General features: G+C 39.4%; 3 protein-coding genes and 1 long non-coding RNA gene across 6 annotated transcripts in view; 2 read left to right on the forward strand and 2 right to left on the reverse strand.

Annotated features, from left to right (window-relative positions):
* Window positions 1-5,575: 5,575 nt before the first annotated feature.
* On the forward strand, window positions 5,576-13,486 carry LOC117822944 (zymogen granule membrane protein 16-like). 3 transcript variants are annotated; one of them, XM_034697919.1, is made up of 6 exons: window positions 5,576-5,904; window positions 11,262-11,343; window positions 11,489-11,615; window positions 12,406-12,505; window positions 12,824-12,910; window positions 13,004-13,486. In XM_034697919.1, the coding sequence occupies exons 2-6, from the start codon at window positions 11,292-11,294 to the stop codon at window positions 13,142-13,144; spliced, it is 507 nt and encodes a 168-aa protein (XP_034553810.1). In that variant the 5' UTR covers window positions 5,576-5,904; window positions 11,262-11,291; the 3' UTR covers window positions 13,145-13,486. The 3 variants fall into 3 exon arrangements, with proteins under 3 accessions (XP_034553810.1, XP_034553809.1, XP_034553808.1); XM_034697918.1 differs by lacking the exon at window positions 5,576-5,904 and adding an exon at window positions 9,458-9,560; XM_034697917.1 differs by lacking the exon at window positions 5,576-5,904 and adding an exon at window positions 10,119-11,026.
* Window positions 13,487-20,955: 7,469 nt separating this feature from the next.
* LOC117822936 (protein Hook homolog 1-like) lies at window positions 20,956-22,696 on the reverse strand. Its single transcript, XM_034697907.1, has 2 exons — window positions 22,451-22,696; window positions 20,956-22,204 (listed from the first exon to the last, which is right to left on the reverse strand). The coding sequence occupies exon 2, from the start codon at window positions 22,138-22,140 to the stop codon at window positions 21,043-21,045; it is 1,098 nt and encodes a 365-aa protein (XP_034553798.1). The 5' UTR covers window positions 22,141-22,204; window positions 22,451-22,696; the 3' UTR covers window positions 20,956-21,042.
* Window positions 22,697-23,018: 322 nt separating this feature from the next.
* On the reverse strand, window positions 23,019-27,620 carry LOC117822774 (CKLF-like MARVEL transmembrane domain-containing protein 8). Its single transcript, XM_034697682.1, has 6 exons — window positions 27,492-27,620; window positions 25,050-25,056; window positions 24,883-24,920; window positions 24,654-24,773; window positions 23,750-23,824; window positions 23,019-23,148 (listed from the first exon to the last, which is right to left on the reverse strand). Exons 1-6 carry the CDS (start codon window positions 27,618-27,620, stop codon window positions 23,128-23,130), a joined length of 390 nt encoding a protein of 129 aa, XP_034553573.1. The 3' UTR covers window positions 23,019-23,127.
* A 38,208-nt stretch (window positions 27,621-65,828) lies between these two features.
* Window positions 65,829-72,089, forward strand: part of LOC117822948 — a 34,643-nt gene continuing 28,382 nt past the window's right edge. The window contains exons 1-2 of the long non-coding RNA XR_004633285.1: window positions 65,829-65,873; window positions 70,571-71,552. This is a non-coding gene — a long non-coding RNA (uncharacterized LOC117822948). The remainder of the gene's footprint in view (window positions 65,874-70,570; window positions 71,553-72,089) is intronic.

Below are 72,089 nucleotides of genomic sequence, written 5' to 3' on the forward strand. Positions count from 1 at the left end.
GTTCACGTTGAACATAAGAGGGGAAATAAAGTAGTAGTTAAGCTAAAAATACAAATCAAGAATGTGTTTAAGTAAAATACAACATTTAGAAATAAATGCAGTTGTGAACTGGCGCATTGGAGCAGCTTTTAACTTTCTATGAAAAGATTTAAGAACTATGCTTCCCTGAAAGCTACAATATATAACATCTATATTCTTTATCTGTCTTTATGGCTTATTCACCTCCACACCAGGTGAACTGCCCACTAGGCACTTTGTTCCCAAGACATGTAACTTTAAAAGCCATTTAGTGTCACAGTCTGATGTAATGCGTGTAGCATGAAGTAGTAAAGGTTAGATTTAGTCCTGATGACGATGTAATAGCGCTGACTCTGCCGTGTCAGTCAGGGTTAATCAGTGATGTTTCTGAGAAAGACTTCCATTGGCCTACATACAGTACCCCACCGAGGGATGCTGACTGCAAGACAGACCACAAGTACGTGAGCACTGCTCACCTACTATGTGAAAAAGCCATTTGAGACTTCCTCTTCATCTGAGGTGCAGCTTCATAGGAAATTCAAGAGCAGGAAGATGAAAGTATGGGTTAAACAGGGAAATAACTACATAGAGTACTGCATCTTCTGTGAAAAAAAAATAATCTTCTGTATAGAACTCACCAAACTGTCAATATTCCAATATGTACAATATAAAAACAGGAGAAGACATCTACAAAGTTGTTCTACACATTTCATACACTTCTTTTTGAACCATTTAACATTGATGGCTTCAATGATAAATTGTTACTACATTAAACTTAACTTGAAGTTACAAAAAACAGCCTTTATTTTTAGTTATGTGAGCAGTATGGCGTTATTGATGTTTCCGTTAAGTGTAACTCTAAAATGTCCCATTACCTTTTCGACATACTGCCATGAGATTTGGTAAGAGCATTCAGGTTCCCATGAACCCTGAAGGATGATGAACTCTGATGACTTAAGTGATCATTTATCTTTCTTCTAGCCCCACCACCAGGTCAATGACATTGAATTTGTTTAATACTTTGGCTTACATCCAAAAGTATGCTAAATGAGTAATGTAGCCATGAGAAAATTAAGGTCACAGACACAGATTTTCCCAAGGCGCATACACAGACCAAGAGCTCATTTTTATCATACAAGTAAAACCAACCAGTATGCAAATTCAGATTTAAGAGAGAGAATTTTGTGTCTTTGCCAAATGTCAAACGAACAGACTGGTGGCCTGCCAAAACCACCCGCTCAGCAAACTCAGGACCATCACTTCTGCACTTTAGACCACACTAGGCTCACAGCCAAGGTCAGCTCTGTACTACCTGTCCACTTTGCTGTGGACGTGCAGTTTTTTCATTAGCTGCCATCAGAAGGCAAGTCTTATATTAACACTACAGTGTTCTATAACCATACACTTAAGTTGTATTGATCCCCAGCTACAACTTGTTTAATCAAAGATTCAACCGTCCGCACCAAATAACAACACATAAAGAGAGCAATTTTTTTTATTCCAAGGTGGTCGTTGGAGTGTGTGTGCGTGTGCGTGTTTGTGTGTGTGTGTGTGTGTGTGTGTTCCTGTGTGTATTGAAAAAAGCATAGGAGGGTACTGATGTCTCACATCAGTTGCACAATCCTGATATGAATAACAAGTATGCAGAGGTGTTAAGTTTTCTTCACATTTGAGTTTCTTAATAGAAAGAGAAAATGAAAAGTGTGAAAGTAATATGAACAAAATTATAATGTGGGGGCTTCAAAAAATTAAAGGAAAGGACCTACATAAATCCCCCTTCAAGTTGAATTTGTTAAATAAAGTAGTCATTTATTCAGTGAAACGTGCCGAACAAAGTGCACACATCCAAATTTAATTTGAGGTTAAGAGTCCGAGCACTGTCCCGCCTGCTCTGCGTGTTCTTGGTGCTTAGCTGCCAGCTCATGTGCTCAGTTAGAGATTGCTGGAATGATTTCAGTGACTGTGACCTGTTTCTGCTCTACACCCAGAGACGGTGCTTCATTGTAACACCTGCATGGCATGCATCCAGGCTGCAATACCTTCACTAACTTTAAAAAATCATAAATCTTTATGAGAGGTATAGTATCTTTATGTAAACCAGTAAACTTTAACAGAGGCCTTTCAGTGTGATCACGTCATAGCTGGTATACAGAGCAGACCTCCTGCATTACAAGGTTCAAACTACGTCACTGATGCTGGAGTTTCAGCAGGTTGTGGTACTTGCAGAAGATTTGATGATTAGTTTCAGGTCTGAAAATTCAAACATAACACTTTATCAAATCACACATGCAGGATCCAACATTGATGACTTGATTTTTATGTTGAAAAGATTAGCTGACATGACGATTAAAGCATTTTCCTTGACATTGTTCTTTGCTCAATATAAATATGAACAATGTATATTTCACAGACTCTTTAGAGTGCAACTTACAAGTTAGGGAATTATTGTGTGGCCGAATTATTTTTCAAGCTCTTCGTGATTTAATACATTTCATTCAAATCCGGAGTTATTTTTGCTAACTTTGTTTTACTTTCACGTCAGAAACAGCATAAGGGAGGCCCGTCGGTTAAGCCAATGTTCAAAAAATAAATATTGATCTCAATGCCAGATCTGTCAATAAAGAGGAAGAAAATGTTCAAATTCATCTGCAAGAAATAACGACCAATGGAGAGGTGAAATTGAGCAGAGAATGGTGGTGAGTAAGCAGCGTTATCTAACCAAGAGGCAACCTCCGGCTATGAGAATTGAAGCCAATACGGAAGTGTTTAAAAATGCAGTTCATTGAGTGTCCCTTTGAGGCTGGCTCCGGAAGTACTGGAAACCTCATACACACCAATTCAACAAAGACGATCTTTACAACAGAAATAAACATGTTTACAGCCTGGTACAAAAAACGTGTATCGGCACACACACTGTACGGGGGTGAATTTTCTCATAGTGCGGCAATTTCGAAGATATTAAGATTACGAGTCTTCCAATGAGAGGGACAGCTGACTCGATTGACAGGCGGGAACACTGTAGCTGTTGGCTAGGAGGCTCAAAGCCCGCCTCTTTACGTCACAATCGCTCGACAGCAGTTATGTTGAGTTCAGCATTTCCAATATGGCTCCCGCTGACGATTGGCTTCCAAACAGCGCTTCAGAAACAGATGGGTGACGTCACAGATACTACATCCATTATTTATACAGTCTATGCATCTAACACTGCATTCATGTCACAGGTTGTTGGTTTAAAAAGACGTGAAGATACAGATGTTTTAGGTGAGACTGCTTGAATTAGCTAGAATTAGGCTTCACGTATCATTGGTGTTGAACAATAACTCTAAGGCAGGCTAGATAAGATTTGCAGTATGCACATTCACAGTTAGCAAAAGGTGAAGCTATCAGCTTATTGCAATCTTAAATGCATTTACATTTGACTTCATTTGGACCTGATACAGTCAGGTAACAGAAGCCTCTCTAAGATAACCCTGACTTTTATTTATTTTTCTTAAAGTCTGAATCGAAATTGTTTTAATGCCTTAATTCAACAAAGCAATAGGTGTTAAGTGTATAAAAATACATCATCCAAAGGTTAACCAGCCTACAAACATTCTCATATCTCGACATATTTATTCCTATGTTTTAAGATTAGGTTTACCATACTCCCCTATCACAAAGCCCATAAATATAGAGACAGCTAAAGAGAGAACGGGACAAGTGATGAAGGGCAGCATGGTCAGCACCAGGTTAGCCTTCTACAGGGTCAGCTGTCAGGACTCCACATTGAACACGTTTTTTACCCTAGCCAATAAAACCAGACTTAGTGAAGTTCTTCACTTCTCTATCCAAAGTTAGTTTAGTAGAGAAGTAAAAGTTGAGGCAGGGTTTCCTTTATCTTTTTTTATGATCTTAACTACAAGTTGTATTTGATTTGACTTGAGCAATAGCTTATGTGTAAAGTTTAAATAATTCAGTTTGGAGACAGTGAAAGTGGTGAGGCACAATATTCCTGACTTAATTTGCATCAAAACACACGACTTGGGGGGTTTGTCTCTGCCCTGTTTCTCTCTTTGACACGTGGCTAAACTGAGATTCACAGTAACCCTGCCAAAGTGCACAACAGTTCTGGAGTGGTTGATATTTAAAATAACAATTTTGATCTTTGCTTTATGGTCACAGATATGGTTTGTTTGCTTTGAAGCTTGGTTTGATACTGACCTGACAGCTGTTTAAGGGCAACACTTGCATGTTGTGAAAAGTGTCAATATTTTTCCATTTGTGGTGCGTCCTTAGCTTTGAGGCTACTATTACTACAAAAAAAAACATTTCTTATACTTGTAGTTAGCTTAGACTTGAAGCTGAATTAATGACGTCTCAAGGGGCAATGATATTTCAGATAGTTCAGCATGCACTTGTCTCTGAAGATCAACTCTTGTGGTATTTGTACTTCATACGTGTAAACTAACAGGCAAATGTTCCAGTGTGCCATTTTTTGTTTTACTCTAAATGAACGAAAAGCTCTTAACAATGCATAGTGCTTCTTTCCAGAGTTCTGTAGGCTCATCCTGTGTCGGTAGTTAGATGAAAGCGCAGGTTCACATGGCGTGAGATGCTTTGGCATTAGGATAGTTAGAAACTCTACATTTCTCTGTTTTGGTTTGGTTTGTTTTTCAAATGTGTGTCATACAGAAAGACACTTTACTAAAACAATTAAAACCAGCTCAAAGATGATATCACACAAACATCTCCAAAGCAGCAAAGCATCAGGAACATTGTAGAACAAGACGTGTAGATAAAGTTGCTCAAACAACTACAGAGTGAAACTTCTCTCTGCTGCAGTGTGGGCTGAATACGGCATTGCTCATTCAGAGGTGAGCAGCTGTGCACACTGAACAGTTCATCTTCAGCTCACTGAGAGCATCTACTGAGGAGGTGGGGTATAACAAGGCACAGAGTGCAGTAAACAAATGATTAACCCTTACTCTCTCTTTAAACTCAACATCTTGACTAGTTTCAGAAAAATGATTTTTAATAACAGCTTTATTCAGTATATGGTATATTCTTACCTGAAGTGATCTATATTGCTGTCACTTCAGGTCTGTCAAACTGTATTAAGTCAAGTAAGAGAATGTGAATTAAGCAATGTCTCTACAGCTCTCTTCTTTCATTTCAATACAACTTTGTTTAACAAATAAACGAGAAACTGAATGATTAATTCATCAATCTAACATGTACAACATCTGTTAATTCTACATTTCAGTAAGGTAACACATACTCATGTTAACATGCCTGGAATATTTGATAATTGATTATGTAAAAGTCACAATGGGTAAAAACAAGGAGGAGGACCCATGTGCAGCAGATTTATTTAACAAAAATGTAATAGAAAGAAAAGCTAGTGATGAATCGTTCATACAAAACACAGAAGTGACAGAAAAATACAAGAACACTTGGAAGGAATCACAACATAGACAGTAGGAAACGCAGAGACATTATACACACACTGAGTAACAAGTAGCCGGACACAGGTGAGACAACAAGGAAAAGGTGTAGACAATCACAAAAGAGGGAAAACACAGGAAGTAAAACTAGACTGGAAAAATACTCTCCAAAATAATAAACTGAAAACCAACTCAAGAACAAGACCACAGGAAATCACAGAGAGAGTACAGAGAAACAAGTACAAAGAAGAAGAGTAAGTGAACAACACTAGAGGAAACCTGAAAGATTGACATGTCATGAACTATGACCTCTAAGCTATAAGTTACCTGCAGCAAACTACAGCTTGCAAAAGCTATTGGGACATGAAGACAACAATACAGAAGAGAGCTCTGTACACGTTGAAGTGAATTCTGCTGATTAATGGGGAAGCATTTGTGCAACATCCTCCCATGAGAGCCATGAGTAAGAATACAAACTGATAAAAATGAAAGTGAGGAGAAATGAAAGTTAAGGAGAAATGAAAGTTAAGGAGGTAAAAGTAAAAAAAAACCTTAAACAGTTTTGTTTACTCTCTGATGTCATGCTTTTACTTATCAGCATCCAAGTGACTCGCCACTGTCATCAAGGTTTAATATTTCATATCACTGTGTTCCAGCTTTAATTCCTCCGCTTCACTTTGCATGTTATTTGTTGGCACAGATGCCAAATGCCTCTGTGGTTTTCACCAAAGGCTACTCCCAGACTCATGCACAATTGAATACTTTAATATGTCAATTAGAGCACTGTTTTGCTCATACTGTCATGTGGAAATGTAAAAGCTTGTGTACACAAACTTAATTTTAACTGTGAGTTGTGTCTTAACTCCTGTGCAATCATTTTCTCCCTGCATTTTACATTTGGTAAAAATTGGTTTGCTAAATGGGGAAAAAAAAGAATAAAAGCAAGAAGGAGGATTATTCCGTCCTCTTATCTTTTTCTGACAGAAGTTTGATCTGTGAATGATAGTTTTTTATGTGTTAGTTTCATCACTGGCAGCTTGGCCTGCGCTCTGACTGATTATGAGGATAACTGTGAGAACCGGTCATGGCTTTACTGCACACTTTTCTCATTAACACAGTAAACACGAGCAGGTGATGAAGATGTGACATGAGTGCATGAGGCTGCTGGTGCCATGTCTCTGCGCTCTGTGTGCTCCGTACAGCAGTCTTTATTTAAAGTAATCACACTCTGCACAGCGTTAGAATCATTGGACACATAACAGTCACTTTGCTCCACGGCAGATTTACGTCTTCTGATGTTACTTGCCTCCAGACGAACATGTTAGGATATGGCCCGTGTGTTTCCTCTACACTGTAGAGAAATGTGACAGTGAGACAAAGCTGATTAAAGGTGACATATCACGCTTTTTTCATCAATATATATTGGTCTAAGAGGTCCCCAAAACATGTCTTTAAAGTTTATGCTCAAAAAAACACTTTGAAATCAGATTTTGGCATGCCTGAAAAGCCCTCTTCTTCAGCTGTCCTCAGAACGGTCTGTTTTCTCTCTGACCACGCCCCCTCAGGAAGTGGATGTGGCCTCGGCTCTCCAGCATGTTGATCTAATGTTTACATGTTGGCTGAATATACACGGCTGCTCAGAGATCACTTAATTTCAACCCTCTGAATCTGATCCAGGATCTGATCCTGACGGAGAGGCGCCTGCAGCAGGACCTTTCTGAACCATTGGTCACAGATTCTGTGTTTCTTGTTGTTTTATTTGTCAGTATGTCGACGTGTGTCTTAGTGCACAGCTACAGCTACGAACATGTAGCTATGTGGCTATGCTAACTAGCGCTAGCACTTTTCCATGAAAAATAAAAATCATCCACTAGATCTTCAAATCTGCAGACGTGGGGAGTAAAACCGACCTTTGTGTATATTAAGGCAGCCTACGTCCCTTGTTAGCACACATGTGTGCAGGTAATGAAAAACGGAGGAGGGGTTGAGTTGTATTTTATACAGTCTATGGGCTGAACAAGCTCCGAGCTCTGACTCCGTGACAGACCGGATATTGTTGTGACGTAACAAAAACACAGAAGTCTGAAATGGCTTGTTTCACACACATTTGCAGAAAGGTGGAGAAATCAAAACAGGGGCAGAATGGATTTTTTTTTCATTTTCGGGGAGGTTTGTAGACATGCCAGGGAAACATATTTCAGGTAGGGAACCATTAAAAAGTCAATTTTGCATGATATGTCACCTTTAAATATTTGATGAACTTTCACACACGCTTTTATCTTTTAATGACAGCTTATTGGAAACAACTCAACACAGTCACATTCTAATAAAATGTGCAGGTTTAAGTGATGATGGTGACGCAGGTCTGTTAATATGGTCAATTAAATGAAATGTGTAAAAGGCATAATCTGACTTCAGTTCTCCTTCTCACCGCCTGCGTCGCCAATTCCCCTTGCCTCTAAAATGAGCGTAAGCATGGGTCAGAGCTTGCTTACCGGCAGTCACATTTTCCCGTCAAGTTTGTTTTTATAAATCAGTGCGTGCGGCAGTTTCAGGCCCCGTTTTGTGCATAAGCAACGTTTATAAACGAGATCACAGTTCTGTTGATAAAACTATTCCTAAAATGTTAATTTATCAGCTGTATCTTCAGCTAAAAGGAGATTTTAGATCATTTTTATAGACCCCTGAAACAGTGAGAGAATATGTCAAGCCAGATTTGGGGAATTTGACAGATATTTATAAAAAAGTTAATTTTATTTTCAAGCTATCATTTTTAATAAGTGCATTGGCCTTATGATGAATAATAATGCATTCAAATATATTCCTTCACTAATGCCATGTGCCATACCTCAGAAATCCCCAATGTCATCCAGGATGGTCTTGTGCATGCGTCAGTGATCTCTAGTTGTTAACCTAAGTTGAACCAAAGCTATAGTTCATAATGGATGGGTGCAGGTTGTCCTCTGGTGCCCTCTTTGAGAGGCTTCAAAACTACATGGCCATGAGAGGTGCTGAAACATCCGGTTGACTCATTTGACTGTGTCTGCTTTTAAGGAATAGCACTTGTAGGCTCTAAATTATATTTTTTTTCTGGAGTAGCTTTTCATAAAAAGTTTGAGTTGACAGGTAAAGGAAGATCTGTAGCTGGTCTTAATTTCATGCAGAAATCAAAAGCTTTTGGGAGGCTTCTCAACTCCAGCAGTTACAAGAGATACCTGTGGATGAAAAGTTTAACCAGCAAGATTACGTTGCAGTATGTTAAATCTATTACCAAAATAACAACTCTGTTTTATGAAGGTGATGAAGGTTTATTTGGAGAAACAAATGGTTATTATATAGAAACGCTGTTCAGTCTGTAAATCGACTCCCTTTGCGATCATTATGCACTGGAGTTCTGCATCATAGCTGTTTTTTTTACACTTAAACTGCAACTCACATTTAATAATAGGCCAATTGCTTGTTTTTGGTGGTGGGCTCCAAAAGGCCATGATTGCCTTTACTGTCAGATGTCTGGCTCGGCTGCGTGTGTGCTGTGTGTGTAGGCTTACATGAAATTTTATTGGTCTTGTTGTTGTAAGAAAGGGGAGAACTGTCATGCATTATGTAACTCAGTCTGTGAAGTTTGTAAGGAGGATTTTCTGTTTGAAATCATCTGTTTTTTGTTTTGGTGATGTAAGTGTCAGAGTTCATACTGTGTAAAACTAATTTGTATTATTGTTGTTAATAGAAATCTCTTATTGACCAATTTGATTCAGAGGCAGTGTTTTTTTTTTGTATGTTATTTACAATCAAAGCAAAAAGCTTTGGCCAACTTCAGAAAATCTGTTTTATTCCCCTGTTGCAGTTTAAGCTTAACAACTGGTTATTGACTGATAAATATGTTTTAACATATTAGTTCTTTAATCTGCTGGAATGTTTCTGTGACAGCCATCATACTGATTTGAGAGTAACTAGTACTGAGATGTCCCCCCATGTGTCTCTCTTCTTCACAGTGAGACAGCAATAATGTGTGCTTTCTTCCAGTTTGGTCAACTGAAAGAAAATATAAAATAGTCTACAAACAGGTTCATCAACTTGCTGCCTGGCTCTACTTGTCCCTCTCACCTAATCTAGTATTAGGTGAGTATTTCTCTTTTAAAACCTCATTTACTGTGCACCCCTTCTAACTGTATGTGCTGTGTTAGCTGATGCATATGTTTGCAGACTGGTGATGGTTTTCTTAATTGGTTGGTTTTGTAGCTTATTTGGGAATCAGCTGCATGTGTCTCCCTGTTAGTGCTCATGTGCCTGTAAGTGCACAATGGTTGGCTGCCGCGCTGTTGTGAGTTTATGCAAAGGATTAAACATAGAGACATCACTGTCATACAGATACTCAGTCTGTTGTTACACAGCTGTGTTTCGGCTGGCATGATCTACTGATTCTCAGCAGAGGGATTTTAAACCAGAACTGTGCACTCAGATGTGCTTGGTTGTGGAAAACTGTCGCTTTTGTGATGCTACAACACTACTCGATGAATCAAACAGCTGAGCTACTGAAAAGCTAACCGTCTGAATCCTTGGTTGTTGACTACAGAAAAAGTCTGTCGATCTTCAGCTATGTATTCAGATACATCTTGTGATCTCTTGAGCTCTCTCACTGTTATGAGAAATGAAATGAAGTGAAAGTCTTGAGTCTTTTGGCCTGGCCAGATTTTTTCTTGTATCTTTTCAAATATTTCTGGGGTGACAATTTGCCAAGTATGCAGCAAGCAAATAGCAAAGGATGATGGGCAAGCATGGGCAGATGATATCTGTAGTTCCCACTTCCCCTCTGATAACCTGCAACTGGAACAAAACTAAACATCTGTCCACAGGATCGTTTCATACCGTCACAGGTCCACGGCAGTATTCAGACACTTTGTTCTTGGGATATCATGAAATTGATGATGCCATTACATTTATAGTGTCACTTCTCATCCACATGGCCCCCAAGATCAGGAACAAAACTTTGAAACCCAAAGTTTGGACATCACAAGAAGTCCTGAAATTGTGCAGCAAAGTAAAGACTGAGTGTTTTATTTTTCTATGATGAATGGGCAAACACTTCAATTTCATGTGTTATGACTGAAAGCTCTGGGGGAGATTCTCAGTAGATCTTGAGGTGAGATACCTTGCCCAGCTCATTCCCAATGCTAATAATTATGTAATGTCAGAAACCCAAGGTAAATTCCTGTTTTAGAAGAAAACAGCTGAGTGTCAAGAAAGTAACATTATTCTAAATGGACAGGGAGTGAATTATGATTCTCCTATTTATTAGAAATGGAAATCTGTTTCAAAAGTTTCACAGATCTGAATACAAACTTCAGAATGGTTCTGTTCTGCTGGTTCAATATCTAAAGAAAACATACGCCTTGCGCCAAAATAAATTAGGTGTGCTTTTGTTCAGCTGTCAGAAGCCATCACGTAGGAAGGCTAGGTTAGGGCGTGTGCATGTAGGTGTATCTCTGTGCTGTCAGGTGAGTGAGCCGAGGGATTCAATAAAAACATCAACGACAACTCAGTGTCAGTCCTAAACTCAGGCAGTGTTCAAGATATCACGACCCCAGGTGAGTCATAACATCTTCGTCTGCAGGTTTTCAATCCTTCATTTTCTGTAGCTAGAGGCAGATTTAATTAAATTACAAAATGTGATTATTATATTTGCAGATAAGTTCATGTAGGGATTTTTGAATTTCTATCTAACAAAGAAATATTAAAATGATTTAATGTAACAAGAAATGTAGAAAGCTGTAAATAATGAAATAATCAAGTTGACATTGAATGATTTTGTTTCTGATTCAGTGTTGCTTGTTGACGCCTTCAGACACCAGTATGTTTTCCCTCCTGTTACTTGTCATGCTCTGCAGCAGCTGCCTGGCAGCCCGTAAGTCCACCCTATCACTGACGTGATAGTTTTTAAGATTCAAAATGAAGTGTTTTCTATTTGTTTACAAGTTGTTAGTCAACTTCAGTTAGGAAACAGTGACATCCTCGTTGACTTAAAACAACAACTTGCTTCATCTCTCCAGCTACCTCGATAGGCTTCTCCTACTCAAATAGTGTTGGACAAGGTAGTGGCACTTCGTACTCCACACAGGGGACAGGACGGATCACAACCATCAGGGTCTGGGAGAGACCCCGCTCGTTTGTTGCTAGGTAAGTCTCTTCTTCTTCTTATCCATTTGATGGACTGTGGGGAAATTATCCCAGCAAAGATGGGGTTAAAGGGAGATAGGGTTGTGTATTTCATATTTTTGTTAAAAAGGGTCTTAAATTAAGCAAAGCTATTTGTATGTTTTGATCCAAGGTTCTTAATATTATTCACCGTTCTTAAGTGGCAGGAAGCCTGTACTGAAAGCATTTAGAAACAATTTGTGGTGATAATTGTTCAGATTATACAGAAGTCATGGATTCATATTTATCTACTGTATAACAAATGTAGGATCTACAAATGTAGGATCACAAATGATATCTTAAGTGTTGTGGTTTTGGTTTGTAGAACTGTTTTGAAGTGTTTCAGCCAACTTTGCTCTGCTGCTCGTAGAGTCTGTGTCCTTTAACACTAACCCGGCTTGGGACTGGCTTTACACAAATAATCTCTTCAACATTTGTTAAGCTATTTATCTAGTCATTTACTGTGGAAATCATTGTTTAATTTGAAAAAAAAGAGTTTCTCAAAAATGTGAATACTTTAATCCCATTGTCTTATTTTGAGATATTAGTGTAAGTTAATAGTTATCTATTAGCTTTACTGTATTTTCAAAATAAAATCCCCTTTAAAGTCTTTTTTTATAAAGCTGAAAAGAGCCTCGTGGTTCAGTTACCGTCCACACCACAGTTGTTCCATACGCCCTCTTCCTGCTCCAGATGGTTTCAATTCTTTCTCTGCTCATTCTGACCAGTGCTGATGTTTTCTGTCTGATTGTTATTGTGTCTTCATTCACAGTTTCCAGCTGTGCTATGACTACATTTGCACTGACAAGATTGGAAGAGCAGCGGGCAATTTACAAGAGATGCATCTATATGAAGATGAGACCATAATTCAGGTCAGAGATTTCATGATATTAGAATAAGAGTTTTGTTTGGTCTAAGGGGAAAGAGACTGATTCAAACCTTGATCTGATTTTTCATGTAAGAATTTAGATTACACAATGTCACTTATTAGTCTAATCATTATACTTCACAATGTTATGCTTATTGACAATTTTAGATAATCTACAATAATATACTCCAATGTATTTTATTTGCTTCGTAAATGTTAGTGGTTGCTATATCTATGTATTGTTACTCCATCATTATGTATTTACATATTGAGGACCAACCAAATGTAACACCTGTGTTAATCAGCTTATGTCATGTTTTAGGTGTCCGGTAAACACAATGGCTACATCTATCACATGGTTTTTGTGACCAGTAGGGGTCGCTTCCTGTCTGCCGGCCATCCATCAGGGGTATGATGTCTTTTTCTTTCTTTCTTTTTGTTACAGTGATCTTTAACTCTGCTAATTTCTCTGAATTAAGATTTTTTCATTTATGTGTTACAGGACACCTTTAACTTCTTCCCGACCGACATGAGGGCAGGGCTCAGAATTCTGAGCGGCCGCTATGATAAAGTCGGGATTACCTCATTAGGAGCGCACTGGGGAGAGGTCATATTCAATACAAACAGAAGTAGACGCAGATAAAGCGTAATAACTTACACAAACTAACTTTGATCTATTACTGTTCCACTGTCATAAACTGTAAATGAAGAACTATTTGTTTGTATAAAATAAGCTATATACGTTATGAATGTGACATATACTAACAAATGTGAAGAGGATTGTTTGTTCCACTTTTTGTACATTTTTTATTCTTCTTGAAAATTGTTTTCTGGTTCAGAAAGAATGAAAACAGGATAACTGGTTAATGATAAATGGTGTTCATGAATGTTTGTGGTGGAGTTAAACACAGTTTATAGAAACACATGGGTTTTTTTTGGCTGTAGTTCCTGTTGTTTGAATAAAAGGCCATTGATTAAAAGCTTTTTGCACACTGAAATTAAGAAAGCTTTGTTTTGTTAACTTTTTAAAAAAAATCATGGAGGTATTTTTTAAAATAATGTCCCATTGGTTTTTTTATTCTGCTCTCTTTTCAGTGGATAGAGAAATGTTAATAAGCCATATTTAATTCTGATGCTTTTACTAAAAGGCATAGTTTTGATTTGACTCTCCAAATTAAAAACAAAAGTCACTTCTTTTTATTTGAATAACTAAATAAAATATTTAAAAAATAAATCTAAGAAACTTTGAAACATTACAGATAAATCCAAAAGCCAACTTTGGTGCTCTGATATGTACACAATGAAAACATTGTATGCGGTACAATTTTGTCACAAATCTAAACAAAAAGAGGAGAACTCGAAAATGCAGAGAAAAAAAGACTTTATAAACAAAATCAAAACTCTTTAATTGTATGGGCTGAAGGAAAGAACAATGCAGTGAAAGAACCAAGAGAGGGTTCTGAAAGCAGTAATCTCTGTTCTCCCTGATTTTAGGCAAACTATTATTAAAAGCTAGTTTACTGCTGACCCCATTAACCTCTCTCCAGGAGAAACTCGAGGTCCTTTGTAGTAACCACGATGGCTGGTCCCCACTTCTCTCACTGCTTAAAAACTGTTTTTCAGCCTGTTTGTCCTTTTCTTTTATGTCCTGTATCTCCTGCCCGAGGGCAGAAGTTCAAACAGGTTGTGACCCGGGTGTGTTTGGTCCCTGAGGATGTTTCTCGCCTTCTTGAGGCACCATGAGCTTTAAAGTTCATCCAGGGAGGGGAGAGGGCAACTAATGATCGTTACTGAAACACAAAAAGATAACACGAGAAACGCTGGCAGCATTAAGACACTGGAAAAGACATAAGGGAAGACAAATGAACCAACACAGGAGAGGGGAAACAGAGGCTGTTTCCTAAACCGCCTACTATACTAGCAGTACGTACTGATTTGGCCAAAATTCAGTATGTAGTAAGTAGTATGTGAACAAGAGCAAAATCTGCAGTAAGCCAAAACTCCCCGGATGTCTACTGATTCAGGAAAATTTGACAGTATGCATCGGACCAGTCTGCCTCACGTACTGTTTCCCACAATGCACAGCGCTCGTTCCGCTTTTTCTTTTCTCTTCTTTCTTGATGGGAGGAAATCTGTTTTTGAGTGCTGTGAAAGTTATTGAACTACATATGAACCACTTCCAAACCTTTTAAAACATAAATGATGCTAAAGAAGCAGTTTCTCTATCGGCTTCGCTGTTGTCTACTTCTGCTCTCCAAAACTGGAAATCTAGTGACGCCTGGCTCAGCGTACTGCAACACAGATCAAACAGAACAGTCATACTACATACTAAATTCAAACGCAGCATGTCGTTGGAAATACCTACTGCCTACTACATTAATAAGTATGTAGCAGGCCGTTTCGGAAACAGCCAGAGAAACTGAATACACGCAGGGTAACAAGCAACAGGTGTGGACACAGGACACAGGACACAGGTGGAACTAATGAGTGCAAACAAGGATCACTGAGAAACAGAAGACTTAAAGATAACATTTCTAATACAGAGGGTAGGAAACAAGACTTAAAACATAAGGTAAAACTACAAAATAAAATGGAAATCAACGAAGGAAATCAAACACAAACAAAAGCACACAAAGAGCAAGATATCCAAAATAAAACAGGAAACACAGGAGACTGAACGAAGAAGCACAAAGGAAAGTTCATACACGTACACCAGACATGAAACACAGGGCACGCAACAGAAGTATGAAACATGAAAATATTAACAAAACCAGAGTAACAATGAGCAAGACAACCAAGGAATGATCAACAACACAGGAAATAAATAAGAAACACACAACTAGGAAAATACAAAACTAAAACAGAAGCCACTCATGTCAGTTTCTACTTTTGTATCTGACTTTTCCTCACATTGGGGATAAGAACATTCAATCTGATGAGATGAAAAGTTAGTCTGTGCACTCTGAGAGTTAACTGGTTGCTCTTGTTTATCATAGCTACACCTTTATCCCCAATAAAAACTCTATATTCACCACATTTTTGTTGTCACAGTATGATTTAGAAAAGGATATTAAACTATGATAACAGTCCCCATTGTTTGTCATTTAAAAGATGTCAAAGATGAAAGTTGAAGATAAAGAGCTTGGGGACAATCAGAAAGAGCAATGTTGAATTCATATAACTCAAAGGCATGATTCCCTCAGTTGACATTTCTATCATCTGCTCATTCCAATTCAAAGCACCGGTAAAATGTCATTGTTGGATTTACAAAGCTCATACATTCATGCATGTAGAACGAAGAATGATGTGCTTTAAATGCTTCAACACACATACACACCATGTTATAATACCTACTGACAAGTTATCTGTCATCATGTACCAATTAACAGTGACATCTAGTCACATGCAGACACATGTCATCTAACACACTTATTACATTCTTTCATGAGCAGCAACATGATATGTACGGAGATCACAATCTTGCATCTCCATCTTGGATTCCCATCTCTCTCTTGCTTCTGTGGTTTTTAGTATTTTGGCATGTCATGTACTCTGTGACCTTGAAAAGGTGTTTCATGATTTCATTTTGGCAGACCAGCCAGTGGTGCTGTTTTAGAGCTCACAGGTGTGGTTGTCTCCAAAACCAACCACAATACTTTGAACATTCTGTCTCAGTCTTGTTTTTTTAGTTTAGATCTGTCGTTACCGGAAAAATGATCTCTTCACGTGTTGATCTGTGAGCAGGTGAGCTCCACCTGCTCACCACACCATCATCAGTTAACTTGTGAAGCTTTCAAATGGACAACAGTATTTAGAAACTATTTTTATAACCTTGAATGCATCGTTCTCCATTTTAAAAGCATGTCTCTTCTTTTACAGCACACTTGGTCCCTTCCCCAGATAGCCCCTCTACTTATTCAGAAGTATTGTTGCCAAATAAGATAGTTTGTATTTTTTGACAAGGAGTATCTTCCTGCAGAAGAAGAAGGAAGTGGTTCAGTTTTTGGTAAACCTCTGAGTCTTTAATTGTATGGGCTGAAGGAAAGAACAATGCAGTGAAAGAACCAAGAGAGGGTTCTGAAAGCAGTAATCTCTGTTCTCCCTGAGTTTAGGCAAACTGTTATTAAAAGCTAGTTTACTGCTGATCCCATTAACCTCTCTCCAAGAGAAACTCAAGGTCCTTTGTAGTAACCACGATGGCTGGTCCCCACTTCTCTCACTGCTTAAAGGTTCTTTAATCTCTCACAAAACTGTTTTCCCCACTGTTAAGGGATCTGGACCTTTGTTCCCTTTCATGAAGAGAAACAGGGTCAGTCAGGCTGATGAGGTGCTGAATAACCTCTGTGCACAAATGGAGAGGAATGATGTGGTAATGCAGAATATAACAAATATAACTTGTTTTCACCCAAAATAAATATTTCCTTTCTTTAAACCCTGTTCTTTTTTGGCCTTGACAGCCAAATCACTTTACAGATTCTAAACAGACTTTCTCCACGTGTCCTCTTCCTTTGGGACCCTTTTTTCTTATTCACATGAATCAATCTATCAGGCAATCAAGCAAACCCCAACCCGGAATTCCCACTCTGCACATATAAACCTCCTCCACCCTCCCAGAATCAAGCTCCGGACCATGGGAGACCGGGCCTTCTGTGCTGCTGCTGCTGCTGCTGCACCACGTCTGTGGAGCTCCCTGCCCAGCCACCTCAGGACCCCAAAGATTGTGGGTGCTTTTAATGAACACTTAAAGACCTTTCTCTTTACAGAGGATTTTAACTAATTTAAATTAATTAATTAAAAAAAAAAAAAAATTCAAGTTTGTTCCCTTCCTTTTTAATGTGTGCCTGTAGCACTTTGAGATTTCCTGAAATTAAAATTGTATTATAAATAAAATCTATTATTATTATTATTATTGTTGTTGTTGTTGTGGTTGTTGTTGTTGTTTGTTATTATTATTATTATTATTATTATTATTATTATTATTATTATTATTATTATTATTATAAATCTAAGTTCACTTTGGCAGCTCCCAGTTTTAGAGCCTAGCTGTCCTGTAGCCATGACATGAAGAAGGTTATAACATTGTAAAACCTGTACAAACAGATGTGTGGACTTTTCCTTTGATGTATGGTACACTGAATGGTGTCATTTTTCTTTTAGTTTTTTTTTATTCAATATTCTGCTGATACTTTTTGTAGCAATGACTAATAGTCAAAAATAAGTTTAGAGTCAGGTAGAAATGATTGAAAAACATATATAAAGAAAAGTGAGTGTGATTATCTTGCATTCGTGGATCATATGTAAAGCAGGGTTTGGATTCTAAAGTCTGTTCTGAAGCTTCAGACAAATTGACAGTGAGTGCTGTTGCTAGAAGTTAGGGACTGGGACTGCAGTTAACATGAAGCTATGTTGCAAGACAGGGCCCCATAGGAGGCATCATACCAAGTTCCAGTGTGAGCATAAAGAAAAATATGTAACCTGTTTTGAAGAAAAGCAGTGGCTGCACTGATCAGTGAAGTTTGTATTGTTTCTTACTACTGCCAGTGTTGTCATGTTGGTAACAGCACAGGAGGCAGGGAGATGTGTTTTTATATGTCATGGATTGTTTTGCAACCTGTGAGAATAAACAGAATGATGGTATATATTTAAATACACCTCTTTCCTTATAAACCATTTATTCATCAACATTGTCTACAGGTGTTTGCAGGGTGATGTGATTGTTATGTACACACCGTGTATGAGGCCAATAGATGATACTTCTTGCAGTTCTCAAGCTTTTTACGATTGGACTTTTGGTAAAAGTAAAAAGATTAGCAACAACAGTTTTATTTTAACAAATATCAGGTTTGTTTAGTGCGACAAGAACAATATATAAAGACTATAAACGTCACTAAAAGGCCCTTTCCTACAATGTTGTGAACTTTCAGGAGGCGATTAAAACCCTGAAAAACAGCAAGATATTGCTACCAGCGCTACAGACAGATTCTGATAGCTATAACATTACACTCCTCTATTAAACTGTGTCAAATAGAGTCCTTACTAAATGGGCAATATGCCAAAAGTCATTAATTGGCTGTCAATCCATAGGGTTAGTTGACAAAACTAATGATGGGTACTGCACCTCAAGTTTACAAGCTGGATGGTTGCATCTATTCTTGGCATTTGCCCTACTGACCTGATTAATCATGAGTTTATGGCAGACTCTTTGTTGGCTGTTAGTTAAGTTGTCTATATCCTGACAAAGCTAGAAAGGCTGAGAACCTGTTGTAATTGAGGTGAATTGCTTTAGCCTCATTATATTATTAATGTGATCAATAGTTACTACACATGGCTATTCATATCTTCAGGAACAAGCTGCCAAGTAAAGACTGTATTGGCCAGGATGCCGTCAAGGTTTTTTAACCAGTGTTATCAACAAATATAGTTTCAGGCATTGGCTCAAGGGTGTGTCCTGCAGCATCGTAAAAAATCTCGGCATACTGGTATCCCAACTGGTGCACACATAATGATGGTAACACCTTAAATAGCTGTCTTATGTAAGCTGGTGATCCGTAGCTATGTCTCTACAGTGCTTCAGCAGCTAGTGAATATACAATGTGCTTTAGGGTCGATGCCATCTTTGAAGAAAAATAACTTTTTCAATCAATTCATTGAATAGATTATACACATTGTGTATTTTCATACATTACAGTAATGATAGTTAGGTTTATAACACAATTTTATCTCACTATATACAGTAATGTCAGCGAGTCATAACTCATTACAATACACAAACGAATGATTACAAAATGACATTAAACAAAGGGACACTTATTATATAATTATTTTTAATCACATAAAGCTTTGTAACACTTGATATTCTAGTTTCAAGCTTGTATTACTCAATATAGGTCATAAAATCTCAGTAACAAGCTGTAATATCTTACTGAGATCATTTAGGACCAAAACACTCTAAACAAGTGAAACACTCCAACATAAAAACTACTTAGTGAGAAAAATGATCTGATCAGGCAAAAAAAAAAATCAACTTTCACCCTGATCTGAGATATTCAATCTTACTTAGATTTCAGTTTTTGCAGTGTGGCAGTCAGTTGGAATGATGTTCAGTGAGTCAATATCAATTCCAAAACAAACTATTATTTGGGACAGTCCTGTCATAACTCTACAGAACTCACCTTTAAACTGGTCTGCATGGAGGGAGAGAGGTACAGAGACTACTGAAGACCTGATCAGTGGAAATAAATGTATCTCCTGGACCGACCTTCAATCCACTTTTTGTTTCTCTAATGAAGAATTTTTCAGGTATATGCAGCTTAGAAGTGTATTTAAAATGTTTGACCTACATTCTTACACAGAGCAGAGTGATTTAGAGGAATCTATTTCTATCAGAAACGTGTAATCATTGAATTGGTAAAGTTTATAAGGTTTTGCAGAAATCATATTCTGTTGAAACTACGTTGCAAACTAGAATGAATTCATGGAACCAAGATTTAGGGAGGAAGGATATCAAATTGAGATGGAAGGACTGTTGGAGTTTAACAAGAGATATTACAGTCAATGAAAATTTGTGAAATGCAGACTCACAGATTCACTGATTCATGCACTTTGGAACTAAAGTTCAGAAGGTTTGGTTGAAATAGAGCGTTGGTTGTCTGAGGTTTTGGGAGTGGAAATTAATTTCAATATTTATATTTGCATCTTTCAAGATGTCTCACATGTAAGAGTCAGATATCCACAAAGCTGGGTTATTCTTTTTTCCTCTATTGTATTTAAGAAAGTTCTTTTAAAACACTGGAAAGCTACATGTCCTCGCTCACTTAAACACTGGAGTGACAAACTGCAATATTATTTAAAACTGGAAAAATCATCAGCCCTTGAAAAGAACCAAATATTTCATTTTGAAAACATATGTGTTAAAGTATTACACGCACTTAGTTCATAAGTTTTAGTGAGAGTACTGAAAATTTGATTTGTGATCAAAGATTTTCTGTTATTTGAATCTATTTTTAAACAGCTAACATTTATTTAAAGAAGAAACAAATCCTGAAATTATAGAGATGGAGCTTGTCGGTGTGAGGAGTTGTTTTTTCTGTTCTGTTTGTGGATCTTGTTTTTGTTTGTTTGTTGTTTTGTGTTACTGTTAGTTTCATTGTCCCCTTTGTTTTATTGATTATTTGTTTTGGTGTCATGTGTATGAGGTTAAATGTGAATTTTAAGAAATGATACCATAAAATGAATAGCTTGCAGACTCATGATAAGGTTTCATGCATTTAGGTCAGTTAATAAGAAAAACCTCAGAGAGAGATGTTGAAGCTCAGAGACCCTGGATCTATTAGACCTGTCCAAACACACTCTGCAAACACATTTGATTCTATTACACATCAGACTCTCTATACAGACAACAGTGTGACAAATACAGAAATCTAAACAAAGCAAAGAACATATATTTTTCACGAATTTATTCCAATTTTTTGTGTGGGATGAAACCGGAGTGACCCGGAGAAAAACCCACGGAGGAGGGGCAGCAGCTGTTTAGGGGGCTGTTCACCAGGGAGAGATCTTGATCAGTTCTTTAGTCCAAGTCTCAGCCCTGGGAAGGGAGGGCCCTGTGTTGTCTTGGAGGGACAGGTTCTTCATAAGTTTTGCAAGATCAGTCTCCTCCTTGAGAGCCAGATGGTTGGGGGGCTCCATCACCAAAAGCTGCTCACGGACCTTTTCCAGCTCTTTCATAAGAAAGTCACTCCACAAGGTTTGGTTTTTGTTCTCCTTGGTGAGCTGGTCCACCTTCTCCTTGAGTCTGTCACTGTCGTCCTCCTGGGATTTTAATTTGGAGGACAGCTCAGTGTGACTGGTCGTGGCTTCTGCCAGCCTTTTCTTCAGGTCCTCCACCTCCTCCTTGGTGTCTGAAGCCCACAGCGTCCAAAGCTGGTCCCTGACCTCGTCCAGCTCATTCATGAGGCGGTCACTCCACCAGGTTAGGTTTGCCTTGTCCTTGGTGAGCTTGTCCACCTGCTCCTTGAGGTCTAAGGCCTCCAGCGCCTCCAGCTTCTCCCTGACCTCGGCCAGCTCATTCAGAACGAGGTCACCCAACCAGGTCTGGTTTTCGTTCTCATTGGTGAGATTGTCCACCTCCTTCTTGAGTCTGTCCATGTCCTCATTCTGTGATGTTAATTTGGAGGACAGCTCAGTCTGGCTGGTCTTGGCTTCTGCCAGCCATTGCTTCAGGTCCTCCACCTCCTTCTTGAGGGTCTTATTGGCCTCCTCCTTGGCTGTGAGCTTCTGGTTTAGGTCGTTGATTATACCAGTGAACTTCCCTGTGGTGTGCTGCACATAATGGGTGAGGTTCTGAGGCTGAAAGGAGTGCTTCAGGCGTTTCAGTTGTTCTTTCAAACACCTGTTCTCCTCCTCACACTGGAGTCTCTGTTTATGCTCCTCCTCCAGCCTCTCCTGCAGCTCCTGGACCTGGCTGTCGGCAGCGGGATACCTCTCCTGCCGTTGGGGTGGGCGCCTCTGATGGTATTGAGGATGAGGTTTGTCTTGGCTTGGCCAGCGACAATACCTTGTGATGATCTCCTCCAGAGTCTCATTTGACTCATCTATGTCCATCGGTTGGTACCAGCTGGTTGATTCTGAGTTTTCCATTTCTCTCTTTGGTTTGAGGATTGTTGCTGTCTCTCTGACTCTGACTGTGTTCTCCAGATTAAATCTGTGAAGTGTGTGTGTGGTCTGTCAGCTTGGTCCTGTATATGTTTAAAAACTCAGACTCTACATTCTGAAAGGCTTTGTGACTGTTATGACACCTACCATTCTTGAAATCCTATTGTGACCTAATAGAAGCATTGGAGGCATTACATGTTCACTGAATACAAACAAAATGGCCGCCCCCAGAATCCACATGTAACAAACCCTTGACTGACTCCTCCTTTGCAAAATAAACACACATTAAACTCACCAATGAAATGTTGAAGATTCCTCGGGCTGGTACAGTCCACAGAAGACCAGATCCTAGAGTTGGTGTGAAGCAGACCCTCATGTCTGAAGAACAGGGCTGGACATCTCTGGTTTGAGGCCGATACAATACGCATCCTGATACATTGTCAACAATCCACTACATCAAAGATACATAATTGAGGGAGAAAGACTCACTGTGGATTCACGGCAGGTGAATCCTAGTGTGGCAGGGCGGGCTAATAGCTAGAAAATTAGCCTATGCCTAGATGAGCATGTGGCTGTTTCCTGCTCCTTTCTGATTGAACCTACTGCTACTGATGCTTTTGATAATTAACTGTTCACTGACTCTAAACTAAGGAGTCATCTGTATTGTTCACAGTAGGCTTAATGAATGTAGCTCCTGTATACAGTAAGAATAAAGTAAACACAAATATAAATGAGAAGAACATGGTCTATCACTGTAACTCATTACAATACACAAACGAATGATTACAAAATGACATTAAACAAAGGGACACTTATTATATAATTATTTTTAATCACATAAAGAAAGAGAAATCAATTGAGCTATTAGTTTAACATCAACTGCATGAATTATATAATTATCAGCTATGAGCACATGGAACTCCTCCTGAGCCGGCCTCTTGCCAAGTTATGAAAGGTGAGACGACACGGGTATTAGGTTTCCTCTGGTGACTGCTAGGTTTGGAATATAAAACAAATTCATTGAGAGATGTGGTTCACAGATTGAATGATACACATATAATCATATGATCATGCTGCTGTGCAATCCAAAATTTAGTGTTAGCAATAAAAATCATTACAGAGCAAATTCTTTTTGTCTTTGTTGATTTGTCTTTGTTTCTACTTGACCTTGTTTATGTTGAGGTGCTGAGTTATTCTGAATTTGGTGTCTTAGCGCTGTCCTGTGTCTCACTGTGGGAACTTAAAAGTGACTGTGTGTAGAGTTGCTCTGATTAGAAGAACATCAACCTCACATCAAATAAATATTAAGCTGTTGTTAACTACTTGTGTTTTTAATGTACTTTCTTAACTTTGCTGGTAAGTTAAGGTGAGCACAAAATCTGTCTTCCTCTTCTTATATTTCTGCCTAGAAAAAAAAAACAAAAAACATGCAAACAAAAAGGTATTCCATCATAGACATATTATAGTTTCTTCTTCTTTTTATTAGTTTTTAGTTTAACTTCAGTCTCATCCTGGTCTGAAGGGATAGATCTCCATCAGAAATGTCCTCCAGTCAGAGTCCGATGGACACAAAGTGATGAGATCATTGTCCCACCTCTGTGGCTCTCCAGGAACGGTAGCTCAGGTAAGTGCTGCCTGCGTAGCACAGTGTAGTCAGGAATGCAAAGAACTGGAAATCAAGAAGGGGACAGTGACAAGGGTGAATGTTTAACTTTAACTACTGAAAGGCAGATTTTATTTCAGAGTGAAAGAAAAATCCTTTAGTTCTCAGTCTATGTTTAAGCATGGGTGAAATGTGTGTGTGTCCATAGAATAGGAGGCTCATGCATTTACTGATCATATTGAATTTAACATCTTCAAAGCTCAAATCATAAAGTGAAGACTGAAACTACCGGAGTCATTTGCCTTTAACAAAGTATTAAAAGGTTAAAATTAGAACAATACAGATGCTGCATATCCACACAGAAAGATGTACAACGCAAGGGTAATGCTCCGGTCATGATAAAGTCATGAGGCAATGCTTATTCACTACTCTGTATTCATTATTACTCTTTGCTTCTGTGTTAATAATTGACATTGAAGGCTTATTTTATTGCGTATGTGATGTTCACTGGATGGTTCAGAGCTCTTTAGGATCAGTTCAGGGAGAAAGTGAACTAATCACTGTTTATTCAGGACCTTCACCTCTTCTTGAATTGTCACTGTTATTCTTCCTGACACTACTACATTGTGTTTCCTTATTGTTTCTCTGAAACCTTTAGTGTTTTCATTAATTTCATCTTTAGTCCAACAACCATCCTTGGACTCAAGTCGTGCGTTTCAAGTGATTCTAGTGACTTTCACCCCATGTGTTGGGGAAACACAGCTTGAGCATTAGATGTACATTTTGCTGATTAGTAATCACTTTTGCTAGTTACAGCAAAATTCTGTTTCAGACATATTTTTCTGTGGGTTACATTGGACAGATTGTTTAATGGGCAGAGTTTGAATGGTCTTACTGCAGATGCTGCCCAGCAGTTGTAGTTATGTCGTCCCCTGACGGCCTGATTGACTGATAGAGCATCCACCACAGCTGTCACCAGATACAGAGCTGTAGCACTACAGTTTAAACATAGAGACTAGAAGAGAGAGAGATACAAACAAATGTATATTATTATGTGTAAGCACAAAGTCACAAAACAAAAAAATCAGGTATTCAGTGTGTCTGTATTTGTATGGGTGTGTTACCAGTGTAGTCCAGGGGACATGTTGTATCCTGTGATGGACTCCAGTTAGATAAATCACAAACAGACAGACAGTCAGAACCCAGAACAAGACAGCAACAAACATCACCCAGCAGAAAGCAGACATGCGAGAATAGTCAGTACCCGCCACAAGAATCCACACCAACATACCAAAGACCTGCAGGAGAGGAGAGGAGAGGAGAGGAGAGCAGAGGAGAGGAGAGGAGAGGAGAGGAGAGGAGAGGAGAGGAGAGGAGAGGAGAGGAGAGGAGAGGAGAGGAGAGGAGAGGAGATTTAAATCCAACTCAAATTAACTCAACAGAAAATCATAAACTCGTGTCTTATGTCAGTCTTGTTTTTTAGGTTAACTTTTTTATCAATGCGTTATTCCTGGAGTCTTTTTTCCCCATTCCACAAACGTCTCACAGACGTCTCTTCCGTATCAAAGAGTTGTTGTGAGTAACCCGTCCTCCTTCCTGCCAGCACTAACTCACACCACCCTTCCTGTTCCACAGCCAAATATTTTTTTGAGATGTTTCAAATTGTTTTGAGCTAATATGTCTGGCGTGAAACATGCCTTACAACCTTATCTTTTACGACATTTCGTGAAAAAAATCCCTAAAATGTGTTTTCAGAGAGTAGATTTCATTAACTGATTCTTAAATTCAAATTGAAGGTATGCCAGGGTTAAACAGTGTGCTGTTGATATGATGAGGCTACTTTGAAACTTGTTGCAATCATTTTCAATCAGGCTGCTCTGCTCCTGCCTGCACAGTCTCTGCATGGCAGTCAGCCAGACTGTATTTACAAAGAGGCTGTCGTGACTTTTCCCTCTGCTGAATTAGAAAGGAAGAGACACAATGAGGCTGAGAAAGGAGGGAGAGTTGATTTGCTTGGTGTGTTTTGGGTTAACTTCCTTTTTTTCATAGAAAAAGAGTTGTTAGTTTTCTGCTTTTCCTGTAACTCAAACTGTAGAGTTTGAGGAATATCAACAAGATCTGAATACTTAAACTACTCCATTTCAGGTGTACTTTATTTCAGATATACTTTATGTTCTGTAATTTTAGAATTTTCTATGTAGTATACATTATCATTTTAACAATGTTTGAACACAGATTGACCTCATGATTGGCCTGAGCTGTAGAGTTATGTGTCCATGTGTCTGATGAGTTGTGGGAGGAGGGCCTGTCCAACATTAAGAGTTGTTCAATCAACTCCAGATATAGATTAATCCAATACAAAGTATTACATAGACTACATTTCTCTAAAACCAAGCTAAGTAAGATTTATGAAGCAGTCTCTCCCATGTGTGACAGATGTGGCACGGCAGAGGGATCACTAGCACACTTGTTCTGGCAATGTCCTGTGCTTGGTAAGTTCTGGTGTGATATATTTCATTGGTTTTCTAAACAATATCAAATAACCATTCAGCCTGATAGCAACCTAACGATATTTGGCTGCTCAGACAGGACGAGGGCCCTCTCTCCCCATCGGAAACAGGCCCTCAGTACAGGCATGGTTGCAGCCAAAAAATTAATATTACTTCTTTGGAAGTCTCCGGTGTCCCCATGTTTCAGGACATGGCTCAACGAAATGCGTTCTATTGTTAAATTTGAACAAACTCGCTGCGAAAGACAAAACTCATATAACCACTTTCTAAAAGTGTGGAAGCCATTTCTGTTATTTGATGAGACCTAACTATGTTACCTATAATCTCTGCTGCTGTGATAAAAATGTGTTTATGTGTACGTACATTATAATTTGATAATGTAATGTATGTGCTTTTTTTTGTATTTTAATCAATGGTCTGACTGTGTCCCACCCAATTTATTATGATTATTTTTACTCCTTACTATTAATATAGTTTCCGTACTTGTACTATTATTTATGGCGTTCTTTTGGTGTCGTGTGTGTGTGTGTGTGTCGTGTGTGTGTGTGTGTGTGTGTGTGTGTGTGTGTGTGTGTGTGTGTGTGTGTGTGTGTGTGCGCGTGTGTGTGTGTGTGTGTGTGTGTGTGTGTGTGTGTGTGTGTGTGTGTGTGTGTGTGTGTGTTTGTGTTCTGTCGGTGTTTGTTTTTTTTGTTTTGTTTTGTTTTTATTTAAAAAGTAAGTAATGGTTGTTTGACCACATCATCTTTTGGAAGCAGGGGCAGCCTTCTTTTCCCTTGGAGATGTTGCTATTGTTAGCATCTGAGGACTATCTGTGGATCTGTGGATCCTTAAGTTCTGCAACACCCTGCTAGTTATTTTTCGTGGTGTCCTATGTGTGAGTGTGTATATGTTAAGAAAACAAAAAAATCACAAATAAAATATTCAAAAAACCAGATTGACCTCATGAGTCAGCCTGTGCTACAGTAGCAAGCCAGCAGACCAGGTAGTCTGGAGGTGTGCCTGCCTGCACCAGCTTCACCTGCTGAGGACATGTTCACATAACTCAAATATCTTGGGCATACTTAACATGCCAATTATGTCCTCTTAGCTACAATTCAGTATAAAGTTCCCAGCCTAACTTCTTGTTGTTATTGGCTCTGCTGTTACATTTCTGAACTACTGAACATTTTGTAATGATCCGTACATCAAATACTGGAAATCTAAATAAATATGTCCTCACTTACTATCTCAGCCAGGAGGAGTGTTCCCTTAGCTGTGGTGGTGAAGTGTTGGTCAAAGGCCAAAGTAGAGGTGGAGATGTTGCATTCAGGTGGGGGAGTCCTGTGGCCCGTCACCACAGCAGCTCTGTCCATGGTGCACTGATGGCAGCGGGCAGGGTGGGTCAAGTCAGATTGTTGCTGCTGCAGAGGAAGTTGTGTTCCTGTCCCTGACTTCATCAAGGACACCCCCACCCACCCACCACTATTTCCCACAGCTGATGAACACAGTATTTCTGCTCACACATTAATTCATGTAGCTCTTTTGTTGTGTCCTTTAAGAAGAGCTTGAAAATACTAATGTGCAGTAGAGAGACCTTAGACTTAAAAAGTCAGATAATAACAAAAGTCACAGTTGTCTGTTAAGTTGATTGTTCTGTCTCAGTTTCTTTTTTTTCTATTATGCAATGGTTAAAAACAGAGACTGCAGGAAGCATGATTCTACCCTAAACGTCTGCAGGTGTGCTGGTAAATAGGGATGAAACACAGATGTTGACCCCTTCACAGGTTCACACACCAAAATAAGAAGAGGAGTGTTGTGTGCAGTTTACTTCAGGACACAGTGATAATGACAGTTCTGCTGCTGCTGCTGGTGAGAGATGATGATAATGGGAAAGATGAGAGCTGGTGTTAATGTGTTTCCTTGTATGACTGATGTCTGGAATTGGTGAACCACATTCGGTTTGGTGACATTGTTCTCAGGAAGAAGTGAAAACCAGTCTGGAAGAGAGTTAGATGATCTTCAACCATTAACTTTATTTTTATGCACTCATGAATACTTTAGCAATGTACAGAAGAGGGGAGGATGCTAAACAATATGGCACTATAATGAAGGAAAAACACAGAAGGTAAACAAGGGAAGTGTAAAGGCTTGTGTGATTTAATGTTATTGCAATAAAAGCAGCTCATAATGGAGCCATAGCAAAACTCAGTCAGGGGGACTTCACTCTGCATGCTGATTTATGTTGCATTCACTCATGCTTACTCATATACCCTGTATTCATCACCTGTTCACATCTATCTAAAAGCCCTGCAACACATCCTTGTTGTTTATCATATCACTGCTTTCTTTTTAAAAAATATGTTTGTTTCCTCCTGCAGTTGTTTCATGCCATCATTGGGTGCAACCCTCATCCGATGACATCAACCAACACCTCCACCACCAGTGTCTCAACTCCACGAGGGAAAGATGTTACTGACGCTCGGGGCAGACACCATACGTTTATCCTATCCCCTAGGTTCAAGTGCTAAAGAGGCTCTGACAGTAATTCAACATCACATCATCTCTATCTAATAATGTTTAGTTCATTAACTTGTCTCGAATGACTGAAATAATCTTGTAAAAGGAATCTTGTGCCTTCAGTTTAATACATGTTGTCAAGGATTGACAAAAGGAAAAACTTCCCACCCAGACCTATATTTTCAATCATAATTCACTGACTTTGAATTAAAATAAGACCTACAAATACATACTGCAATTTACTACATATGTAACTTTTGAGTTCCAGTTAAGGGGTTTGATTGAAATGAATTATAACTCTGTATGTTGTCTGACTTGAAGAATAATTTGTGATTGATAATCCAAAACAAAGTTCAGCAACCTTGTTAAGATTCCTAAATTGAATGCACTTTCTCTTTCCTTTTGTTAACCTGTTTGAGATTCCTTATGAGCTCCATTTATGAAATTAAAATATTGTTAAGTCAAAAGTTCATTCAAGGATTCAGCCTCCACATGTCTTCTAATTTGTTGGATAGTTCATCCATAGAATGCAGAGTAAGACTTCCACATCACAATTGTGTTTGTCACCTTCCTGTTATTACAAGTCTTAACCTCAGCTTTAAGGTGAGCACACAGAAACTGTAAATTTCACAGTTATCAGATGAGTTGATTACAGCCCTCTAGTGTTGAAATATGCACATTAATTATTCTGCACAGTGAAGGTTAAACATCACATTGAAACACAGAAACAAATGCAGATCTATGAGTGGAGAGTAACTCTTGGTAGGAAATTTTGCAACAAGTTTAAATAAGCTTTTTCATAATAAGAGCAAATGATTTTTTTTGCATTATTATATCTCAGTACTATTAAAAATATTCCCCTGATGCAGTGACTCAGTCTGACCACTGGAGGGCAGTAGTTACACGTGGATAAAAGTAACTCTTACTCAGGAGGCTCTGCAGAAACAGAGACAAAAGATGCAAAGTTTGAGAGGTTGGGCTGGTCTTCTGTCTCATCTTTTGACATGTAAATAACGTGTCCTCTTTTTACCATAATAAGAACAATATGAAGACAGATCTATGTGGCCACGGTATCATGACTCATACATCTGTTGAGGTCAATATTTACTGAAGATGCATATGTGTTATGAGCTCAATGGCATTAATCAGAAAGTTTGATAGCATATTGTATCTGTCTGCTGTGATCAATATGAACATTTATCACAGTGCATTGTTGTGTTGATTGAGGTTTTCTCTTTAGAACAGGATAGAGAGGGACACAGAAGAGTAATGAGGATACAAGTATGCCAGGGTGTATACAATAATCAACTACAATTAACCTTTATGCTACAAACAGGATTCTCATTTCTTTTTAAGTTAAACTAAATCTCCGAGATAAGATCTTTGCAGCAGTTACTTCCAGAGGCTGTTAAACCTCAGATTGGACAATAGTGATGAAGTAAAAGTGGAAGTAACCAGGTAACATACGTATTCAGCTTCATTACAAAGGAGATGGCAGTCAGGGCAGAATCTTTCTCTCTTCTCTCTGTCAACTTGTGCAAACAAACAGAACAATAACAATCACATTAAGAAGCCTTGTGAAGTCCTGAATCAGTCCTGACCATTCATTTATTTTACTGCATGTTTAACGTGCTTTCACAAATTGATCCTTGCTGAGCACAATCTGCTCTGTGCAGCACTTCATCCACGGCATCAATCTGTACTCTGAATAACTCTCACTCTGTATTTACTGAACTTATTGTCCAGCTTTTAATGACTTCTTCATGAACGTTAGTGGCTGCTTATAGTCAATGTAATAAAAAACAAAAGGCCAACTTTTACAAGACGTGTCTGCATGTAAGGAGAAAAGCATGTGCCCAGAGACATTAGTCTTTCTGTGAGGCCAATAGATTTTATATATGAGCTGTTTAACAGCTAATTACCACGGCAGGACGAGGGTCACTTTGCTTTCATTCAATTAATTAAAAATGGAAACATAATCTCAGTGTCATTTATTAATGTCAGAGCTGGTTCCTAATTATTTCTACATAGACTGAACGTGACCCCCGTCTTAAAGTTTCAGGTTTTACCCATTAGGAGTTACTTTTGTCACATTTTGTATAATGTAAACTAAAACGTCTGTGCGTGTTTTTAAATGTTTGAACTCAACACAAAGGAAAAGCCTGTTTGGTTTATGCCTCAGTGTGGAATATATGTGTATAAATCAGGGCTTTTATCATTGTTTTTTTAATTGTAAATTTTACATTCTCTCTGGATTAGATTTAGAAACAGAATCAGGTTTATAGACTGGTTATCTGCACATATAAGGAAGTTATTGCTGTTGTGGTACAGCCACAGAAATAAATGCACAATTTAAGACAATACATGTACCATAAACATTAAACTACTATTTATAGATCTACAGTTTCAAATATGAATTAAAAGTGTTAGTTTATACATATTATAAATTACATATAACATCAACAATGACATTTAAAGGCAGTACAACCATGAGACAACAGTGCACCTGACAGTAGTGCAAAGGACAGCAAAGAGGATTTTCACTCTGAGTTCCTGGATGTTTTTCTGTATCTATGCTCAGAATGAATGAATAAATGAATAACTGAATTAATTAATGAGCAAAGGAATGGATGTGTCAAACTGATCACATTTGTAGTGGAAGTCCAGTTAAAGGCACTCAGAGTCCTTCTAATCTGAAATAACACCCACCAGTCAGCTTTTTAACGATGGCTGCTCTACAAATCTGCTGCCAACACAGTATTGGTTGTGACTGTATGAATAATGGAGGCCACTTGTCGATGTGCTCACATTCGAGCGGACCCTTTTCTGAGCCGCACACACACGTGGAAAAACCCTGATTGATCACAGGGTCGATGTGAGTAGCTCTAAAGTTATTGGAGAGCTTTTGTACTCATTACATACACCACCATCTTCTTCTGCTCCTTCTTTCTCCCTATTTTTCATCCAGCCCTGCCCACTTTTGGACTACATGACTTATTATTCTTTCATCCCTGATGATCCAGCCCTAGTACTCGTCTGCACCATGTCCTCCACCACAACATATGGAGCATTCAGGTGACCATTTATAACCTGATACATGAACAACAGGAGGAATGATGGGATCCCTTGTCCTAGAGGAGTTACATTTTCATGTTTATCAGATAGGATTTTGCACAACGGCCTGTAGCTTTTGATATTTCAAGAGATAATAAAGTGAATCTTTTAATTACAGAAAGTCTTCTTACCAGTGACACACATACACTGGAATAAGTTGGCTGTATCATACATGTGTTATTGATTTTATGGTGGATATAGCAGGCTCTCACAGAGTCAAAATCATTATTGGTAGCAAAACTGCAGAATTTTCACCCATCAGTACCTCTTGCAGTAGCCGCTGACTTTGATTCTACAAAGTAATTAAAATGCTTTATAGTCTCAGCAGCTCAATTAAAATTGGGATTCTCCTCTAATACCCTGAAAAACCACAAAGGCTTCAAAGCACACAGGTGATTAATACTTATTTCCCTGTTTTGCAATGTTTTTTTTCTCTTTATGCACATGCCCAGATCATTATATGGGATTTTTACAACAATTATAATGATGATGGACAAAGATTGGACTTGGCCTAGTCCTTACTGACAACTACAGAGTTTATTCTATGATTTTAAAGCCAACTTAGACTTCATGTTTCCCATGTAGAGGAATAAGAAACAGCAGCCAACTAAATCATCGTTATGGTAAGGACTTCTGAGTAAGATTTGGTGCACCAACCATAAAAGCTACTGAATCAGATTTACTGTTGATTATGTATGAAGATCTGCCATTTGTCATTTTAATAAGACTTTGGTATATTTGTTGAACCCACAGCTCAGTCCTAGAGTGTGAGGAACAATAAGTGTGCAACCAAGTTAGATTTTAGTCACATTATTTTATGCACCCTGCTCTCAATATGTAAACAATACACCTGTATCCACTCTGACTTCTGCACCTGCACATGCTGAATATTTTCCACCATGTTTCCAGTATATTTATTTTTGAACCATCTGCTTTACCTATATTTAAACAACCCATCTACATAGCAATGTTGTATTTATTTCACTCTTCATAACTGAAGTATTGCCTCCTTGCCTCATGTGTGTCTGTACATAGAGCTGTGTACACCAGAGTCACATTCCTTGTGCAGTAAATGTGCACAGACTAAGTCAGTAAAGCTGTTTTTGGACGTACAAAACCCCAAATATATATTGACTCTAGTTTTAGGAAAACACACATTAATGTCAAAGTCTTGTCATCAACTTTCTGCTGTGGTATTTATTTTACTTTGTTTCTCGAGTTCTCACAAACAGAGCCAAAATGAAGTGAAGTGATCGTCATTGAAGTGATGTTGTCAAAAAAGAAACAATGAAATGAATGTAATTAGTTTTCAGGAAATGATGTAACAGACTTAAACCATGTAGTTGTGTCTTTTGTTTCAGGGGTTTGACTTTTTCTTCATACCTTTTTTCTGAGAGTGGAAACAACCAGGCATTACATCTCTGCTGGAAACTACACAGCTTTCATTTATTTTCTCTCCTCTACCCTCCCATCCTGGAAGTGTCTATTCTGCTCTCACCATTGTCTTCATTGCTGCACTGTATTTATTCTTCTATCTTTTGCTCTAATTCTCTGTAACCAACACGTACACACACACACACATTTCCAGAAACTCTAAATGCAAAGATGTAAATAACCTGAACTCCTCCTGAACCTCATCATCCCCCCCACCACACACACACACACACACACACACACACACACACGTATATAAATGCGTGCAAGCCCAGATGCTGCGCTTTAATTGGCCGCTGTGGTTTCCTCCTGTGGAAAAAGATATTTTTAATGTACACACTTAAAGACACACACACTAATCCATCCCTCTGCAACATCTGCCACACATCCCCCAACACATGTGCTGCTTTAATGCCACCACACACACACACACACACATGCATATAACGCACATATACGGTGTCACCATCCAGGCAGTCCCTCCCTGTTTAACCACAGGGCCTGACATCAGGGCTAAATAAGATGCTGCGGTTGTTCGCTGAGAGGCTGAAACCTCGCCCTCTGAGGCTTCAGCTGCTGGGTTTCCCTCACAGTGTTTCTCTTGGCTGAGTGAAAAGGCCTCTGGATGATGTGGAGATAAACATTTATTTGGCTTCTTGTCTGACTGGATGAATATGATTTTAAAACTGTTATTTTGTGACATTAGGATCTATAAGTATTTATTTAAATTTGCAAGGCCTGTTGGACAGCTGAATATTCTTTAAGTTAGAGCCTTGACTCTAATCATCTTGACTAGTTTTCTGTCTGTGTTACTCCCTCCCCAGCTTTTCATGCCTCTAACAAATTGACAGGAGAGGCTCTTCAATCTCTTTTTCATGTTTACCTTGATTTTTGCTGCCCTCCTCAGGCTTCATAGAAATTCTTCAACAAATAACTGATGTGATGATGTAAAACTTTAAGTGAGGTTGTAACTATGGGAAGTAATGCAAAGTAAATACAAATCATTTTAGAAATACCAGACTGCTTTTACATTTTGATTCTCACGACTCTTAATGACTAATAAAAATAACATTTATTGTTGAAAGCGTCTGACATTTCCATTGTTTCAGCCACAGGCAGATAATTTGACATTATATTAATTACTGTTTATTGCTTACAGGTAGACTATATTAATCAACATTTACCAAATGTGATTTAATCTCGTAGTTTTGGTTATCATAAAGGTAAAGAATTTAAAATGTGGCCTTTATTTCAAAAGCAACTTTTCAATTCTAATAATATTTATTGATAATATTGTGAAAGTAAGGCTGATAGCAGTGTGAGGCAAATACCAAATAATGTTAGATGTGTTTTACATCAGTATGTCTCATGATGATGATTATGATACATTAAAAACATATAGAAAAAACTCCCTCTGTATAAAACACAATTAGAGTGTATGTTTTTTTCTCTTTACACAAGGTTACAAAACTGAAGATATCATCACAGTGTTGTAAAAAATTACCTGAAGGATCTCTTGGCCCTGTCTAATGTCACACATAGTATGGTACGTTGCTGACGTGAATTGCTATTTTTTTGTGTATACATTTTTTTATGTATTTTATGCAGAGCATGGGTTTTTAATTGGCCTTGGTATAACTATTGTCTTGTCTTTTATATGGACTGTGAGTCTGTAACAATATTTGAATTAAACTGAATACAGCAGTCCTGCCCTTTGACCCCCTTGTTGTTCAGCAAAGTCACCATGGTATAAACTTCATATAAAATCAATGGGAGGAGACAAAATGCATATAATCTCCTGGAACATTATCTCATTTCAAACCCACCAGCACCTTGATGTTACATCTAAAACCTTCAGTCAAGTCGGTCATTCCCTGAGACAGTTAAACAGTACGCACAGAAACACGTGTAAAGAAAATTTGGTTTCTCAAAGATGGGTGATTTTTGTGCTATTACGTAGAAAGCTGAGAAACAGTACAGCTGTTTGAGGAGGGATCGGCCCTCTATCTCTGGATGAGCATTTACTAACCTTATAGTTAAGAGAGACAGAGAATGGGAGGGGAGAGGGGCGAGCAAAGAGAGAGAGAGGGAGAGGGAGAAAGAGAGAGAGAGAGCGATGGATGTATCAAACAGCAGCCCCCTGCTGAGCGGGGAATGGAAAAGCTGCTGGCACCAACATGAATATTTCAGCAGATAGCTGCAGCTCTCTGTAACAGCAGCCCCCGCCCCCCAACCCCCCTTATCTGTCACTCTCTCTCTCTCACTCTCTCTCGCTCTCTCTCTCTCTCTCTCTCTCTCTCTCTCTCTCTCTCTCTCTCTCTCTCTCTCTGTCTCTCACCTTTTCCTTCTCTCCACTTCCCTCCCTCTTAACCCTCCACCACCCCCACTGCCTGCTCCTCTGCCTTTACTGTTGTGTGGAGTGGACAGTGATAATGAAGGGAGCGATAGAGGTAGCAAGAGACAGAGAGGGAGTGAGAGGGAGAGACAGAGAGATGGAGAAAAAGTGAGGGAGATGCTCAGACAGAATTCTGGGTAGCAGAATCAGAAAAGGGCTCCTGAATGTAAATCTGGGGAGGCAGCAGCAGTAGAGTGTTGCCTCAACTTGGATGCCTCCCTAGCCCTAGCCCCACCCCCACCCCACCACTGCCACCCTAACTCCCCACCAGCTAGACACTTGTGACGGTTTGGCCTCGGGTAGTTTGACAATAAAAACAGAAGGAATAGAACAAAACAAATATCAGCAGGCGGGGAGTCCCTCTGGAGACCTTAATAGACTTTTTTAACTGTCTGATATTTTGCTTACATTTCCAGTTTCACTGCTCCTCTACTAATCTCTTGTTTATTTTAAGAAATCTTGTTATCTTATAATTAAGACTGTGTGTTTATTTATATGTGACCCTCTGTGTGGCATTCATGAAGACTGGTGATGGATAATTGAGTTTTTTTAATTGCATATGGCTGCAATACATCGTTTAGATTGCTGAACACACAATAAAGGTGAGCAGTTGCCTGGAGGAGCAGTTTGTGTGATCTAAACTTGGGCTTTTTGCAATAGAAAAGCTAATGCACTTTTGTAAATTTGTCTAGAAAGTAATCGCTTTATGCTTGAGTAAAAAAAAAAAGTCACTTGAGAGCGGGGAGTGTATTTGAATAATATTCAGACTTGATCTGTGTAGCAGGTTCTTGCTCATATTTTTGGCAACATACCCAAATAAACAAAACCCCCGGGTTGGCAGGAGTTTGTCATTAGAAACTTTTGGGGAAAAGGGGATTTTATGTGTTCCCATTTAAATATTCTACCACTTATTCGTTCTGTTTCACCTGAAAAAAAATCCCAAATAAACCTAGTTTTAAAGATATTTCTCTGTGTGCCTTCAGTTTTTAACTAGAAGGCACACCGTGTAAATGGTGGTTATTCTTTCCAGTTGGGCAGATCATGAGTTAATGTAACAGTAATTTACTTTCACCATCTTCGGCTGATTTAGAGTGATTTTTGTTTATTTGTTAACACAGAGCAAAACCACCTCCAGCCATAATTCAAATACAGCCTCATTATCAAAATGATTTCCTTCTCCTCCATCAGTGTTTCAGCCAAGGCCTCTGAAGCTGAAGTGTTTTATGATAGTAATAAGAAAATCTAATCTAATCTAAATATATAAGCTCATCCATGACCCTCCTTATCTGGTAAATGTCCATACCATTAAAGACTCCACACACCAAAATCTGCAATCAAGCCAAATCAAGCCGTTGGCGTCATCGGTGTCAGCCGAAAGGTAACATTGATCCATTGAACATGTGTATTTAGACCCTCCACATCAGCAGGTAAAAGCTTCAGTTGGATTTAAAATATATTTTTTAACCCTGACCTGGACAAGAGATCATCATTAACCTAGTTGCAACACACATGGACAATACACACAGTTAATCGACACTTTAACTAACTGAATCAAATTTCCAGTATGTATGAGATAACGTGGAGAAACCCTCTACAGGGGCAATATCCAAGTCCAAATTGATTCACTCAGCCGGACTTTTCATAATGAGCACATGGGTAAAAAGGACCCTTAAAAACATCAGATCTGGAAAGCGTGATGAAACTATATATTTATTTAAAGGAAAACTTTTCCAATAGAGGAGCAGCTCTTTCTTTACATCTGCCTTTGTTTCACAATGCATGGTAAAACGGGTTGAGATTGTAGCAGCATGGTGCTGTTCTCTGGCTGTGTTTTTGTTTGAATCATATGTCAGTCTGTATGAGTATCTTTCAGACTGTTCTTGCTTGTGTTCCCTGCGCCGCTCTCTGATTTATAGTTAATAGCATGTTGCGTTTGCATCATGCAAAATGAAAAGGCCCACATTGCTTCTCACATTAATACTGAACAAAAACACTCAAAGGAGTCTGCAGATGTGCTGCAACACTCGCGCTCAGTTTAAATAATAAGTGCAAAGGCAATAATTAACTTTGGAAAGAAGCTGTTCCAGTGAAGAAGAAATGACAGCGAAGGGTGGAATTGGTTAAAAATTGAAGGAGGCTTGCAAACGTATAGTTCTGTGAATTTAATTTGCATTTAAAGTCTGGTGCTGGACACTGACTCCAGCTCTGCAGCACTGTGTGCAGCTGACCCTGATCTTGACCTTACAGTTGAAGAGATCGAGCTATAACAAGGTCTTTTTTAACATATCTGTCATTTGGCTCTGACCCAGTATTAACAAAGTGTTAGTTTGAGTATGTTCTGTGTGAGTGTGAGTGTTGGTTCATTGGCTGGTTAGTTTTCCAACTGCAGATATGCCTGTCATCACACAGGCCTGAGTGCTCGCCCCCGGCAGAGATACAGACCAATAGTGACCTCTGATAACACTGCTGCTAAATATGAGTATGTGTGTGTGCATGTATGTATGTGTGGTGCTTAGTGTAAAAGATAAGAGTGAACGTGTGTGTCTGTGGCTAGAGAAGATAGCTGGATGTGGCTGTTTCTCTTCTTGTGTGTGTGTGGATGTATGTGTGTGTATGTGTGTGTGCTGCTCAGTGTTTCATGGTGGTAAATCGTTGGTTCTGTCCCATCTCACACACCACTGGACAGCAGTCTGCACAACCCTGATAACACAAACATGCACGCACACATCACGTACACACAAGGTCCTACAAGCTTTCTCTCACACCTCCTTAGACACACGCACAAACACACCAACACACAGACACACACACCAACACACACAAACACACACGCACACACACACACACACACACACACACACACACACACACACACACACACACACACACACAGGCATATTTGCACTAAGGCCACGCACAGACTCACACCTTGACTTTACAGACCAGTAAATACTGCAGCCTGTAGAGTATCCACCCTGTGTATCTGTATGCTGCCCTGTCAGTCTCTGGAGTCAAGGTCAGTATTTTTGCAAAGAAAAGCTTCTGTTTTATTTTAAACTGAGAGTAGCGCTGTTGGGTTAGGCAGAAAGGTTCGACAACACTTTTAGTCAAAACAAGCCTGTGAATTTATTTCAAAAGATTGTATTTAAATCAAGGCTGTCAACAGCTTTTGTTCATAGTGAACTCTAACTATTCTGTGCTTCTGTAATGTATAAGAGCCCCCCCGGGATAAATAAAGTATTTCTGATTCTGGTTCTGACTCTGATTAATGGTGATGCAATTAAAGTCTGAAAGTAAAGTGGCATTTTTTTTCATTCCTGTGCTATTTCATTTCCCTTTCAGGACACCAAAGTTAAGTCACGCATGCATGCTCCTACTCTTGATGCACTATTTTGGAGTGCAGAAGTAATCACTGACCTGTGGATGACACTAAATCAAAGAAGTTAACTACATCGCTTGTAGTGAGTAAAATGAACTGTCTTTCAACAGTGTGGAAGATTCCGGTTCAAGGGACATCCTCAGGTTGATGCTTTGTGGTATGTCTCACCGTCGCTGGAAACAACAGTTTCATGCTTAAAGGACCTGCATGAAACAACAGTTTCATGCTTAAAGGACCTGTATGAAACAACAGTTTCATACTTAAAGGACCTGCATGAAACAACAGTTTCATACTTAAAGGACCTGTATGAAACAACAGTTTCATACTTAAAGGACCTGCATGAAACAACAGTTTCATACTTAAAGGACCTGTATGAAACAGAGACAGCAACCAACTGGAACTCCTAAGAAGTGCTAATGCTGTAGCAGTAGCACAAATGAACCGAGCAAATGATGTTAATCGCGTCAGGTGTCAACACAACATTGGAGATGCACTCACCAGCTCTGCTACTGTTTCCTGGATGGCAGAACAGGGTCCAATATTAAAACATCCACCATGTTGTTTATTCTACAGATTTAGAATACTTGCAGAAGGTAATATTTTTTGCCACAGTGTCAATAGGCACAGGTGAAATGTCTCAGATTCCTTTCCACAGTTTGATTTGATATGACACGTGTGACCTGGTTGTCCCTAGAGTTGCTTTTGCTGTTAAGAATGAATCACTGTTGTTATGGGGTTTTGACCAATCAGAATCAAGTATTGGACACAGCCAGGTAATGACCTTGAATAGATCCCTGTGTCACAGCCTCATTTATGTAACCAACAGAAGGTGGAAGTCCATCATTACACCTGTTCAGTTTTTTTGTGACATGTTGTTTTAAAGAATAGCTGTTGACAACCAAAGCAAATTGGTTCATGTTGATCAGACTCTAATTAGTTTTCTTTTTTGGGGGGTGATAAAATCCTGAACCAGTTTGGCCTCTTGATGAGTTGTTTACAATTTGACTACTGACACATGGCTTGTCTGATTATTGTGAATCAGGAACAACATGTCAGCATGATTTGGTCTTTATTTAGAGTTTCAATGAGCTACTAACTCTATTAAAGTGGGCAACCCTGACATCAAGGAAATTGCAGGGGACGAAAGCCAGCAATGTGAAAAAATAGACAGAGGACATGAAAGAAAGAAAGAAAGAAAGAAAGAAAGAAAGAAAGAAAGAAAGAAAGAAAGAAAGAAAGAAAGAAAGAAAGGGTGTAGATTGGATGTGGAGATGGAGGTGGAGGGCACTCGGCTCCTGGGAGCAGAAAATGGAGGCAGGAGCAGATGAGAGAGGGACAGATAGGTGAGCAGAGAGAGACCAATCAAATCTTTGTAGCACAGAGGTTATTAAGCTATTGAACTCACAAAGAGCAGAAATAGATGGCCATGAACTGTGTGTGGGAGGTTGTGTCTGTATGTGTGTGTGTGTGTGTGTGTGTGTGTGTGTGTGTGTGTGTGTGTGTGTGTGTGTGTGTGTGTGTGTGTGTGTGTGTGTGTGTGTGTGTAGGGGGTATGTATAATAAAGGGGCATACTGCTGCCTCTTAATGGTAATTTCAGCCTGTCACTCTTCTAAAGGCCATCGCTGTGGGCCATCAGCCAGCCGCACACAACCACTGGCACCCTGCAAATGTCACCATTATCACAGTGGGCTGTGCATGTGTGTGTGTGCGTGAGAGTGTGTGTGTGTGTGTCTCAGTGAGTGCAAGTTGAATTACTTTTCTGTTTTCTGCCAAACTTAGTCCTTGTTTCTTGCTTTTCTCACTGGTTTTTGTTTCTGTCAGCCTTCCTTTTAGTGTCCCAAATTCACTCTCTCCACTTCCCACCACATTGACTTGAGTTGTAAATATTTACATATATTGAAGTGCCGTCTATCGATCTCTGTCCACTCCCGTCTCACATTGGCATGGATCAGCTACATTCCCGGCTCTCTGTAATTGGTTCCTTTTTTCCAGCAGTTGTCCATTATTTATTCCTCCTGTGTTACCAACAACCATGCCTCACTGTTTTACATCCCTTTTAAAATAGAAAGCCAACATTGTCTCTGGTGTAGAAAATGTTTTATCACCATGGGGCTGAGCTGAACCATTGATAATGCATGGGAACACGCTTGTCAAGAGAGACTTCAGATTTCCTCTCTGGGAAAACTTGCTGTTGTATAGGGTATTTTTGGAAACCTATGGTGTCTGCAGAAAACACACACTACAGGGCTGTTTAAGATGTCTTTATATTTCATTTTAAGAGGCTTTTTCAGACGTCTGGTAAAAGATAATAAAAATATTCTCAAGCAGACTTTAGTCTGGAGGTTTTGTTCCCTTTAGCAGAGTTGATTTTGTCCCATTTATCATTCATCACAGAGCCTTGGCATGTCAGGAACCTTGAACATACAAATAAAACATTTAAAACAGTGTGCATGGGTCTGACTTTGATTCTGTGCTACAAGGTCGGGAGAAGTTATTTTAGAGGCTGGAACATAATATTTCATTTCACTTCATTTTGTATTCAAGAGCACACTCCCAGAAATGTTCAGAAAATCCTTGGACCCTTTAATATTTCACAAAGATATGCCATTCATCACTCTAACAATTGAAAACTATACTAATTCATTGAATTGTGTGCATTGTACCAAGTCAGTAAAGTTCCTACAAAAAATCCAATATATGAAAGTATTCCCTTGAATAGTTCAGACAGTCAGGGTCGCTCTCATTTCAGGCCAACAGAATCAGGTATAACTCTGTAAAGGTTATACATACATGTCATATTACTCTAACCTTCTACAGTGCAGTACATACTATCATAGGGTTTTAGGGAAGCTACACAAAATATATCCATGCAAAACAGCAGCAGCAGTGTGTGACTTTATAATAGCACTTAAAACAAATGGTCAAATGATCACTGTAAAACCACGGAGCCAGCCAGAATTGCACTAAACACAGAGCTGATACCAGAGATAATGCAAACAATGGGGGACGACTGTGAGTTAATATACAGATATTGGTAATTTATGTTTCTGCCCTTTTCACTTGAGTTTAAGTTGTGAGAACATTTATGACACAGAAAATCCTTTATGTGGCTGTGATTTACATGTGTGATTGGAAATTTTGGTGAATGACAGAGACTGAATGCCCAACATTTTTCAGAAAATGTCAGCAGTTTGTGTGTGAAACAGGGAAAAATCTGTTGTGACAAAGACAAAAGGACAAATAGAAGTTGCCTGAGAAAGTAAAACCCCTAATAACCCACCACTACCTTGATAATTGTGTCTGAGAATAAATTGATAAAGAGGATGACTTAGATATTATTGCTGAAATAGCACAACATGCTGAAACACACAGAAGATTTTTGTTCATATATTTTGTATATCTGAGCATGTGGGGCAAACATTTTGTGCTCATGGTTTTAGTGTTGATATCTCCTGCTTTGTCCAACATACATTTGATCAACCTTTTTCTTCTATCGCTTGACCAAATTTTATACATCCTACATTACTTTACTCAGGTCAGTGTTAGTTATAGAAAAAACAACCCATGTTACAAACTATGGAAACTATACAGTAAAACTTTCTCTTCACCATCACTGACACTGAGACTCAGTTTTACCCCAACTCTAAAATGTTATGTTTGAGCATGAAGTAGACGATAACAACTTTTTAAATGTGTAATGAAACAGTCATAAAAGTTCAGGCTTTTAAAGGCCAAAGGCACGCATGTGTAGCCTGATGTGGTGTGTGGCATGCTGGGTAATGCTTCCTGACAATGACTCTTTATTGACTCAGAGAGCTTCAAACTGAATGAATAGGAATTATACTCTTTTCACGCCCACACCCAAAAAGGTCTGACCCCTGGATGTGTGCGTCCGTGTGTGTGTGCATCCGTGTGTGTGTGTGTGTGTGAGTGCGTCCGTGTATGTGCGTCCGTGTGTGTGTGTGTGTGTGTGTGTGTGTGTGTGTGTGTGTGCAGGGCTGGTTTCATTGTAGAGGGCCCAGTATTGTATTGTCCTTTGGGAGATCAATGACATTCCCTTCCTTTGAGTCCACAGATTATCTGTCTGCCCGCCGGTCTGAAAATCTGTCTGCTTCTCTGTCGCTCTGCCTGCAGAGCTTTCTCTCCTCTGGTCCTCTCTGCATCATGCTGCTCTGCTTCTTGCAGCATTTGTCTTCCTGTTTGCCTCAGTGATGAAATTTCTATATTTTCAGACCACTTTTGGACTTAGTGAAAATACTGAAATAAGTTAAACAAGGCTATCATAGGGATAATCTTTATATCATATAATGAAATGTTGTTTGATTATTAAACAATGTACTTTCTGAAGACTGCAGGTGTTAAAATGTGCTATCACCGGCCTGCTGAAAATACCAGTGTTTGATTTTTATTGTCTCTGAATTAAAGGTGTTCTGCTTGACTTCAGCTGAGGTGCAAACAGCAAAAGATTCCCCTTGTGACTCCAACATAATAAGAAAAACAGACAGTAAAGGCTGTACCTCCATGGAATATCCAAATATGATCCAAAAACCTTACAGACCTTAATCCAGATGGGATTAATTCTGCATCCCTCATTTTACAGGGCAAAGATTCATAGGTGATAGGTGATTCTTTTCCTTTATTTTCTGCTGATATGTAACTCTCCTGCTGGTTCTGGATCAGTAAGTGATGGTAAAAGTTACTGACATGGGTGCTAAAAGATAGACGAGTGGTTATGACCCCAGTTTCTGCAACCACATGTGTTCTCTCTCTGCCCCGAGGTGCGAATCCTTCCGCCCATCCCCTTGTCTCCTTCAGCTAAAGAGTATAAACATCCGTAATGGCAAAATAACCCATTGTAGTTTTAAAACACTGAGATACATATATATGTTTTAGAGGCTGCAACAACTTTGAATTGCAATACAGGTGAACTTTACAGTCATACTTCAAAAGCACAAGCAGTAACTTTAAGGATTTAGACATGCAGACATGACTGAACCTGATATTTCCACTGATATGCACACAGTGCTATTGTTGCTTATGGTTCACCATGGCCCAGGTTACATTACACTTTGTATATGAACGCCTTATCAGTCATCATTGATGTTCATTTGTATTTATCGTTGTGTCTTTATTATGTACAGTATGTGTTAATGTATGTGTCTCTCTGAGCAATAACTAGCCATTGGACTTCAAAACTTGCTGATAGCTCTTTTAAGTACATGCTGTATGTTTCTGGAGGTTGACTGGGTCGTGGTTGATGGGCAAAGTCGTGAAGCAGTTTGCCAACTTGCTCAAATGATAATAATGTTTCAATATATTTCTTTACATTGAGCATTTACTTTAAGTGAGACCTAATTTACCAGTGGGGGGGATTAACTATAGTTCTAGGTACGGTATGGTACAGTATGGTATCCTGTCTTGTCCTGTCCTATTTTATAATATTGTGTAGTATGATATAGTGTCTTATTGTGCCATATCCAAGCGGCAACCTCCGGTCTAAAAGTATGAGTGCAATGCTGAAGTGCTACAAGCTGCAGTTCATCGAGGATCTGCTTGAGGCTGGCTTCGGAAGTACCGGAAGTCACATACACATGAATGGGAAAAAGCTGATCTTTACAGCAGAAATAAACATGCTTACAGCCTGGTACAAAAGATGAGTGTAGTCTGAATAGCTCATTTCTCGATGTCCTCTCACTGTGAGGGGGGTGAATTTTTTTATGACGTGGCAATTTCGAAGATATTGAGATTACTAGTCTTCCAATGAGAGGCACAGCTGACTGCGGGAATACGGTAGCTGTTGGCGAGGAGGCTCAAACTCCGCCTCTTTACGTCACACTGGCTCTACAGAAGCAATAATGCTCCCGCCAGATTTGCCTCAAAACAGCTCTTCAGAAACAGATGGGTGACATCACAGATACTATGTCCATATTTTATAAAGTCTATGGTCATATCATATCATATTATGTTATAGTTTTATAGCAGGATATAGCATTGTATGGTATGCTGTTTGGTATTCACAGCATGGCATTATATTGTGTTGTATCATATCTTGTTATATTGAATCATCATTGGATGGTATCGTATCCTGTCGTATTGTATTTTACTGTATTATCATGAATCATAAGTCATTCTTGTCAGTTGTGTCTAGTCTACATTTTTGACGATTAACTGCAGATGAAAGCACTTTTAGTAACACTGATTAAAAACTTAACTCTTTTTTATCTCCAGTGCTCTTGCACAAAGAAAAAAAGCATGCTCACCTCTCACCTTTCGGTAATAAGAGAGAGGGGTTGTCCTTTCATAAAGGTCATTTAACGCCTCTCTGCTTTATTAGAATGCAGTGGGTAAAGACGGGGAGCGAGACAAAAGCAAGAGAGTCAGACAATGAAGTGGAGTAAATTAGGGTGGTTGAAATACTAAGGTGTGGAAGTGGAGCCCTCTCTGCTAATGTGAGGACATTTTGACATTTAAGTGTCCCGACTGAATGAGGGGGTGGTCACAAAAAAGGAAAGATCTCTTTCAACATCTTGTCTGCTTCAGTTGTAATGATGTCCACTGACAAACTTTTTACATAATTACTATATGCACACGCAACCAGGACTTATCAGTATAACATGAGGATAGACTAGCAATGAAATTCATATTCATATTTACTTTCATCTTATGACTGGTTCTCTTAACTGCTAACTTATGATCGGTTAGTGGCTACACACACCTATTAGAAATTGCAGTAAATGTAAGAAGCAGTCATTTTAGTCACACCTGTTCTATCCACTATCATCAAAATCATTGTTGTAAATGATAATATTAGACATGTTTAACTTTATTTTTATTAGACACTTTAACTACAATAAATATTAAGATCAGTCCATTAGCACCTTCTTTTGACATGATTTTATTTGCACTAGATGATGATGATGTTGTTGTTGTTGTTGTTGTTGTTGTTGTTGTTGTTGTTGTTGTCGTTTTTGTCATTGTCGTTGTTATTGTCGCTCTCGATGCATCTCTATCTTTCCTGTCTTAATAGTGGGTCTTTGTTATTAATATAAACATAGAGTAAGATCTAGACCTTCACTTTTAGTAAAGCAACTTGAGATAACATAGACTTTTGATTTCTGGTGATTTTCTGACATTAACTAACATTATTGTTTAGTTCTTACATGATAAAGGCCTCTGGCATGGAAGATACAGTTTACTCGGTAAATGTTACAGCATAACTACATATATGTCTAAAAAGTAAATGTAAGTGAGACAAAATTGAGCTGAAGATGGCATGAAGACAGAGAAAGAAAAGGAGGAGAAGAAATGGAGTAAAAGAAGGAAGAAGTGAGGGCATCTCCACAGCTGATGCTCCTCTCAGCCAGAGGGTTCCAGAAAAACATACAAAGTAGCCCTCGCTATGCACATGTGCACACACACACCCACACATATTAGCCTGTTCCCCACGCAGACACACAAATAAACACACAAACACACGCAGGTGGGACTAAGGAGTGTAGTGTGCCAATTTGTTGTGCCCCTGGTCCCCTCTCAGGAGGCTCACAGGCAGGCATCCAGCCGTGCCAGGACTGGCACTGGTCCCGCTAACACACATTTACACACACAAACACACCTTCACGCTTTCTACACAGTGGCTGCAGGCACTGCAGTATCAGGGTTTTGTGTGCATGTTTGTATTGGTGTTTGCTTCCACTTTTCTCCATTTTCAAAGACCACGAGAGACAAATGCTGAAGAATTGGGAGCATGTGAAAGACACTGCAGCCCTTTTCACACATGGAAAATGGAACACTGCTTACTTCAGATCTGTGTGAGGTTGTGGTTCACACTGAAGCCTCTTGTATAATACAATTTAATTTTGACTCTTTTCAAACTGTTGTTAATAGAGTAGGATTTTTTTCCCCACCTGTCCATGGAGCAGCACTGCCAGAAAACAGCAGTGAGAGAAGCAAAAAAACAACATTCAGAGAGGAGGTTGACGTAATTCTGTCAAACGTTGCCGCAGGGATGAATTTTACAAATTATTTAGTAGTTGAAAGATTGTTTATTTCCACGCTTTCATTAGTTTTGAGAGGAGGCTCCTCATCATTTCACAAAAAAGTTGGTCATGTTGAAAACAGAGATGAAAAACTGCAAGATGTTGGCCTCGTATTTTTGAGACAATATGATCCAGTTCATCAAGTTTGAGCTCATCAATCAATATCATGGCACGGCATTATAATCATTGTAATTCATCAGTACTGTCGTTGCTTTGAGTGAATAAAGAATACTGCTGCCTTTGAGAGCATCTAAGTAATTTAAAAAGTGAAATAACAAGACGACACCAAGTTGTTTATCGTTGAATCTACATTTTGCAACCTTTCCATATACCTTGTATGTATTGTGAAAGTTTTCTTTGACTTATTTTCCCTTTAAGTACAGAAGCTCAGAACAAACACAGTTGCAATTGTGTTTTTAATCCTGTTATTTAGAAGAAGAAGATATCCTTTATTAATCCCCCTGAGGGGAAAGTCTGGGGGTTTTTTTTCTACTCTGGTGTTGAACATGCTGAACACACATGAAATACACACAAATGCACAAACAGAAGCCTATAGATATTTACTAATAGAGACATTTCAGACTGAGGAGGCAAGCAGATGGATGAGTGCCACTGGCCATTTGGGGTTCAGTGCCTTGCTCAAGGGCACCTCTCCAGCTTCCAGTCCAAAGCCCAAACTTTGTCTTTACCAGGACTTGTGCCAGCAATCCTCTGGTTCCGGATCCTATGGACTGGGCTACTGCCTCCCAATTGCCCCCCATTTAGATTACAAGTTGAATATTATGCTATGCAGAGAAAATAATTGTTTTGACTTGTCAGGATTTTTTTTTTAAATCCAGATATCTCTGTGAAACAAAAGATTTGACCAGATAGCCAGATAATTTATCAAAGAACAGCTTGATCTAATGACAGCTTATATTTTTTCAGGACAATAACATAATATGGAAGTCAAAGATGAGAGCCTGGTTTATACACACCTGTGATTTTAGTAGAAAGTTTGGTAAATCACTGCCAAGTCTGAAGTTTTGATCAGGCGCAGGGACTCTTCACTCTACATTTCCAGCTTAAATCAGCTTCTACATTTCTCAAGACCATATATATTATGGGCAATAAAGCTTTCGAATGAACAATGTAAGTGATAGGATGAAACTACCTGTTCTTTCTTTCTTGTGACAATCGGTTGATTATCTTAGATTCCAAAGATTAGCCTTCTGACCTCATATAACAGCATTCAAATAACTTCAAGTTCTTTTAGATTTTTCTTGGCTCCAAACAGCAGCAGCTGCAGAGGTTGAGCCCCACAGACACGCTAAAACAATATTCACACTTTGCCATTTTCTTGTGTGGATTTTATTTTTCTGTGAATATGAAAAAATATTGAAATGTGCCATTTTTCCACTGACCTCTGACCTGACCTAGAATAAAACAAAACATGATATACCACCCACAGGCCAAAGAAATGAATATGCTATAACAATGTCTTAAGGCAAATTCTGAAAAAGACACCTGCTTTGTTGTTCAGCACAGACAGTCACAGTAGTGTAGAAGATGTTTTACAGTTCTACTTAAACTGTAAATACATATGCATGCTTGGCCTCCATGATTATTGATTACATGGCTGTAAGAACTGGCTATCTAGATAAAAAGCTCAACAAGTCTTCAGCTCCGTGTAACTATAACAGTGAGAGTACCTTCCTGTATAAACATCAGTTAATTGGCTTAACTCATCTTGTTCCATTCTTTCAAATATCCAGATCTGGCATGCTGTAATGAGCTCGTCCTACAGAGCAGAAACTTGCTCATTTGTGGTGGACTAACCGCCAACAGCTAATTTCCCCACATCCTTTCTGCAGGTTTAGCTCCACACTTGCTCCAAACATTACAGGATTTTCTTCTTCAGGGACACTTCAACCTCTGAGGACGCAGTTTGCTGATCCAACAAGACAATATTTTGCTGCTCAAACATAATTTCTGAAACAAAAACCACGAGTCCTGCTCTTCTGTTCTGTTCTCTCTCACTGCGCTCCGTGCCGCTAATGTCATTGTTACTGTCCTCTGGGCCAATTATGCAGCGGGTATTGTCTGGTGGACAACGTATTGTTTCAGCAATCAGTACCAATGTGTGACTGCATGTGTAGTGACTGTGCCTATTTATATGAGTGTGTGTGTGTGTGTGTGTTATTATCTGATGTGATGAGTATCTGTGCAGTGGAGAGTGGAGAGGAGAGCAGAGATTGGATGATAAAACAGAGAGAAAGAAAGACCTGACTCTTGTCTTTCTGTCTTTTCAGGGGCCCAGTCTGGCTCTAATCAGGGAGATGCACGAGGGGCCGGCTGCACTCAATTATTCTCTCATTAGTCAGCAAACAGGAGAGGCCTCTGAAAGCTGTGTTTCCTGTATGCTTCTCTTCGCAGAGCACATCCATCTCTTTGTCTTTCCATCAGTCTGTCACTTTCTGGACAAGCAGCGTACTTGTTGTTACATTTTCTAGCTTTAGCTTCCACATCATTGCATTTCTGACATGGAGCAAAGCAGTGTACTATAGCTCCAGAGCCTCTACATGTCAAACTGAAATAGATATGAGATGACAATAGAAATCTTGTGGTTACGGTCCTGAAAATTGCTTTTTTGTACATTCATGGCACAACAATGAAAACCTCAAAGCCTTCAAAAAACATCAACCTTCCACATAAGCACCTTTCACACACGAAGTGCACTCCAGAAAATTTCTACTTTGTCCAGTTGGGCTGCATGTGGAAACGCAAACAGCTGATCCTGTTCAGCCCGACTTTCTGCAGACTTTTTCCTGACAGCCTACTGGTAGAAAGTCCATGTGAAGTCAGATTATTAAGGAAATTATCAACAAATGTCAGGAGTTCATGTTAAAGGTGATGAAGATGGAACTTTAATCACAAAGAAAGCGGTGGGCTGGAAATAGTTCAGCTGACATTGAACCGGTCAAACATGCCGCACATGCAGGCTGACACTAGAATTTAGTGTGAGGTGAACTCAAGATAAGAAAAGCACACAATTGAATCTTTGTAAAATCTGATTCAAGTGATAAATTGTGAGTTGTACTGTTACAGCAACACTGTCCGATTGTTTGTATTGTATGACTGTCAAGCTAGGGGTGGGTGGACCTTTGTGGCCACACCGCAAAAAGCTGATGAGTCACAGAAGCCACAGCCTTGATTGGCTGAGGCAGACAGCTGTGCTGGGAAAAAAAACACAGTTGTTGTAGGCCGCCTTGTGAGGGGTTCTAGGAGCTCACTATAGAGGGTGCTTTGCTCCAAAGACAAAATATGTTATATATATTGTTAAATCCTGCTCAAAACTCAAAAGTCATTGTATCAAATTATTTTAAACATATTTATTACTTTTAGTAACTTTTTTCTGCTGAATTACTCAAACAAATGAACAAAACTTTTATTAGGGAAGTTAAGATTTACTCACCTCTATTCATTGGAACCCTCCAGAACCTCAAAGCAGCCCTTTGTTAACCCGAGGACTGTTTTACTCATGCACCCTGGTAGCATAGATGCAAGAGTACAGGTGTTTGGCATTTATACATTCACTATTTTAACCTCATGTTATGTCTTGACATTAATGTTGCATAATTGAACATATTAACTAAGTTAATATGAGTTAGTTGTTTTGAACTCTTTATTTAAAGCTAGGGTTGGTAGTCATGGAAAACTAGCATGAATTTGAATGTAGCATTTCCTCAGGACTCCGTCTAACCCCTTCTCCCTCAGCGCCCCCGCTCACATGCATGAGTGCCGCTGATTCGCGACCATATGATGGTGACTGATTTAAAACCGGTCCTCAGCACATGGTTTGTGTTTTACACTACGTCAACTCATGTCTCACTCAGCAGTAAGAAAACACCAAAACATTCTCATAGTGAAAGTTAAAAACACAAACAAACATGAAATGTACGCTTTGCAGGAGGCGGGCAGAACGGCAGGACAGGATTTGATTGGTTTCATCATTTGGCTCCTGATGGCAGGGATTGGTTGGTGTTTTCCCAGGTTTACTCCGCCTGTAGATAGCAGCTTTTTTCCCCTCTTTTTTAAGAACACATTATGTATTGATTACCATCGGGACATAAAGATCATTTAACCAGTATAACAAAAAGTGGATCTAAATCTGACTACCAACCCCAGCTTTAAGTCAATTATACTTCCATTGGTGGTTTGGCTGATTTCACCAGTCAGCAGTTTGTATGAACAGTAACTGATCACATATATATCTTCAGCAGCACTTTTGTTTGAATTTAAACATAAAAATTTCTTTCTTAAGTCTAATGCTTCACAGCCCTGTTACTGACTCTGTGAGAACCTTTTTAACAAAGGACAAGTAAACGGTCATAAATATTGCAGTTTCTTTTTGTTTGTTTGTTTTTGGTCTTTTCTTTACAACATCACAACTGTACAGGGAAATATAGCTAGACAGTATTGCCCTCAGCAAGGATGGAATTGGCAACTCAGACAAAATCAATGTCTATAACTCAGTGGGCTGTAAGGGAGCAAAGTATCATGGAAAAGACTGTTGGTCATAATCGTTGGCTAAATTGCCCGTCTACTTTGGCTCCAAATGTTGTCTGGGAGTCGTGGCCTCGACTTACCGCCTGTGGAAATTGTTGCTATTAAGCTGGCACTTCTTTTGAGTCTGCCACTCATTTAGTTGGCAAGATTTCCTGAACCCCACAGAATTCAGAGGAAAGATGGACAGAAGAGGAAGTGAGCTGGGGCATCTGATATAAAGCCCCTAAACTATGGGCTCGGAGAAAAAGTCAGACATTCATAATCTGCTGTGCATGGAGATCAGTCCGAAGTGGGTAAACAGAAAGCAAAAGGCATTGCTCACTTTGTTTTTAAAGGGTTTTTCCAGTTTAAACGTAGAGAGTGAATCTGAATTTAAATGTATTGGACACAATTGTTGTGTTACTGGCTGGAACAATTACCAGACACTTTCACAGATCAAGCTAATTAATGGACTAAATCAGCACTTCAAGGCCCTCCACCTGTCTGTTAACCTGCACACTCCTTTAATAGCTCCAGAGCAGCTGTAGTAAGATCAACACAAAAAGTGCAGGTTCATAGGTGAAAGGGGGACAAAATGGACATAGTCTCAGGATATCATTCATTGGTTTCTAAAGAGGCAATAATACCGACTCCATGACTTCTGCCTAATCTTGAAACTGAAGTGGAGCTGAGGCCGTAGCCTAGCGGCCTGGCAAAGCGCTACAACACTTCCATCTGTCAGACAGCTCACTTTTGCTCCCAGTAATGCAGATTAATGCCTAATTCTTAACCTTAGAAAAGTACAAGCTGATGAGTAATAAAAATGATTTACCTCCCGTATGAATGAATAAAGGTATAGGTACCAAATCTATGTTTTGTACCAGGCTGTAAACATGTTTATGCCAATCTAAAATAAGCATTTTCATACAGGCTCTATTGGAGAGTCCTTGGATCTGAGCCAGCCTTAAGTGGACACTCAGCTGATGTCTTTAACACTTAACAACCATGGCATATTTTTTCAACACATAAGGCTGCAGCTTGAGCTGGAAATGCAAGATCTGGCTGTCCTAAACTGCTTTTATATAACCAGGACAAGTTCCAATAAACCAGGTTGGATAACATCTGGGTCTTCATTTAGTTTAGGCGAGGGTGGCTGCAGTGTAGAGCAAGAAAGACGAGGAGGAGGGCTCATTGGTAATGACTTTTTTTCTTTTTTTCTTGCACTGATATCATTAATACATGTATTTTGACAAAGTGACTGATCATGAATGAGAAAAAGGTGAAAGCCATACCCACACGACCAGGCAACTCCACTCTGTGCAACGTGAAGGACTTCATTAACACACCCACTGGCTCTCTGTGAATGTTGTAAACAATTATCAGCTCTGTAAACACATTGGCTCATTCTGACATTACATGGACTTCATACTGCGGGCTGGCAGCGTAAATTGGCTTCTCTAATACATTCACAGGTTGTACACATGAAAAGTAATAAAATTTGTTACATGAGCAAGTAAAGAACAGCTTGAAGTCTATACCCTGCCTACCTTTAAACCTCCAGACACTTACTGCTTTGGATGGTATGTTTGTTGGTTGTTATATTTCATACATTTTGTATTTGAAGATTTGACTTCTAAAATTTTAGGACATGGCTTTTCTTAAAGAAATGTTAAAGTTTTGTGACACGGATAGATTATTTTGTTGGTTATAAAACAGATTAAAATTAAAACTGATGCTTTTATATGACCTACAAAAGCAGCCAAGACCATCAGCTAAGTTTTCAATCACAAGACAGCAGTAGAAGATGTTTCTGTAGTACTACTTGCACATGTACAGTGCAGGATCAGTAGAGACAGGAAGTTCCTCACAGTGTGTTAAATAATAAATCTTGAAGGTGTTTACAGAGTCTTTGTGCACAGTGCAGTACAGTGCATGTTTTTACCCTTCATATAAGTAGAAGTCTGGCTGCTTGTGCCCAATATTCTTAAATTAATGAGTTGTGGTCCCAAATGTACTTATCATTATCATCCTCATTCACCTTCATGATCTATCTTCACTGAGGTCCTAATGCCAGCATCTTTTAATCTCAGCTCTTACTGTCAGACTGTCTGTGTTTATCTGTCTCAGTTTTCTGTCTCTCCATCCGTCAGTCCCTCTCCCCTCCGCTGTCTCTCGCTCCCTCCTGCTCGTCACCTGCACACCTATCATAACACAGCTGTCAGTTAGGTGTGTTTAAGTGTGTCTGAGCATGTGTGTATGTGTGTGTATGTGTTAATGAAACTGACAAATCCTCTCTGCTGCTCCACCCACTCCAAACCAGACCTGACAAACAAATGAAAAATGCATGCTCAGCTATTTGTTTCATGCTCTCCTGACGGTGGCCTTCTGCAGAAAAGTAAACTTTAAGACTGGAGAAGAATTTGCAGTGTGTGGCATTATTTTTTAAACATTGTTCAGGGGCATTATCATGTTTTTACTCAGCGCATGGCTGAGAAAACAGAATTTACAAGTGGAGTTCATCTTTGGTAAATGTATAATTTTATATCAATAAAAGTAGTGATATACAATATCATTTAACCAGTTTTAAAGCTGGTTAAAAGTATTGCCTTCATCAATAACATTTATTTTCTGTTTTTTCTCCTTTTTATCTCAGACATTTGTAAAAAGAACTCGTACCCAGCCAGCAAAACACTGTGGGAGAGCAGCAGGTCTACATGGAAGAAGTATCAGATTTGAGACTAGCACACGTTCACACCGCAGCACATTTGTCTCAGTATTGCTTTCCGGGTTTCAGGAACAAAACATATTTTCCAAAATGCAATTTTCATTACAGAATATTTGTAACTTTATTTTACGCTAACACTCCTGACTTTCTGTTTTAAATATTCCTCACAAACACTTACAGATGCACTACACACAGTTGTGCTCACAGTGAGAACCCTCTTCTGTATCCAAACACAAACACACTTCCCCCTCAGCTATGCACTGTCAAACACCTGTGTGTATTTGTGTATGTCTTTGTGTGTATGTGTGTGTGCAGAGGCAATGCCGAGGTCATGTCTAGCCCCACGGCAGTTTATTAAAATGCATGTGTTTAGGGTAATGTGTGTGTGTGGGTGTGTGCGTGTGGGTGTGTGCGTGTGCGTGCGTGCGTGCGTGTGTGTGTGTGTGTGTGTGTGTGTTACTACACTGTTCACATAAGTGTTTACATAATTGATGAATATGATAATGACACAAGCTGGCACTGTGCTCATGTGGGCATTTGTGTTTGCACTTGAGTGTTGGCCTGCTTGCATGTGTGTGTGTGTGTGTGTGTGTGTGTGTGTGTGTGTGTGTGTGTGTGTGTGTGTGTGTGTGTGTGTGTGTGTGTGTGTGTGTGTGTGTGTGTGTGTGTGTGTGTGTGTGTGTGTCTGTGTGTGCATGTGTGTGTGTGAGTACTTGTTTGTGTGCTTGCCTGATGTTCAGGGCTAAGGCAGAGGATGCCCCAGTCGTATTGCACGCCCATCATCTTGGCACTGACAGTTTGACCATTGACAGCACTTTGTTCTGTTGGCAGACAGACAGACAGGGAGAGAGACAGACGGACAGGGAGACAAACAGACAGACAGAGAGAAAGACAGACAGGTAGACAGACATGCTGACAGCATATGGTGCCAGACAGGAGACCTGTGGACCCATGTGGTAGTAAGAAAAACACTAATGCCTCTCTCTCTCTTTATCTATACCTCTCACATATTCTCTCTCTCTCTCTCTCTTTCTGACTCTCTCTCTTTCCCGCTCGTTCGCTCTCCCCTCCCCCTTGGCATATGCTGTGTGCGGTTGGCTGTGCGCCACATGCCGATCCGATGCCCTCGGCACTGCTGGGGCTCTGTGCCACCTGTGCCACTCTCTCCCATAGCAGCCCCCAGCTCCCATATATAAACACACACACTCACACAAACAAACACACACAGATGCACACAAACACACACACCCAAACACTAGCTCTCAGTTTGCACCTGGGTCTTTGGGAGCGCGTTTAAGACAGGCCTCACATTGTCCTCTCTGTGAGTTCAGCGGCCTATCTGATGGATTTTTTGACACAGCGCTATGTACAAACATTTCAGATGGACAAAGTTCAATGCTCAACATTTCCAGCTTTCACATAGACCTGAATTATTTTATTTATGATAAAGGAAGATAGAAAAACATGTTGTTTAAACGAGAGTAGAGTATACAGTTCTTGGTCTTATGGGGCCAACTTCATGTTCAGTATTTGAGTGTTGGTAAAGAAATTGTCATTCCAGTTGTTTGTTTTTTTCTGTTGCAATTTCAACATCCAGCAGCTCAATTCACCATTTCCCCTTCACTTTAGAATCAATTTGATTGTTTAAGGGCTTCAATGAAATGGATCTTTTGAAACATATTTGAGCACTTTACTTTTCATGATATTGACAGATTCACTTAAACACAACAAGCGTCATCTCATTGTGACAGGGCACGATTAGAAAGGAGACATGTTATTGCTTGTTTCTCTGTAGGACCAGTATATTCAGCTCATTTAATGTACTGAAGGGAGGCAAAGCATGGCATCAAAAGCACGCTGCAGCAGCCACAGATTAATGTCTACAACATGACCAAAGACAAGCTAAAGAATCGGACTCTATGATGACAGTTAGTGCATTCATATCAATGCTACATGTAAACAGATGTGTAGACATCTTTGCTGATTGTCCTTCTTGGTTTGCACTAGTTGCATCATAGAACTGTCATCATCACCGCCCACTTCCTCACGGTGAATTCCCCGAATATGGGTGTGTTCTCATATCAGCTCATCTGGACATTTTGCAGAAGCTGTGAGGGGCAGGCAGGAAAGAAACACCCTGGGTAAAGTCAGGGTGAGCTGTTTGGGGTAACACATGTTGCCTTGCTTTGGGAAGTTTTTTGTTCTGCTCCAGTCTTCTGATCACTCAAAGCACTTTTTACACTACATGTCTTATTAACCCACTGGCACATACGCACATTCATACACTGATGGCAGAGCATGCTATGTGAAGTTACCATCAGTATTTACTCATCCCACTCATTTGCATTTGCACTCCACTGCAAGCAGGACCAATCTGGGTTCAGTGTCATGCTCAAGGGCAAGTCGACATGTGGACTGCAGGAGCAGGGATTGAACTCGTCAGTTGAGCCTACACCTTACAGGAACCTGCAGTTTTGTTCACTTCATCATTTGTATGTCCGCAGCAGCATATTTTGTGTTATTGTGTGTGCAACCCCATGCACTGAGCAGGACAACTTCAGTAAAGCTTATACTGCATAGCTGACACATCAGCAAAAAGACAAAACAAAAATCAACACAGTGCCTTTATAACTTGTGCTTCACAAGTACTATTAACCAGAGCATTTTATTTTTAGGAAAGGCATAACTCTACCCTGCCAAACAGAACTCATATTATTAATATTTGAATGAGTGTGGATGATATAAAAAACATCATATCTGCTGAGAGTTCCAGGGTGGATTGTCTCTTGAGTTTCTGTGTCAGTCCAGATTAAACTACAGTACGGAGTACGGTCAGATTATTGAGGATTTAGTGCACACACATCTACACACTATGCACAAAGCTACACAAATATTTACACACACAGAGTTACACACATGTAAGTGGGCTAAATTAAAAAGATGTAGGCCAGGATTTTCCACCCAATGGTGTAAAGGTTGTGATGTGTTTTGGTCTCCTTTAATGCAGAATTAGTATTTTGTTTATGGACACAAGTTGTTGAAGACAAAGACAACATGAGTGGGATTTTTAGATTATTTAGGTTAGTTTGTGTGTGCTCATGAGCGTGTATGTGTGTTAGGGAATGAAAGTAAGGGAGAGATAAAAAGAAAAAGAAACAGAGCTGCAGGTTGCAAACTGGGCAGCTAAACAGAGCGAGGAACAAAAAAGCTGTTATCTGACGGGCTCTGCGGTCTGTCAGACACACATGTACACAGAATTACTGCAGGCTACACTTTCGTTCAATCACTGCATTGTGGAACAAACTCTGGTGGGCCCACATACAGCGTCATGCAACAGCCATGCAGTCGGTCTTTCAGAAGAAACATGATTCATCTGTTGAGCCTCGAGCTTTAAGAAACAAATGGAATATTGTTATTATCATGTTTTACCGATTTACTGAGACATCTGACCTACCTATCCAATGCAGGCCCTGAAAAGTAAACAGGAAGTGTTCCAGATTAATCCAAACTAATCCCCAAATTCTCAGGTCAGCTACCCCAGCTGACCCATTCACATATGAGCACACAATCCCGGCCAGGTTAGTTAGCTAAGCGGGGAGTAGCACACCTGACCCTGCTCTTCTGTTTTGCAGGCCATGCCAAGACTAAAGGTTAGCTCTTTATGTTCGCTTGAATACACACACACACAAACACACACATACACACATGTTCTCACTCTCAGATTAAGTCAGATTCTATCAGACTGGTTTGGCTCACACTTCCACACCTGACGCTCTCACACACACTCAGGTGTCTGTCAGGCGGCAGTCTCAGTTGGCAGGAGGAATCTGTGGAGAGTTAATTGCATCAGCTGTTAGGTGAGGAGACAGAGAGTAAGATGGACATGAGCCAGAGTATACGGAGAGAGAGCTGAATGGAAATGAGGTTGTTAGGGGGAAAACAAGTTAATAACAGACATACAACCTTTGGAAGTGCCACAGATACAGCACTGACTGCATAGGAAGTGTTCCTGATATGACCAGTTTATTGCTAGACTTATACTTCTCACATATTTTGGTATGTATGTGTTAGATATAGACAAAAAATGGCTAATTTATTCATGCTCATGATGCAATATTTTTTGACCAAAAAATGTTTCACTGGTGCAAAAATGACACTGCTCCTATCACTGAAACCAGCATCTTCAAGGTTTGACGAGGACTTACTTCATATGTAAAAGAAATGTCTTATCAATGACACATCATTCTCTAAGACCTTCCTCTTTTAAAAAAAACAAATACAACAACAAAGGAAGATTTCCCCCAGCTGTTGTAGAAATGTCACTTAACGAGAAAGGTAAGTGATCTTTGACCTTTGACAACCAAAATCTGACTAGTTTATCCCTTAGTCTATGTAATTGTTTGAACTGGTTCTGAAGAATTTCCCTTCAGAAAATCCTGAAATATCATAAGAATGAGACCAACAAACAGCCAGGTAACTCAATGCCTCTGGCTCAGTTCTCTCGTAAGTGCAGAGAGAAAAAACAGAATATTTTAATCGAGTATATGAGTCGAGTTGTGTTGAGCTGAGTTGTGTTGTGTTGAGTTGAGATACACACAACTGCCTCCATCTGATCTCTCCAAGAACTCTTTTTTCTCAGGTTGAGTTCTGAATTTGTAGCTTATCAACCTCATAAAGGTGAACATATTGTCCCATTCCTCCTGCCAGTGTATTAATCAAAACAACAACAAATAATAACAAATAACCAAACTTCCTCCAACCAATGCATGATTATCTCAAAATGGTCATATTACTTACATACTTTAATATACTGTATATATACTGTGGTGAAAAAAAATGCATAAACCCTGTGGCACAAACTGTAGAATTGTAAGAAGCACATAGTTCAAATTGACTTTTGATGTATTGTTCTTCATTCACACTCTTTCCTCAGACATAAAAAAGAGTTAACTAACAACTACAGCATAATACGTCTAAAATGGATTGAATGAAACAGGGGATGTCTTCATTAGGGACATCAGCACCGGTAAGAAAAACATGAGTTTGTAGCAATCTTCTGATTGATATATTAATCAGTATACTTCAATAAAAAGGAAGTGTTGCATTTTGAAGGTCAGTTGTAACAGAAATGTGCCTCTCGCTGTGATCTACATTCAAGTTCATTTGAAAAACACTGAACGCTCATAAGCAAATAAAAACAGGCAATCATCTCTGTGTGGGTGAGGAATCACTCATTATTCAGAAGAAATCATTTCAAGTGTTGTCACTATGCAGCTCACTCATTCTTTGTCGAGTGGCCGGCAATTACCTTGTTTAGAGGACCTTCATTTATTTCTACTGATGTTTAATTTCACAGCTGCTTGTTCATATTTCTTTTTCCCTCAGGCTGTTCTGCATTTGTTTGAAAGTCTATGTAAATGACAGTAGTGAACTACTGGGTTAAAACCCTATTTGTAGTTGAGGTGTAAACATCCACATACATGAACACACTAACATGTAGAGAAATTCCTCTGTATAAAGTACACTACATGTTTTTGCCTGTTTGTTGTAACAGAGCAACCTTTCTCCTCTTGCAGATTTTCATTTTACTGTGATTTTCGTGTCTTTGCTGTTTGTATAGTACCATGAAATCCTCCTACGTACATACACGCAGGTTCAAACCCACATAATCAAAGTTGGACACGCATGGAGAAGCCTCACAGCCTAAAGGTACCGTTCAGCTCCTGTTGGCCAACATCCAACCGAATCACCTCTTTTTTACAGCTGTGATTTATCAGCCCATTACACATGTGGACAGCAAAAACATTACACTCATAAATAAAAAACTGAAAGTCTATTAAAATTGATCAATAAAAAATAAATAAAGAACAAACTTTATGTATGGCTATAAAGTTTATGGATGACACAAGTCTGCAACCTTCTCCAGGCCGAGAGGACAAAATGAGAGTGGTATTAGAAAGGACTGCTGCTAATATCCATATTTACAGCAGCATGAATCAACCATAGACACATGGGGAGTAAACATACTTTAGCAACAAAGTCTTTGTATAAGATTGGTCAATGAAATCTTTATGGTTAACATGTTTCACAACAACCAACCATGCATGCAGTAAGTTAAATACAATATAATATGAGCGGACCTATATGAATCACTGAGAACAGAGCCAGGTTACAAAGCATTTAACAGCAAAGAGAGACAAGGGAAAATGAAAAGAGAAACAAAGTAATGGTTAAGATAATAATGTTAAAATTAGGAATTAGATTTAACGGGAGCCGCAAACTTAAACCTGTTCCCCCCTAACCTTTGGAGCAAAGTAAAGTTCCTGGGATCAAACACCACAAGTTCCTGTCCTCTCCTCTATGATCTGTCCTCTATCCTTAACTATAATTGGCTCTTTGCCTTGTAAGAGGCGGGACTTCTGTCACTATCACCTATTTGGACTGCGTTCCATAGACTGTACAAGCTGCTATTAGTTTTCTTTGCATTTAAATGTAGCATACTTTCTTTAAGGCACTTTAAATATTAAAAAAGTTTTTCACACAGGTATTAAATAAGATTTGTGAGTAATGTGAAAAACTATTGGTACCAAACTGTTAACAATACATGTATTTTTGCTGTTACGGAGTGAACAGGATTTTACAAATATTTTTTAAGTACTTTAAATTGTGACTATGGATGTACATTGAGTCTTTCAATAATGAGAAGAGTGAGCGGTAACATAAATAATTTAGCTTAGAAGATTTAAATGTTACTCACTTTGTTGCTTTACTTTTACAGTTTAAAAATAACAAACAGGAACATAAACTTTTATCCTTTAACATTTCTTAGTAGAGTTTTATTTTTGTATGGGTCATTTCTTGCATTTTATTCATGTGTGTTTGTGCACATGCTTTCTGCCACCTCTGCAGGAACGAGTCACCCTGCTGGGCCTAAATTCAGCTTGCTGTCTCTCTTCGGTCAAGTTTCCCTCCCTGCTTGAGCTGCTTTGAGCGCTAGGGCGCACACGTGATGTATGCATAGACTAGATAGAATACTGATCGAAGGAAATCATGAGGTTTTTGCATTTTCCCCAAAAAACTGGACAAATTGTGTCCCGGGAGTGATTTTTATTTTCCTGGGACAGCTGGTGGAAAAAGAGAACAATTCTGGGAAAAACGGGACAGGTGGCAACTCTAGGCTACACATGTAGCTTGCTAAGTCAGAGATTAAGAACGCTCAACTGAGGACTAAAGCAGTTTAATACCAGCCTGAGTGTCATATTAAAGCCATTATTCGACACAGAAATAGATACAATTTCCAGAAATACATAGGAAATTACAAGTAATTATGAAATAATTGAAAGTATATAAGTAAAAGGAGCTTACTGTACCCTGTTATTCATTCTGCTACCATGACAACTTCTTAAGGATGGCCTTAAAGGATCTGTAAAACTGATGCATGCTTAATTCCACTTTTTTCAGTGAAGGCTGAACAACATGAGTGAACCATCGGGATAAGTAAGAAAACTGCAATAAGAGAAGGACCTCCTATTCTTCCCATTGAGGAAACAAGGTTCGGACGCTGCAGTCTTCAGGCAAGTGTCATTGTAGCCCCCACACTAGCCAACATTAGCTAATTGCTAACTCAAATTATTCTCATGGCACATCTTGTAAGCAGAGAAACTAAAAGCACGTGTGTAGTTGATCATGCTAATAAGGGAAGTTCAGGCCTATAATTACGTGTTAACATCTATGGTTGAAAAGCTTATATGTCCCCTGTGAAAAAGGTCTACTTCACCAACTTTCTGACATGACTGTTCAGAAAACAGTTCACAGTGCACAGAAATGAGCATTTCACCCTCTTGAGCAGTAAACAGTCAGTCTGAGATTTGTTCAGGTGGACAGTTTTTACAGTCAAAGGAGGCGGGAGACTCTCTGGAAGAAAGAGTGTATTGAAAACCAAACACATGAAAAGGGAGCCAAGTGTTGAGGCAGAAGTTGTTTATGTTGTTATCTTTAAAAAATAAAGAAAAAGAAAAGTAAGTGAGACAGAAAAGGCTGGAACACAGACTTACACAACATGTCATCTACACTCTATGTGGAAATGTGCTGAATCATGAGAACTCTGAGATCAGTGCAGGTTTTGTTGTCACTCAGTCACTCACACAAACAATACAAACATACGGAGGAAAAATGTCAGCACTCAAATCCTTTTTTCCCCTCTTCATTTCTCTTCTTCATCCACAGTCAGGAGAAAAACTTGAAAATGTTTCTTAAAGATAAGCTGACTGAAAATTAAACATGGTGTTAGTGTCAGTTTAAACAGCTGTGTGGCTGTGACCTAGACCCTCAGCCAGTATCTGTTTCATCAGCCCTGAACCAGAAAAAAGCCCTGCATGTACAGACCTGTCTGCAAGGAAAAACGCTATACTCAACTAATTCTGAAATAGTACATTTAATTTGTGCTGAATATAATCCTAAATATAATGTGAAATATGTGTTACATTGACCAAAAAGTGTAATGCTGCTCATTAATGATGTCATTTTTTAAAAACTTCCTGTGTAATTAATATGTATCCTGACATGAGACTAACTGTCCTGTAAACCCTCCTGTTATGTTCGTTTCTCTGGAACAGCAATAATGTTCCTGGGTCAATTATACCCGGGGCATAATAAATTATCCAAAAGTGTCAGAACCCCAACAAATCCCAATACACATTTTTTAAATCAAATTTTTAACTCCATTACTAACCATTTAAATCAAGATTTGGTCCATTGGTGTTCTTTAATTCTCACAGATCATGGTTCAATGAGGATAACTCACTCGTTCTTCATTAAAATTAATGTTAAAAAAATTTGTAATGTTCATTGGAAAGACCTAAATATAAATACAATAGTTTTACATGACATATATTTTTGTTTATTTTATTTTTAATTTTTTAATTTTTTTTTATGAAGTGATGTTGATAAATTAACACGTCTTCTCTTCTGTCACATGCTGCCCAGATTTTTATGCTGCATTTGACTGATTTGGAAGGCATATATTGCCTAAAATAGACTTTTAAAAGGGTCAATTTGACCCGCAACATAACAGAAGGATTAAAGCTAGGGTTGGTGGTCACGGAAAACTAGCATGAATTTGAGTGTAGCGTTTCCTCAGGACTCCATCTAACCCCTCCCCCCCTCCCCTCGGAGCTCCTCCAAAACGACGCCCCCGCTCACATGCACGAGCGCCGCTGATTCACGACCATATGATCATGACTGATTTAAAACCGGTCCTCAGCACATCGTTTGTGTTTTGCACTACTTCAACTCATGTCTCACTCAGCGGTAAGAAAACACCAAAACATTCTCATAGTGAAAGTTAAAAACACAAACAAACATGGAATGTATGCTTTGCAGGAGGCGGGCAGAACGGCAGGACAGGATTTGATTGGTTTCATCATTTGGCTCCTGATGGTAGGGAATGGTTGGTGTTTTCCCAGGTTTACTCCGGCTGTAGATAGCGGCTTTTTTTCCCTCTTTTTTAAGAACACATTATGTATTGATTACCATCGGGACATCAAGATCATTTTAACCAGTATAACAAAAAGTGTATCTAAATCTGACTACCAAACCCAGCTTTAAATTCTTACTTATTTTTATTCTTTACCAACCTTCACAAAAGTGCTTTTGTTACCAAAACTATACCACAGGTTGGAAGATGGTTACAAACCTGGAAAGTTCTGTACTGTGCAGGCCCGGCATGCGCCCTAAACACCTCCTTGTGACTCAGCATCGCACACTGATGTGGTATTTCATTCACATAAATCATTGTCTGTGAAAATTAGCCAACCAGATATAACTTTGTCCCCTCAACATACGTAGGATAACAGTTACATAAACAATGACTTTCTAGGAGACAGGGCCTCCTTTTGGTCACACAGCAGTAGGTTTGTTCTTTCAGGAAATTGTTACACTGACCTTTTATTCCCTTTCTTTTTGCTCCACCCAAGATAAACTATAGAAATACAGCGTTCAGGCCACAAAGCAATTAGCTGTGTGCTCAACAACTCTTGCCAGTGCAGTGTCATGTGGGATGACGCTGCATTGTGTCAACAACCCATTGCTTACATTTTGTGTTTGAGAAGGCCCATGCAGACATATCAGGATGTGCTTATTACTCACACATATAACACTCCTGGGCGCTCATTACCTTCTCAACATGCCTTCCTGTCTGCTCAAAAGTTTCTGTCTGCCTGTCACCATCACTGTTAGGTTCCTCTTTTCCCTGTCCACATACCAGAGGAGTCAAAGTGTCATACAAGCACCTCAGCTGAGACATGCGGCAGTCACAGACATGGCATACATACTCAGTCACACACACACACACACACACATATACACACAACAGTTTTTCAAGTTAGTAATGGGTCTTCTGAATGGCAGACTACTGGACTTAAAATAGACCCACCTCTTACAGTGTATCAGCTGACAGCAAGCCAAGCTGACACTGAGCAGTAATTCACAATCCCTCAACCAGGAATACATAGTCCTCTTACAGCTGAGGAGGCAGTGAGGCGCTACTGTAAATATTTTATAGGTGTGTTTTGTGAGTGTAAACTAAAAATTACTGCCCCCCATGGTTGTCTGTATGTTGTTTTCTACTATTGTATTTGTTGTGCAGATAGGTTATTATTCATATTGTAGTCATATAAACCCAGAAAGAGTCACCATTACATAATATGTGAGAAAGTATGAAGGCCTGAATTATCTCAAATAACCTAAAGATGTCAGGATTTCATGTGTGAAAGGGATTAATGGAATTAACAAACATGACCAGAGCACAGCTTGAATCGAATGCTATAATTCACACTTTATGTAGCATTGTTATTTTCACAATTTCCTATTATCATGAAAGTAAAAGAGATGCACTCTTTTGAAACAAAGAAGCCCACGTTCATGACAGCAAACTGATTTGTTTCTAGAAGCTGTTTGTAAAGGCTACACCTGCTGCTGCTTTTCCCTGGTGCTGCTGTCTTTAAAGAATAACAACCGTTGTTGTTCCCGCTCTCTTTAGCTCAGGGTTAGTCTTTTCAACATCTGCTACACAAAGAAATTAACAACATTAGTCACCTAATTATTCTTCTGCTATTCTCAAATACAGTCATTTATAATTAGGGTTGCAATATTCCGGGAATTTTCAAAGTTGTAAACTTTCCATGGGAATAAATGGGAAAAAAACAGGAATTTACTACATTGAAGGTTGGCTCTTAATAGTGAACTTAAATATAGTTGGGGAAAATAAATTTGAGCATAATCGTGACTAAAACAACCAGATTTCATGCAAGTACAGTGGAATATCTCTGCTATTCCTCAATCACATGCACATAGCACACTGCTTGGGCTGTTGAGACCACGCCCCCTACATGCACTGTGCATTCCTCCATCACATGCACTGATGACTTGTAGAATCCTGGACCACACTTTTGAGCCCAGACTATTGAAGCCACACATTTGAGCCTGTGGACTACAGTGAAGTAAGTTTTGATGATATTATGTGGTAAAATATTTAACAAATTTGGTGTAGGGTACAATTAACTTACAATTATCACATTTAATTGTATTATTTTGATTGGATGTCTGCTTATAACAAAACAAATATTTGTCCTTGGATTTGATACCTTTCCATTAGATTACCCTCAATTCCCAGTTAATTCCCATAAATTCCCATAATTCCCATGGAAAGTTTCCCATCTGGAATATTTCCAAAATTCCACAGCTTAACTTCCCATGGAAATTTACCGGAAACATTACGGAAACGTTCCACCCCTCTGCAACCCTATGTATAACTAATAAACTGGCACCTCGTACCTTTTAACAAAAGATTTACTCTGGTCAGCAACTGTTTGAAAAGAAAATCCATAGTTAGAAAATGGGATAATGTTAACTGAAATAGTTTTGGGCTCTTTAAAAAGGCACTTCTTTATTAAATGAAGTGAAACCAGATACTTTCTCCAGGAACATTTAACAGAGTAAGGCTTGAAATAAATACTGACCCCTGGGCAGAGAGATAGGCCTGCAAAGACACCATACCTCTATTGTTAAACAAATCCACTGACTTTTTTTTGTCGCAGAAACTGATTTTAATCACGAACAGCTACAACTACACTCAAAGAAATAATGTGTTGGGTGAACATAATAAAATTATGGAAAGAATTTCCAACTAATTAAATGCTTTCATTTAGCTAGACACAATTTTGTTGAACCAACTAAATATGTTGAGTGAACATAGAGTATTGACATTACCATTACTTATTTGCACTTATTTGCACTTATTTGCTTATTTTAATTTATAAAGGCATATTTACTAAGGTAGATCTGACTGAATTGTTTTTAAGTTAAATTTGACAGGGCAGCAGAAGAGAGACAGGAAACGTGGGGAGTAGAGAGTGGGGGAAGACATGCAGCAAATGGTCAACCAGCCGGGAGTCGAACTGGCGACAAGGACTATAGGCTCGATACGTGGGGCGCTTAGACCACTAGGCCACCAGCGCCCCAATCGCAGTCAGTCAAAGGCGATCTCTCCCAACTCCCTGTAGTGGCTCTTCTTTGCCAGAAACACGCTACCTTGGCTGATGATTAGGGCCTGTCGCATGTTACTGCCATCTTCTGCTCGAGAGAGCTATTGCAGATGGGATTCCTACCTAAACCCTTTTTGCATGTCTTGTTAAAACTACATGATTTAAAAAATGTTTAACCACTAAACATGAATTAATATAATAGAATTATACTTATGTTGATAAAGCAGACACCCATGTTGCTTTTTTTGAGTGTATGATGTGTTTCTGTTGCTGTATCCAGCCGCTCTTCCTGCCTCTGTGCATTTTTCTGCACTTTACCTTCTGTAAGTCACAATAACAATACCACCTCTAGTGCTCCTTGAACAGTCAAATAGCAAACATAAAGAAAACCTTTCTGTGTCAACATGTTTCAGCAACCATCATTTTCAATCTCAGAAGAATTTGAAGCGCTGAACAAAAACCTGTGATTGCTGTGAAGCATCTAATAACCCCCACACCTCTAACTCAGATGAGACCTCTCTCACACTTGATGTGAAAGAACTCAAATATTCATGCCAAGTCTGTCTTGAATTTGAAGACAGCATGTTTTCTGATTTTGATCCTGATCTATAAATTGCTGCAATTTTCTTGCTGCTTTTGTATGTTTGTTTTAACTCAAAGCAGCTTTATCACACCAGTTGAACTTGTGTTTATCAGATCAGCAGTTCAGGGGTCTTTAAGAGAGTGTGTGGTCAGATCAAACATGTTCAATGGTGGGATCTTACAGCTGACACATTTAAATACACTTATCAGTGAAGAGTTTAACCTCCCCTGCAATAGATCGCTGTGCTCTGTGTACTTCTTATACAAAGCAACAATACTTGTTAAGATCAGGTAAACTCCTTTTATACTCAACATTATTGGTCTTCAGGATTTTTAAACTCTTAACACCAACATTGCAGAAAAAAGGTAGCCCACGATCTATCAGTTCCATCAATTAAGTTAATTAATATTAATAAAGTTTCTTTATATAGCACCTTTCGAGAATAGGCGTCACAAAGTGCGTCACAATAACATAATAGAAAGCAACAAGCAAGACAGAGCAAGAATTAAGTAGAAGTAGACAAAATACAGGCTGCACGGTGGTGCAGTGGGTAGCGCTGTTGCCTCACAGCTAGAAGGTTCCTGGTTAGAATCCCCGGCCAGGCGGGTGCCTTTCTGTGTGGACTTTGCGTGTTCTCCCCGTACATGCGTGGGTTCTCTCCGGGTACTCCGGCTTCCTCCCACAATCCAAAAACATGCTCAGGTTGATTGATCACTCTAAATTGCTCGTAGGTGTGAGTGTGTGCATGAATGGTTGTGTGTCTCTATGTGTTAGCCCTGTGATAGGTTGGCGACCTGTCCAGGGTGTACCCTGCCTTCCACCCGAAGCCAGCTGGGATAGGCTCCAGCCCCCCGTGACCCCTAACGGGATAAGCGTTCAAGATAATGGATGGATGGATAGACAAAATACATAAACACAACAGACGTAAAAACAGACAGGTCAACCATAGGCTTGTCTAAACAAATGGGTTTTCAATTGCTTTTTAAAAATGACCACAGTGTCTACTGTTACGGCTTGAGCAAAGGACCAGGACCCAAATGCAGAGTTCAGGGAAAAAAATATTTATTAAGCAAAAAAACAAGGTTCAACTAAAGCGCCTTGCGGGTAAAAACAACTGAGAAAAAGTACAAAACTAGGAGTAACACAAAATCACCCAAAAAGGGGGAAAAAGGTTCTATCAAAAAACTCACAAACAAAAAACTAGGAATCAATCCTCTGGAAAAAACTCGAGATAAGTACACAGAAAGCGTGGCTTGAATCTCCTCAGGAGCAAGGCTACAATGGGACATGGAGCATGCGGCTAGAGGAAAATAATCTGGCACTGGAGGAGTGTTTGGTGGCAGCTTAAGAAGCCAGTGCTGATGAGAAAATCAGGGACAGGTGTGCCTGATGAGCCTCACTCCTGAGGAGACCGGCCCCGCCCCTGCAACCTGCAGGCAGAGAGAGAGAGGGTTAGGGCAAATAACAAAAAAATCAGGACCATAACAGTCTACAGCTCTCAGTTCCGGTGGAATACTGTTCCAAAGTTTTGGAGCAACAACCTCAAAAGCACAGTCACCCTTAGTTTTTAATCTGGTGCGAGGGACAGCCAGCAAACCCTGATTAGAGGACCTCAGAGTCCTGCTGGAGTTATACGGCTTCAGGAGTTCTCCGATATAAGCTGGAGCTTGACCATGTGTTGCTTCATACACAGTCACAAGAGTTTTTAACTGGATTCGGAACATAATGGGGAGCCAATGCAAAGACTTAAGTATGGGTGGGACATGGTACCTTCTGGATGATTTTGTGAGGAGCTGAGCTGCAGCGTTTTGGACCACCTGTAGGCGACGTGCTGATATGCCGTTAATCAAGCTATAACCTGGGATAAAGAAAAATTACAGTTTGAGCATTTCAACACTTTTTGTTTATATTTTATGACAGGTCCTTTTTATTAGGACAATATATTATATTATATTATTATTATTATTATTATTATTATTAGCTATAATGTATATGCTTGCATTAAAATCTGTATCTGACCAAAACTATGCTACGTCAGGACCAAATAAAACAATCATGGAAATTAATTTAAAAGAAAAGTAACTTAACTTCTAACAGTGTTGTGACAATTTCCAGGCTCAAAGTCCGAGCCTCCATCAAAGTTTGCTTTGCCTCAGTCAATGTCCTGTCACCTGTGATACCATGATTCCACAAAGGAGATTTTAAAAAGTACACTAGAAGGGCATTACATTTTTTTGCATGTAGTTAAAAATAGCCTTGGAGGTTATATAAAGGGCTCCTCAATCCAAAACATTTCAACTATATGTGTTTATCATGAATGTGTGTTTTACAACTCTTTGCTTCTCTTGACCTCATAAACTGTGGTTGCTGAGATGGCAGCCAATTTGAAAAGACAGAACTCTTGCCCTCTACATGGTACATGAGGTTTCAGCATGATCTCTTATAAGGTTTTAGACATATCTGTTTGAGACCCATGTCCACCACAGAGGACTAAAATGAATTTATCTGCCCCCAGGAGGATATAACTCTGTTAACAATTGCATGTAAAGCATCAGAGGGATTGAAACAAAGCTGCGCTGCAGTTTTATTTTTGCGAGCTGAAAAGCTTTGCACTCTGCACTTACTCATCACTATAATCCTGCCCTGTTGCCTCCCAGCTAAATATGATTTTGTTTTGAATGTGCTACCATCTCGACCAGTGTACAATCTGAAGAGTGTGAGAAGTAATGTATTTGCATTGTTATCAGTAGGATTTTTATACTGCTATAAGCTTCAGACAACAGAGTAATCTATGCTTACATATTTGTAGTTGATTTGGTGAACACAGTGTGCAGCTGGAACACGTTGCACTACAATGCGGCAAAGGTTGAACTGAGATCAACTATTTTGTCTGTGAGCAGCATCACCCCAGCGAAGCTCAAGCAGTGGTCTCATAGAAATATATGAGGAGGCTGCTCTCTGTGACGCAGTGCTGCTGCTGGTCTGAACACGGCCTATAGCAGAACAGAATGAGCAGTTTGTGTTTAACCTTGGTCTCAATGTCACTCACCAGCTTCATGCTTCTCCACAGAACACCCCCCACCCCTCCATCTCCATCTCACAACACCACCAGCAGCAGCAGCCCCCTCCCTCAGCTGGCGTGTTTGAGCTTCTCAGCAGGGGGCCTGCAGTTCCAGAGATATGTGGGGGTGGTGTGTGTGTGCGTCAGTGCGTGTGGGTGTGCGTGTGTGTGTGTGTGTGTGTGTGTGTGTGTGTGTGTGTGTGTGTGTGTGTGTTCGTGCAGAGGCATGTGTGTGCAGCCTTTCGGCTTCTCCCTGGATGTGCTAATGTGTTAATTGAGTATTCCAAGTTCTGCCTGCAACTGTGTCGCCACACACACACACACACACACACACACACACACACACACACAAACACACAAACACACAAACACACAAACACACAAACACACTTAAACATCACACAGCTGGTTTGTCTCAGAATAGCTTCCTCTCTTCTTGATGACATTCTTCAGCCTGAGCTGTGTTGAGTAGTTAGTGATAACACATGCATGGATTAATCTGCACTTCATTTGTTGCTTTTGTGCTTTAGATGTGTGTGTCGCATCATCTTTAACACGTACACATAGCCTTGTTTTTTTTTTCTGTGGCACCAGACCCTAAAGCCTAAACATGTGAGCAGATTATTAAATGGCTCTTTTATAAATATTATTGTAAATGTATGTTAATAAAGCTGGGAACACTTCAACCTGAACCTGATATCTGTTTGTTTTAAATACATGGTTGCAAAAACAGACAAGAGAGTGAAGATATAAAGTTTGAAGGAAACTAGTTGCTTACAAAAGTGCATAATGCACTCCTTCCCTCTTTTCTCCCATATTCATGCACTGTCTCATTGCAGGAAGAAGAAGCACAACGATGTCTCAAAAATCCCTTTAAAGGAGCCACCAGAGATCCCAGGGACCAGTGAGCAGCATCCAGAGACCGGCTCTAGTCCCCAGCCCGGAGTCTGAGGAGCTGCGAACTGAGGAGCTGTTCTGCGTTCAGAAGCCAGTAGGTCATAGCTGCACTGCGAGGCTCCAGGCAAACACATCACAGACAAACCAGAAAGGCACTCTCTGGCTTTCAATATTGATCACTTCTCACACATTTCCACACACACACAAACACACACACACACACACACCACATGTTGGAGAAATCAATGAACAGACAAATTTACACTGGCTGTGAACCAAGTAATTCTGGTAGCATCTGTGTTTTTTGCATCTGTGTGAGATGGAGTGTATATGCATGACTGAGAAACAAGAAGAGAGTGTAAAAGTTAGATTCAGAAAGTTCTGTGGAGATTTTCAGCAAACGATTTGGGGGCGGGAGGGGGTACGACGACTATATAGTGAGGAGGAGAGGAGGCGTAGAGGAGGCGTTGACGAGGCGTTGTCGGAAGGAGAAGAGAGGAGGGGATTAGGGTTGGTGGTTCGCTGTCGAACCAGCATCGATACAACGGCAGCATTTGCCTAATCCCCTGGTAATGGGAGCTTAGCAGCCTCCTCGGACACACAAACACTCCCACTGCCTCCACCTCCGCTC

This window comes from Notolabrus celidotus, chromosome 12 (assembly GCF_009762535.1).
Source record: "Notolabrus celidotus isolate fNotCel1 chromosome 12, fNotCel1.pri, whole genome shotgun sequence".
Lineage (NCBI taxonomy): Eukaryota > Metazoa > Chordata > Actinopteri > Labriformes > Labridae > Notolabrus > Notolabrus celidotus.

Coding starts and splice junctions, on each gene's coding strand:
- LOC117822944 (XM_034697919.1), top strand. CDS start 11,292: ATGTTTTCCCTCCTGTTACTTGTCATGCTCTGCAGCAGCTGCCTGGCA. Junction 12,506..12,823: donor AAGATGAGACCATAATTCAG/GTCAGAGATTTC, acceptor GTCATGTTTTAG/GTGTCCGGTAAACACAATGG. Junction 12,911..13,003: donor CTGCCGGCCATCCATCAGGG/GTATGATGTCTT, acceptor TATGTGTTACAG/GACACCTTTAACTTCTTCCC.
- LOC117822936 (XM_034697907.1), bottom strand. CDS start 22,140: ATGGAAAACTCAGAATCAACCAGCTGGTACCAACCGATGGACATAGAT.
- LOC117822774 (XM_034697682.1), bottom strand. CDS start 27,620: ATGGACAGAGCTGCTGTGGTGACGGGCCACAGGACTCCCCCACCTGAA. Junction 24,774..24,882: donor ATGTCCCCTGGACTACACTG/GTAACACACCCA, acceptor TCTCTCTTCTAG/TCTCTATGTTTAAACTGTAG. Junction 23,825..24,653: donor ACTGCTGGGCAGCATCTGCA/GTAAGACCATTC, acceptor CTTGATTTCCAG/TTCTTTGCATTCCTGACTAC.